Source organism: Megalobrama amblycephala, linkage group LG13 (genome assembly GCF_018812025.1).
Source record: "Megalobrama amblycephala isolate DHTTF-2021 linkage group LG13, ASM1881202v1, whole genome shotgun sequence".
Lineage (NCBI taxonomy): Eukaryota > Metazoa > Chordata > Actinopteri > Cypriniformes > Xenocyprididae > Megalobrama > Megalobrama amblycephala.
Window position 1 is genome coordinate 41,571,004 of NC_063056.1, and position 72,089 is coordinate 41,643,092.

A 72,089-nucleotide genomic window follows, 5' to 3' on the forward strand; every position below is an offset into this window, starting at 1 on the left:
TCAAGTTGTTCCAAACCTGTATAAATGTATTTCTTTAACATAAATTTATTAAGAAGATATTTTGAAGAATGCAAGGAATTCATGCATTTTAAACAAATATTTTTTTGTAATGGTTTGAAAGTCTTATGTTTAATAAAATCGTTGTTTTACTATTTAAATTTAACTAAAAAGCCTATATGTTGTTTAATTGTAGGTTCCATTGTGACAACTTACCCCATATATATCGTGACAACATGCCCCATCAGCATATGTACTTTGCGATAACGGTAAAAAAAAAAAAAAGGTCCAATCGTTCTTATTTTGCATTTATTAAGGATTAAAGTAACACTTTATGTCAATGCAGAACATTTAGAAATATTCGCTGTGTGACAATTAGCCCCTTTGTCGCTAATACTGTTCTGAATGAGCAGAGAAAGTCTGTTTTCTGACTTAAAAACAGCATGAGACATTGAGCAAAAACATGCAGGAAAAGTTAGAGAAAAAAATATAGTGTAGCATTTGAGCACAAATACAGTCTTTTGATCGAATGCAACGACATTTTAAACGTTAAAACATATTTATATGCGTTAAATTGTAAACTTGAGTCGACTGAGGTGAATTAAAATGATGGGACATTTTGACCAACTTCACATTAAACGCATCCCAATAAAGAAACATTTCAATGTATCATTATATTTATAAATTATCATAATAAATTCCACTTACATTATGAGGAGTTCAAGAATTCCATCCATCATCAGCAGCATCATCATGCCATCCAGCGTCTGTGCGTCATGGGTGGCGCGGGAGCGCGCATGGGAAACACAGGTCTTTGTCTCCATCTACTGGAGAAATCACACAAGTGATGAGAATCCAAAAGCATTATGGGTACATCGCTGGTTAGTTTCATAAGGGTTCCGGAAGCGACACTGACTGAGGACGGTGCGGTTGTCATTCACGAGCTTTACAATGACCAGATCGGCATAGCGCAATTTCAGAAGAAATGCGCGTCCGTGATGCTACGATTCACATGTTCGGCTGCACGTCGGGAACTCGCACTCTGTTCATGGAAGAGGAAGACTCTGTTTACTAAACTCGAGACCCGCTGCAAACCATGTTGGTGGCATCAGCGCGCGCGCCCCCATGCCAGCTGCGCAGCTTCTCCAGAGCGCGCATGGCATCACCTGCGCAGACCGTCTGCGCCACTGGCTGGGCAGCAATACAAACATTATAGTAAAGAAGCAGACAGGGACTCTAAGGACAGTGAGCATCCTGGCATCACAGTGGTGGGGATCCCGGATCCCATCACGTGGATCAGGAATAAGTTCATTTTGTTTTTAATTGAACTGTATTTTGGCTTGAAGTTCAGTGTGGAGTTTGACAGCGGTGTGAAACAGGTTGGTATGATGGGGCAAAAGTGGCCCATAAGGGGAACATCCTCAAAATCAGAGTCTTATGCGGGGTTATTATAGGTAACTAATGCTAAAAGCACAAAAATAAACATTTACTGAAATAAAATATGTAAAAAATAAAATGCACTAAAATAAACTAATATATATATATATATATATATATATATATATATATATATATTGACCTATTTAAATTACAAAAACACAACATAATTACTAAAACTAAAATGGAAATTATTAAAATAAAAATTATTTTATTTCAGCTAGTTGCCAAGGCAGTATTTCTCATAAAAGATACAATAACTACAACAAAAGAAGACAAAAATGACTAGAACTGTAATTAAACTAATTACTAAAAAAATAAAAATATAAATAAAAATTATAATAGTATCTTCATGATACTAAAATAACACTGTTCTTCAGATAATATTTAGAGAGCATTTGGCCGATACTTACATAAACAATGCAATATAATGATAGCAATTGAGATTTCAGAATAAACAAACAAAAAAAAGTATAGAAATTAAACACTTTTTTTTTTACATATTTATTACCTAATATAACAATAATCTCTAAATGAACAAGTACCGACTGGTTTATCAATAATAGATCACCATTATGAAGATCGGTGTTCTCTCTCTGAAGGCGGTGGTTCACGTGTCGGCTATGCTGTCCAAAGGAAAGTTTGAGGAGTTGAGAAGTGTGATGTCCAGAGAGGTTTGTTTATTACGGTAAATGACTGATTTGGCACACATTTTAAGTCACGCAAGGCCTATAAAACATTGTTTGTCTTGTTCACAGGCTGTTGAAAGTGTCAGGAAGAGATGTAGAACTCTGTCAGAGGCCCAAAAAAGACACCTTGCAATTTCCCTTGATGACATGATATTTCTGCTGCCTGAGGATGTTTCCATATTCTTTGACCAAAGAGGTGAGAAATACTCTGTAAATGATGATGAATATGTTTGTGTTGTAACTAAGGGGATTTCTGTAAACAGGTACAGCAGACTTCCAGAAATATGCTCTGGTTAAAGAAAATGAACAGGATGGAAATATAGAGTTAAATTGAGCCATTTAAGAATTTCATGTTCATGTTTTTTTAGTTATATATATATATATATATATATATATTATTATTATTATTATTATTGTTTTTTTTGATGGCTGAAGTTTTTGATGTGATAGGAAGACAGGAATTACAAAACCAACAAACCAACTATTATAAATATAAAATCCATTGATAATACTTACTGATGTTTGTGCTGTTGTTTTCCCTCCAAACTTAAGTGATGTCACTTCCTGGAGGACGATGTCATTAAGAACTGGCTTTTGTTACAGTTATTACAAAAAACGAAGATGAGGGAAAGTGATATTTGGTACACAGGAAAAAGAATTGATTACAAATTAAAACAATATTCCCAAGAAATATTTTTATTAGAGAAAGAAAAAGAAAATATTTCCTCATAAATTGTCAGATTGTTGTGTTAATGTTAGCAGTAAAATAATTAAAAATGCACCCCATGCTCATTTAATTATGAGAATGTTTATATGTTTTGTCCAAAATATATATATATACATAAAACCCGTTTCCAAAAAAGTTGGACACTGTACAAATTGTGAATAAAAACAGAATGCAATGATGTGGAAGTTTCAAATTTCAATATTTTATTCAGAATACAACATAGATGACATATCAAATGTTTAAACTGAGAAAATGTATCATTTTAAGGGAAAAATAAGTTGATTTTAAATTTCATGGCATCAACACATCTCAAAAAAGTTGGGACAAGGCCATGTTTCCCACTGTGTGGCATCCCCTCTTCTTTTTATAACAGTCTGCAAACGTCTGGGGACTGAGGAGACAAGTTGCTCAAGTTTAGGAATAGGAATGTTGTCCCATTCTTGTCTAATACAGGCTTCTAGTTGCTCAACCGTCTTAGGTCTTCTTTGTCGCATCTTCCTCTTTATGATGCGCCAAATGTTTTCTATGGGTGAAAGATCTGGACTGCAGGCTGGCCATTTCAGTACCCGGATCCTTCTTCTACCCAGCCATGATGTTGTAATTGATGCAGTATGTGGTCTGGCATTGTCATGTTGGAAAATGCAAGGTCTTCCCTGAAAGAGACGACGTCTGGATGGGAGCATATGTTGTTCTAGAACTTGGATATACCTTTCAGCATTGATGGTGCCTTTCCAGATGTGTAAGCTGCCCATGCCACACGCACTCATGCAACCCCATACCATCAGAGATGCAGGCTTCTGAACTGAGCGCTGATAACAACTTGGGTTGTCCCTGTCCTCTTTAGTCCGGATGACATGGCATCCCAGTTTTCCAAAAAGAACTTCAAATTTTGATTCGTCTGACCACAGAACAGTTTTCCACTTTGCCACAGTCCATTTTAAATGAGCCTTGGCCCAGAGAAAACGCCTGCGCTTCTGGATCATGTTTAGATATGGCTTCTTTTTTGACCTATAGAGTTTTAGTCGGCAACGGCGAATGGCACGGTGGATTGTGTTCGCCGACAATGTTTTCTGGAAGTATTCCTGAGCCCATGTTGTGATTTCCATTACAGTAGCATTCCTGTATGTGATGCAGCGCCGTCTAAGGGCCCGAAGATCACGAGCATCCAGTATGGTTTTCCTTCCTTGACCCTTACGCACAGAGATTGTTTCCAGATTCTCTGAATCTTTGGATGATATTATGCACTGTAGATGATGATAACTTCAAACTCTTTGCAATTTTTCTCTGAGAAACTCCTTTCTGATATTTCTCCACTATTTCTCGCCGCAGCATTGGGGGAATTGGTGATCCTCTGCCCATCTTGACTTCTGAGAGACACTGCCACTCTGAGAGGCTCTTTTTATACCCAATCATGTTGCCAATTGATCTAATAAGTTGCAAATTGGTCCTCCAGCTGTTCCTTATATGTACATTTAACTTTTTCTGGCCTCTTATTGCTACCTGTCCCAACGTTTTTGGAATCTCTCTCTCTCATGAAATCCAAAATGAGCCAATATTTGGCATGACATTTCAAAATGTCTCACTTTCAACATTTGATATGTTATCTAATATTCTATTGTGAATAAAATATAAGTTTATGAGATTTGTAAATTATTGCATTCCTTTTTTATTCAAAATTTGTACAGTGTCCCAACTTTTTTGGAATTGGGTTTGTATATATACATTCATGAAAATACAAAGCAAGGCCGTAACGTATTAAAGGATGAAAATGGATTTAAGGGAAGAAATAAAAAGAAATAAGGATAGTAAATAGGATAGTCTATTACAGTTATGAAGTTATCAATTTAAACTATTTGCAAATAATTTTATTTTCAAATACACACAGTCACTCTTATTCTTGTCTAATATGTAAAAAAAAACATTTATTGTCACATTTAATTATGATTTAATAATAATAGCATATTTTCAATTCAAAACATTGGCATTTCATAAAAAAGTTTAGTTTGCATCAAATATTAAATGTTTAGTATCTTTCATTGTTAAAAATAAAGCGTTGTTTTGTAATTTGCTCTCATCTTCAGTGAACAGTAAGCCCCGCCTTCTTTGATCTGATTGGCCATCTCAGTCACTTTGACATTGACGAGCGGCGTTAGACTGACCAGCTGAGGCAGACCAGCCTAAAATGCAACTTTTAAAACTTTTTTTGTTCCTAACAAGAGCGGAGCGTAATGGAGTGCAGCAGAGCAGCATCAAGAATATCAAAAATTGGGGGGACTTTTTTTAATTATTGGGGGTCTTCATTCCCTTCAATGCTACAAAGGAGGAATGACCCAGTAATCCTGATAGATGAGCAGTGAAGTTGAATATCTCATGTTCTCCTAGGCAGAAAGTTTGTTTACATCACGATGAGGCTTTGGTACCTGTCCAGCGCAGACGTGCCCGAGGACCCCGAGAGCAACCCGTATCTTCAAGATGGATTTAACTGAAGAAGATGGCCCTCAAAAGAAGATCATCACAGCTGTGTATGAGTAAGTGTGCTGTGTGATGAGAACATGTCCAAAAAAAATTTAATTATATTTTATAAAAAATGTATAAAATTTTATTCAATTATGTAATATTGTTATATTATTAAAAATAATTTTAAATAAAATACTAAATTTTTATTTTTTATAATATAATATATGATATTTTACCATGTAAAACAATACAATAGTCTAATAAATAGGCTTAATTTTCTGTGCAAAAAAAAAAAAAAAATTAATCTTTCTGATTTTGGGCTGAAATGTGACCTGAGCGTGTTTTTATGAGATTCACCCTATGCACATTTCAGTTATCCTCGTGTTTCTTTATGTTTATGCACAGCTTAATTGCCACCAGCATTAGTTTTCAGTCCAAATACGCATAGAGCGGCTGTATGTTTGGCACTCTAGGGTAAATTTCATATACTACTCTTTGAAAGAGTCACACTCAAAACATAATTAGAAGTCAAACGCTCATTTCGTGGCACTTGTAAAGTGTCTCCTCGACAGCACCTCGTGTGACAGATTCTCCCCACAGACACAGATTTGGGTGAGCGTTGACGTAAACTGCACACAGCCATAAGTCTGACTGATGAATGCCAGCACAGCTTCAAATGATCTTAAATGTACTTAATGGATTTCTCCCTTATGACAGACATTTGTTTTCCGCAGTGCTTTGATGGATATATAGATGCTAATAGGTTTCGCTCTCAGCTGTTTGCACACTCCTCTTTTTCTCTCGTGTTTCAAAACATCTTTCCATCTGTCACATTAGCACGTTTTACTCGGCTGTCGCTCAGCGAGTGCCGTTTCTAAGTTAACTTTGTGAAAGTGTCATACTTCAGATCACCCTAGTGTGGGTCGGATGTGACACTTTTTTTTTTTTTTTTCCCTCGCACCGAAGCCTTTTTCCGTTGTGTGATTTTCAAGTTCTGACACCACTGAGGGTTTTTTTTCATCGTTTTATTTATCATCATGATATACAGTATATCAAGTTTCTCAGATTTTACAGCAGGAGTGCAATATCAAAATTATGTCAATATTATAAATCTATACTTGCCTTTTTTCACCACATGCTCTGATCAGGTGCAACAACAAGTAATTTCTCAAATGCAGATCAACAAATTATCCAGTTGTTAGTTATGGAAGCTCGTTTCCGCCATGAAATAAAACATAAAAAGGTAACTGCAACTTTTTATCTCACAATTCTGACTTTTTTTCTCAAAATTGTGAGATATAAACTCACAATTTTGTGTTATAATGTATATCTCCCAATTCTGACTTTATATCTCGCAATTCTGACTTTATATCACAATTTTTACTTTATAACTCGAAATTCTGGCTTTATCTCACAATTCTGACTTTATAACTCACATTTCTGACTTTATATCACGCAATTCTCGCTTTATATCGCGATTTTGACTTTATATCTCACAATTCTGACTTTATAACCCGTAATTCTGACTTTATATCATGCAATTCTGGCTTTATATCTCACATTTCTGACTTTATATCATGCAATTCTGGCTTTATATCTCACATTTCTGACTTTATATCATGCAATTCTGGCTTTATATCGCAAGTTTGACTTTATATCATGCAATTCTGACTTTATATCTCGCAATTCTAACTTTATATAGCAATTTTTTACTTTATAACTCGAAATTCTGGCTTTATATCTCGCAATTCTGACTTTATATAGCAATTTTTACTTTATAACTCACAATTCTGACTTTATAACTCACATTTCTGACTTTATATAGCAATTTTTACTTTATAACTCGAAATTCTGGCTTTATATCTCGCAATTCTGACTTTATATAGCAATTTTTACTTTATAACTCACAATTCTGACTTTATAACTCACATTTCTGACTATATCTCACAATTCTGACTTTATATCGCAATTTTGACTTTATATCACAATTCTGACTTTATAACTCGCAATTTTGACTTTTTATAGTCGCAATATATCGCAATTCTGACTATAACCCATAATTCTGGCTTTATATCTCGCAATTCTGACTTTATATAGCATTCTGATTAACCCCCAATTCTACTTTATAACTCACAATTCTGACTTTATATCATGCAATTCTGGCTTTATATCGCAACTTTGACTTTATATCTCACAATTCTGACTTTATAACTCGCAATTCTGACCGTTTTACAATTCGACTTTATAACCCCCAATTCTGACTTTATATCACTGACTTTATAACCCATAATTCTGAATTCTGACTTTATATCACACAATTCTGACTTTATATAGCAATTTTTACTTTATAACTCAAAATTCTGACTTTATAACTCACATTTCTGACTATATCTCCCAATTCTGACTTTATATCGCAATTTTTACTTTATAACTCACATTTCTGACTTTATATCATGCAATTCTGGCTTTATATCGCAACTTTGACTTTATATCTCGCAATTTTGACTTTATATCACGGAATTCTGACTTTATATCACAATTCTGACTTTATAACAATTCCATAATTCTGGACTTTATATCTCGCAATTCTGACTTTATATAGCAATTTTTACTTTATAACTCACAATTCTGACTTTATAACTCACATTTCTGACTTTATATCTCGCAATTCTGACTTTATATCGCAATTTTTACTTTATATTCTGACTTTATAACCCCCACATTTCTGACTTTATATCAATTCGACTTTATAACCCCCAATTCAATTCAATTTTGACTTTATATCGCAATTTTTACTTTATAACTCACATTTCTGACTTTATATCGCAACTTTGACTTTATATCACGCAATTCTGACTTTATAACTCACATTTCTGACTTTATATCTCGCAATTCTGACTTTATAACCCCCAATTCTGACTTTATAACTCACATTTCTGACTTTATATCATGCAATTCTGGCTTTATAACCCATAATTCTGACTTTATATCCCGCAATTCTGACTTTATATCACAATTTTGACTATATCTCACAATTTTGACTTTATATCACACAATTCTGACTTTATAACCCATAATTCTGACTTTATATCCCGCAATTCTGACTTTATATTACAATTTTGACTTTATAACTCAAATTTCTGACTTTATCACACAATTCTGGCTTTATATCGCAATTCTGACTTTATAACTCGCAATTCTGACTTTATATCACGCAATTGTGAAAAAAAAGTAACAGAAAAAAGAATTGTGAGTTAAAAAGTTGCAATTACCTTTTTTATTTTTTCATTTAGTGGCAGAAACAAGCTTCCATAGTTAGTTGCTTGTTATAATTAAGACAAAAAAAGCAATGCAAATTTCTAAACAGAATATATATATTTTCTAGTTATGCTCTGCTTTAACATATTTCTGTCATGATCACCTACTGGAGTGCCTTTGATTAGCCTCCTGAGGGCACTCCATCCCCGACTATTGCCACCATCTCTGACTCCATTTCCCATAACCCACCTCCCTGGACTCATTATCACTTCATTACACCCAGCTGTCTTGAGTTATGTTATTAGTGTCTGTCTATTTATACTGAGTTTGTTTCTGCCTTTGTGATCAAGGTTTAAATATTGTTACATGCGTGTCTGAGCACACTGAATTCTTGTTTCTCTGTTCAGTTTTTGTTTTGTGTGGACTGATTTATGGTTTTTGACTCTTGCTTGGCTATACTACGATTTTGGATTGCCCTTATTATAGCTGCACTTGGATCTTACCTGCAAGTCTCAGAGCATTTCGTGACAATTTCATCAGCTAGATATTGCTTGTGTAGCGTAAAATTTGCCTGCAAGCCATAGTGAGGTCCGATTCATAAGTGAATCATTCGGCGAAATGTGAATCATTCGGTCGAAATGATTCACAAAAGATTCAGAGTCTGAATTTGAATGATTTTTTAAAATCCCTATCCTGCATTTCAAAAGCAAAGAAAATGTGTACATTCAATCTAATTTCTTGTCTGTACAGAAATATTAACAACTTATAATTATGTGTTTGTTGAAGGTTTTATCGCGAGTTGACTGCTGGAGCTGATCCAGAGTGGACGGTGACCCGGATATGGCACTGGAAGCAACTGGAGTAAGAAAAAAAAAAGCAAGACAACATCGACTTTACCAGACTAAAGCAAAGATCTTATTTACACCTTAACTTACTTAATGAAACACTGAACTTACTTAAGCTGGACAATGACACTACTTTCTTCTAGAGCTGCTGTACATCCAAAACAAAGTTTGTTGCATTATTTTCCTGATATCACTGTAAAGAAACAATGTGTATTGTAAAAAGCGCTATATAAATAAAGGTGACTCCTCATGTTAACATCCATCTCGGTGGTCAGGCGAGACACATCAATGTTTACACCTGTTAGTAACGTGTCTCAGATGAGTCCCTGATGAACACTTCCGGTTGGATTTCAAGGGGAGGGTCTGTTAACAGAGTTTAAAGTCCCCCTGTGGTGAAAATCAAGTTTTTAATGTTGCTTATGTGGTGTTTTAATATGCTTTAAGACAAACCAAATTCATCAGTCAACACCATTGCTTAAAACTGCTGTGAAAAAAAAAAAAAAAAAAACACGGTTTGAAATTGCTGGCGTCTGTGACGTCACAAACTACCTTGTAACCAATCACGTCAACATGCCGGCGGGCTTTAGCATATCATTAACTATGACCGCTCTGAAGCAGGAGAGTCTCAAGAGAATCCAGGTTAGATTTAGCAATAAAGCGGGTGTATGATGCATATTACGATGTTATGATGAACTATATGCCTTTCTCCACTGACGTTCTGAGTTGTTTAAAGCGTTTGTAAGGATACTGATTTTTAGAAGACAGCTCTGAGATGAAGAACAGGAACATGTTTTGTGCAACATTTGCAACACATTATTTTGATAACATAGTCAAGGCTATTCATATTATTTACTGTTATGTGTTGTAAAGCGTTTACTAAAGTAAGTTGACTGAGTGGATCTCTGAGCTTGTGTGAGTGAATGGAGGCGGGGCCAATTATCATATTCATTGATCCCCGTATATTAAATGAGGCAAGGGTGTCGAGTTACATTCAAGCTATTTTAAGGCATGAATCATTTTTTTTTTGATCGGATTGCAACCTGTTTACACCTGTCCTTTATGTACTGTAGCACTGACCACTTGTGAATGGCTCACCTGAGACTGATCTTAATACCAGGTATTGACATCCACAAGAAACAGACTATGTCAGAGAGGAGAAGACATGTTCTCATGTAGCATCAGTTTATTCAATAAAATAACCCATTATAACAGTTTAAAGGTGCCTTAGAACTAGTTTTAACAAGATGTAATATAAGTCTAAGGTGTCCCCTGAATGTGTCTGTGAAGTTTCAGCTCAAAATACCCCATAGATTTTTTTTAATTAATTTTTTTAACTGCCTATTTTCAGCCATAATTACATATGCACTGATTTAGCGCGCGGCCCCTTTAAATCTGGCGCTCCCCCGCCCACGGAGCTCGCGACTGCCTTGAACAGCATAAACACAGTTTACACAGCTAATATAACCCTCAAAATGGATCTTTACAAAGTGTTCGTCATTCATACTGCATGTATGCGTCGGATCATGTGAGTATTGTATTTATTTGGATGTTTACATTTGATTCTGAACAAGTTTGAGGCTGTGCTCCGTGGCTAACGGGCTAAAGCTAACATAACACACTGTTGGAGAGATTTATAAAGAATGAAGTTGTGTTTATGAATTATACAGACTGCAAGTGTTTAATAATGAAAATAGCGACGGCTCTTGTCTCTGTGAATACAGTAATAAACGATGGTAACTTTAACCACATTTAACAGTACATTAGCAACATGCTAACGAAACATTTAGAAAGACAATTTACAAATATCACTAAAAATATCATGATATCATGGATCATGTCAGTTATTATTGCTCCATCTGCCATTTTTCGCTATTGTTCTTGCTTGCTTACCTAGTCTGATGATTCAGCTGTGCAGATCCAGACGTTTTGCCCTTGTCTAATGCCTTGAACATGGGCTGGCATATGCAAATATTGGGGGCGTACATATTAATGATCCCGACTGTTACGTAACAGTCGGTGTTATGTTGAGATTCGCCTGTTCTTCAGAGGTCTTTTAAACAAATGAGATTTATATAAGAAGGAGGAAGCAATGGCGTTTGAAACTCAACGTATGTCTTTTCCATGTACTGAACTCTTGTTATTCAACAATGCCAAGGTAAATTCAATTTTTCATTCGATGGCACCTTTAAAGGGTTAGTTCACCCAAAAATGAAATTTCTGTCATTAATTACTCACCTTCATGTCGTTCCACACCCGTAAGACCTTTGTTCATCTTCAGAACACAAATTAAGATATTTTTGATGAAATCTGGGGTATTTTTATCCTCCACAGAAAGCAATGTAATTACTACATTCAATGTCCAGAAAAGTAGTAAAAACATTGTTAAAACAGTAAATGTGACTGCAGTGGTTCAACCTTAATGTTATGAAGTGATGAGAATACTTTTGTGTGCAAAAACAGAACAAAAATAATTACTTTATTCAACAAATTTTCCTCTTCCCTGTCAGTCTGTTACGCTGTTGGCGCAGTGCTGCATTTGCATGTTTACGTCCGAACAGCAGCTCAGTATTGGCCGGCTCCTGCGTCGTGCTGCTCATGTGACCAGAGCCAGCGTTCGGATGTAGAACATGGAAGAGTAGCAAAATAGCGTAGCAGAGGAGAGACGAATTTGTTGAATAAAGTCGTTATTTGTGTTGTTTTTGCACACAAAAAGTATTCTCGTCACTTCATAACATTAAGGTTGAACCACTGTAATCACGTCGACTGTTTTCTGCACTACTTTTCTGGACCTTGAATGTGGTCATTTCATTGCTTTCAATGGAAAAAAACTCTTGGATTTCATCAAAAATATCTTAATTTGTGTTCTGAAGATGAACGAAGGTCTTACAGGTGTGGAACGACATGAGGGTGAGTAATTAATGACAGAAATGTCATTTTTGGCTGAACTAACCCTTTAATTCTGCCCTGTCGTTTTCTTAGTTAAAGGATTAAATTCAGTGGCATTGAAATTATAACAACATTGAAAATTAAGTGCATAAAGATAATGAAACCTAAGTTTTTCTGTGTTGTCTTAAGCAAGTTTTACAACCAATTTGGCTATAATGTGGACAACATGTAGTTCTCATTAATGTAATGCAATGAGAATGATCTGTCTGGATGCAACGACTTTACTTTTCAATTAAAATTCAGTGTAAATTAAACTCCTACAATGGGAATGACAGGAGATGCTTTATTGTCATAAATGACACAATTCAAAACATTTCAAAGACAGGCTTAATTTACTTAATGCAAAATATATTTTCCATTTTTCCATTTTGATTACATGCATTTGCAAGTTTCCATGAGATTCACCTAAACATTATTCACAAATAAAATGATACAATTTAAAATCTGTTTTGTTATTGGTGACTTTAGTCGATTACAGTGAGTTTCGAAAACATTTCTGTGTCAAATCTTTAATGCACTTCCATTAAACAGAGATGCATCAACAAAACTGTATGAAAAGTCACTTCCGGACCACTAATGAAGATTTCCAACCAGATAAACGGCATCAATTAATTATGATATTTGATATGTTCAGATCACACACAACCACAGATGGTTGTTGAGACTAATTATCACCTAATTTAGATATTAAAATAAATCCTTTGTTAAACTGACAGGAAGATGTTCTCACCCGTGCGTGGATGTCATCCTATTTCTGTGGAAAACTCTTTTATGGCATGTCATTGTTTATGCATTCATGGCTTTACAGGGAGTCATCGAATTATCATTGACTGAAATTCATTAAATCATTTAGAAATATGGCTGTGGGATTATTATAATTTTTGTAGGCAGTAATGGATTGTTCTGTTCAACTTGCGTGGGTGTTTTGTCACATGTGTGCAAACAAGTCATAATATGATTAACAGTGGATATCATACCTCCTGTTTCAATTGAAATAAATATGTTAATACCATATTAGGCAATTAATCACGCTGGCTTCAACTACAAGTGAACCGAACAAAAGAAAATAAAAGCATTAATGTGCTTTACAAAGCTATTTTGCACTCCTCTAGGCTTTTATCATGGATTAGAGACTCTCTGCTGTTATTATTAATCAGTTTGTTGTACTAAACATTAACTCATATTTATTTCTGATGCATGTGTTATATTGATGTTGCCAAATAAGGCAGATTAATTCATCTCTGTACTGTATATTTGCATGAAATGCAGCGCACAACCCGTTTTACTTCTGTAATCTGATGCATTTCCACGTGACAGGATAGTCAACATGTTAAAATGTTGGGCAGGACCTGATTTTGCACAATGAATTGGCGTATATTAATTAAGTAAAGAGGTTCCAGTTGATCACAAACAAAAGAGATTGAGATTTACTAGTCCAAGCAAGAGATGAATAGGTGAATACTAATATCTTGGCAGAAAATAAGCATCATTATTCATAACAGATAACACCACATTATCCAAACTCCCTGTTATCAGCAGTGTGTGATAAAGTCCTTAGGGAAAATAACGGTAATTGACAGCAATCTAAATGCAGCGTATGTCCTCCAAGTAAACTCAATGTTATCCTGGGAGGCAGGAATTCATTAGTAAGCTGAGCTATTATTACGCTACATTGAGGGCACTTCTTATTGCAGTCAGGCCCGTTGCAGCACTTTGCTTCATTTGACAAGAGACTAAATTAAACAAATAACATGTCCGAAATTACCGCTGACCCAATAACGGATCTGAACTAATAAAACACTGCAGTTGCGGAAGTCATGAGGGTCTGAACCCACTTCAAATTAAACACTGGAGCAGTAATTATTACTAGTTTAGTCTGTCCACGCTGATTATTGTTCAGATGAAACAAACCTTTCCTGTTGCAGTTTCTGCATTCATCACAATACTGAAATCATCTAAAGCTTTAAAAGCATGCAAAATCACCTTTTTTTAATGTTACTTTCTCCTAAACAGTCTGAACAAAGGAAAATTTGGATTATAGTGTCAAAAAGCCTTGCTTGTTTGTTTCACCCAATTCATTTGCAACTTAAAGAGGACCTATTATGCCTTTTTTCGAAGTCTTGGTTTTGATTTTGGGCTCTACTAGAACAGGTTTTCATGCTTTAACCTTCAAAAAACATTCTTGCAGCTCCTCTCTTTCCAGTCTGTCAGTAACGCTCATGTTCACAAGTTCAGTCATTATCATCATAGTTCAACAAGTCAGTGTTTCCCGAAACCAACGAACATTCGCAAACAGCATCGCAAAGTCGTGTGGTTGGAACGACAGCTGACTTGTTTGCATGACATGTGGACTTAATAAATCCTTATCTTGAGAAAGGTCTTTTAGTTTGTCAAAAGATTTAAAGCACCATTTTAAAGAGTGTGCGTACGTGCTCTAGTATGTAAGAACAAGCTTATGATTGAATCTGGAAATAAAGCAAAATAACGGAGAAAAATTAGAATTAGTCCTCAGATGCCATGTCCATAATAATTTATAGCAAAAAATCTAGCATTCAAGGGTTAGTTCACCCAAAAATGAAATTTCTGTCATTAATTACTCACCGTCATGTCGTTCCAGACCTGTCAGATCTTCAGAACACAAATTAAGATATTTAAATATGATTAAATTTGAGTGTTTTTTTTTTTTATCCTCCATTAAAAGCAACAAAATTATCACATTCTATGTCCAGAAGAGTAGTAAAAACATTGTTAAAATAGTCAACGTGACTGCAGTGGTTCAACCTCAATGTTATGAAGAGACGAGAATACTTTTTGTGCACAAAAACAAAACAAAAATAACGACTTTATTCAACAAATTTGTCTCTCCCCTGTCATTCTGCTACGCTATTTTCATTGCAGCGCTTTCAGGTTCTACATCCGAACGCCGAAGCTGTTCACGTGAGCAGCACGACGCATGCGTGTGATGCTGATGCAGGAGCCGGCCACCATGGAAACGTGTAACAGACTGACAGGGAAGAGGAAAATTTGTTGAATAAAGTCATTATTTTTGCTCTGTTTTTGTGCACAAAATGTATTCTCGTCACTTCATAACATTAAGGTTGAACCACAGCAGTCACGTTGACTATTTTAACCATGTTTTCTGGACATTGAATGTGGTAATTACATTGCTTTCAATGGAGGATAAAAAAAAAAAACTCTCGGATTTTATCAAAAATATCTTAATTTGTGTTCTGAAGATGAATGAAGGTCTTACAGGTGTGGAACGACATGAGTCTGAGTAATTAATGACAGAAATTTTATTTTTGGGTGAACTAACCCTTTAATTCAATCTCAAACTGATTCATTAAAAGACGTTATGAGGTCATTGTGACGTCACAATATGGTTTCGGGAAACTAGTTGATTTCTTCAACGATGTTAGTTAAGCAGCGGGTTATGTCGTTGTATGGTATTCACAGAAAAACCCGGCCAATTGCTACTCAAAACTAGCCCTATCGTGTTTCAGGAGGGGTACCCAGTAGAAATCGCGTCCCGGGGGGGTAAAATCCGCATATTTTGGCGGGGTTCCCCCTGATTTTTTTCATGCTCAAACAGCAACATTACATGCCAAAGAAAGATGAACATGTAAAAAAGCAGAATAGGTCCTCTTTAAGTATCACATATTTTAATAAACAAACAAACCTTTGCTTAAGGACAATTAAAATACTTTAATTTGCCTGTAGTTCACCAAGAACTTTTCGAAAGCTCTCCACACACACGTCACCAACAGGATGTCTCGTGGACGCCAGCTTCCAGGCTTCCTCAAACGTCTCCTCAGGAATGTTGAGACCCACTTTTTGGAATATCTGTGCAATCTATATGATATGCAGTATACCTTTGATCAACATGTTAATATTAACCGGTTTGTAATAATTGTTTGGCCAGCCTAAACCACCTTTAAATCATAAATTAACATTTAAAACCCACCTCTTCTTTAGTGCGAGGACTAAAAAACTCTTCTTCGTGGACTCCGTAGAGGAAATGCAAAGGGGGGTGCAGCAGATAATGTGCTGTCGCTTCGTCTCCGTAGTTTGTCCTGTCGCTGACGCGTTTGATACGAGGAGCAGGTAGATCGGTCCGTACTGTTGGAACTCCGTATATGTGATAATCTATTCATGGGAAGAAATCAGAAGAAAACTAGTATGATGAACAAATAAACATTCCTCAAAAGCCCTCAAATTTAATGAATTATATATATATATATATATACACTAGGTCAATGACGTGACGGGTCATTTTTTTTGTCCAAAGGCCTTAATAATAATAATAATAATAATAATAATAATAATAATAATAATAATAATAATAAACAGAGATATGACATCTAAAGCATGTAAGGTAGTACAACAAGATCTCTTTTATTGAATCCAAAAGGTTTTAATTATATTTTGCTACATATAAAGGTATTTTAAAGATTTTGAAGTGTCAAAAGGTCATTCGGTTTAACCGTCCAAAAGGCCAATACAGCCATTTCATTTATGATTAAAATATCTTAAAATGTAATAAATGTATATATTTTTTATTCTGGCATGATTTTATAACATCATATATCAACATAGTGCAAAATGGTATTAAAATTATGTGTAGAAGTCATTGTTTTGTTATGAGAAAGAATGTCCAGAAAAATGAATTTTATTGATGTCATTTGGAGTAACCGATATAAAGGGACCATTTTGGATCAAGTCATGTGGTCAATATCATGTGACAGGATGTGACATCATTCAGACACCTGCAAAGGACCACATGGTCATGGTCTCTCTCTTAACCATTTGATAAATTCATGTTTTCACTTTCGCTCATACGCATGTCCCGAAACATCAGGTCATTCGGTGCAACCGCTATAAAACATGGAAAATGTTGTAATATTTTAAAAACTTGTACTAAATATAAAATGTTTGATTGTCCTTTTGCTAGATATCAGCCTGTTAGCATTGTTTGAAAATATTGTCATTCGGTAAAACTGAAATTTTGGTTAAACCAAATGACTTTTTTGGTGACAAATTGTGTCCATCTTGTAAAAAAAAAAAAAAAAAAAAAAAAAAAAAAAAAAAAAAAAGACAAAAGCAGTGATAATTAATTATAAAATCCACATAATCTCATTGTTAACACTTAATAAAACTAAATAAATTAATTATATATCCAGTATGTGTTCATCTTGATATATTACTAACAATTATAAAAGTTATTCTTAGCAAGGTGGACGTTTTTACAATTATACTAAAAGTCCTTTTACTTGCAAAAAAAAAAAAAAAAAACTAATAAAAAAAAATAACTATCAATCAGGCATCAGAATGCATGTAGTATATTGTATGCAACATGTTTGATCATGTTGATAATTTAGAGGCCTTAGAAATTTAGGTTTTATAGTGTTTATCGAAAGCCTGGAGGTTGTTTAGGCAGTTTAAAGAGATTCAAAGGTTTTGTGTGCGACTTACTGGCAGGGGAAGGACCACCTACGACAGCATTGATGAGAGAGGACGAGGTGATGAAGTCGTCCTGCACAGTTCTGGGTCTGGACAGAGTTTTTGGAGTCTTCCTGCTGCTTCCCACCTCAACAGGTTCCAGATCTTCAGCTCTAATCAAAGGCTTCGTGTCGCTGGCTTTCTGGAGGTCTGATCGCTGCATGTTGGCCGGGGCTGACCAGGCCATGCGCTCTGAAGGGTACAAGCCATACATTAATATCTGAAACACGCTTTTTCATTGTCTCCCATATTTTAAGCCTTGAACCCAACCATTTAGCTCAGAGATGAATGACAGATTTAAAATTCACCTCCTGTGAGAATTTTCTGCTCCACCCTGTTGATTGGCATTTTGTCTTTCCAGTTAAGAAAATTGGAAAACTCCATGAAATCAATCTGTCCGTCTTTATCAACATCACAGTAATTCATGAGCTCGTCGAGGACCGGGTCACTGATGATCATATTAAACCGGTGGCAAACGTCCTTCAGATCCTCCTTATCGATTTTCCCTTGACCCTTCTGCAGCATGAGACAAATCAAAGAAAACCTTTATAATGCATTATAGATAAAGCCTTTAATGCCCCTTTTTTCAAGATGTAATATAAGTCTCTGGTGTCTCCAGAATGTGTCTGTGAAGTTTCAGCTCAAAATACCCCACAGATCATTTATTATAGTATGTTGTATACCCATTTTTGTGGAAAAACTGTTTTCATGCATGTGTCTTTAAATGCAAATGAGCTGCTGCTCCACGATCAGGCATAACATTATGACCACCTTCCTAATATTGTGTTGCTCCCGCTTTTGCTACAAAAACAGCCCTGATCCGTCGAGGCATGGACTCCTCTAGACTGTGATGCTCTGTGTATTCTGACACCTTTCTATCAGAACCAGCATTAACTTCTTGGGCAATTTGAACTACAGAAGCTCATCTGTTGGATCGGACCACACATGCATCAATGAGCCTCGGCCGCCCATGACCCTGTCGCCGGTTCACCACTGTTCCTTCCTTTGAGCGCTTTTGATAGATACTGAACACTGCAGACCGGGAACACCCCACAAGAGCTGCAGTTTTGGAGATGCTCTGACCCAGTCGTCTAGCCATCACAATTTGGCTCTTGTCAAACTCGCTCAAATCCTTACGCTTGCCCATTTTTCCTGCTTCTTACATCAACTTTGAGCACAAAATGTTCACTTGCTGCCTAATATATCCACCCACTAACAGGTGCCGTGATGAAGAGATGATCACGTTCACGTCACCTGTCAGTGCTCATAATGTTATACCTGATCGATGTACATGCAAACACCATATAAAAGTGAATTTTGCATAATAGGTCCCCTCTACATAAAGTGTTACCATAAATGCTTTTCAGCATGCTTTTCTTCAGAAATAAATGGTATGGCATGCCCTAATTCCTAACTACACCAATACAACTCATGCAATGAGAACAGCTTCTGACCTTGTCATAGTATCTGAATGCTTCTAGTAATGAGCTGAAGTTCTGGTAGTTGGACTTCTTGAGGTGCTGGCGAACAGCGCTGACCAGCGTTCGCTGTCGGTCTTTACCTTTCAGGTACTCGCCAGGTGGAGTTTGATGCAGAAGATCACCTACACCTGAGAAAAAAAAACAACAGGAAGAACTACTGTTTAGATGGATGAATCTCTCAAAACTGGTCAAGAACATACCTGGATCATGTGTAAGCCCCTTAAAGAAATTGCTTGCCTAAATATAGGCTTCATTTTATTTATTTAAAACACTATGAATGTTCATTTCGGACTGATTACAGGAATGTCCGAGTTGAAATTCCACAATGATGTATTTCACACTTAGAAAGAACAAATCATAAATTCTCTACAATACTGGCTGCTAATTTATTTCTGACATATCAAACTCAGAATGTGACAGACGACTCAAATTACCAAAGCTGTCAGGTTTCATCAAGACTCCGAATGTGTGATCACTGGGAACGTTTAATGTCTCTGCAATTCTATAAATTAATGCACAGACAGAGAAGATGATTTACACAGTGGCAGAAACTATGAAAATGTCATTAGTATTTAACAAAAATGCTCTTAATCATGACTTACGGATCATGAACTTTGCCTGTTTGTGGCTGAGTCTTCTCTCTGAAGTCGTCGCAGCGTTTCGAAACTAATTTTGCGCTGTTGTGCCTTAAGACATGAGGATTAATTAATTGTTCATTTCTGATAATGTTGTCATTCACAGTGTCATATTAGTTTGTCATTAAGAGTTTATTTAGAAAATTTTCAATGAAATATGAATTGCCATTATAAACTGAATATTCATGCATAATAGTTGTTATAAAACACTGTTACCTTTCTGGAGGCATAATTATATCCTAAAATATATTGATTTAGCTATAAATATTTTCTTTACCTATATATTTCTCTCATACAGTATGTAGAGTGTGTGTGTATATACAGTACCAGTGAAAGTCATTACAATTTTTTAATGTTTTTGAAAGAAGTATCTTCTGCTCACCAAGGCTGCATTTATTTGATCAAAAATACAGTAAAAACTGAAATATTTTTACAATTTAAAAAGACAGTTTTCTATTGTAATATATTGTAAAATGTAATTTATTTCTGTGATCAAAGCTGAATTTTCAGCATCATTACTCCAGTCTTCAGTGTCACATGATCCTTCAGAAATCATTCTAATATGATGATTTGATGCTCAAGAAACATTTATGATTATTATCAATGTTGAAAACACCATTTTTGTGTAAACAGTGATACAATTCAATCATTTGTGGTAGGATTAAAAAAGAAAAACAATTAAAAAAGAAATTAATACTTTTATTCATTAAGGATTTATAATGTTACAAAAGATTTCTATTTGATAAATGCTTTAATAAAAATGCAAATAAATGCTATTCTTCTGAACTTTCTTAAAAAGTATTGCCATTTCCACAAAAAAATGAAGCAGCAAAAACTGTTTTCAACACTGATAATAATCATAAATGTTTCTTGAGCAGCAAATCAGCATATTAGAATGATTTCTGAAGGATCATGTGACACTGAAGACTGGAGTAATGATGCTGAAAATTCAGCTTTGATCACAGGAATAAATTACATTTTACTATATATTCTCATGAAAAACTGCTATTATAAATTCTAATAATATTTCACAATTTTCACTGTATTTTTAATCAAATAAATGCAGCCTTGGTGAGCAGAAGAGACTGCTTTGAATGTATTACAATTTCTATAAATTTTAATATATTAACATTTAAATTTACCTGAAAATAGAAATAATTTAAAATCAACTCAAATTAATGCAAAAAAAAAAATTCTATAAAGCAAAAAGTAAAGTTACGGTGCATGTGTATGTATATAAGTTTACATTAGTGTGTCACTGGGCCAGTGGAGAGATCTGGAGATGTTTCTCCCATCATTGTGATGAGGTGTAGGGACACCAAACCTACTTTCTCTCCCATAGCGACTCCAATTGTACTTCCTGTCCACACGCTCTCCTGCAACAGCGAAAAGACAAATGCAGTCAGTCTATCTTCATTTTCAGAAGCGATGCCAAAATCAACACAGGAGAAAAAGACTTCAGTTTGAAACCAACTAAAATGCAAAGTTACAGACCTTAGTCAGAGTAGCAGCATATTTAATTCACACTTTAGTTTGATGCTTCTGTTGACTAATAAGCAAAGTCCCTTTGTTTAAGACAAGTCATTTCACTCGGCGGCCATCTTTGAAACGCCTCTCTGGCATCCTGGGCATCATGCAATCTCTTTGAATGGGGAAACATAATATTCTCCAAAGCTCTTTGCCAACCTTACGATTAAATTTCATATTTGAAATCACCAATGAAATCTAACAACAACCGGCTCATAAATTTAGTTTCTAAACGCTCGAATCATGACAAAAAAAAAACTATTTTTCAGGCTGGATCAAGCTAATGCGCATGCGCAGACCTAAATGCGCGTCTCTTCGGAGGCGCGCGTCTGACTGTTTCTATAGAAACCGGTGATTCTAACGGCCGCTGAAGTGACGCGATGACTTTACCAGTCGGCGATTGGCTCTTATTTAGAAGGCGGGACTTATTCCGCCATATTGCGCGTTAACACTTTCTCCCATTCAAAACAATACGAGTGACACGTCTTGTGTTATTCTATAGTCTTTGCTATAAGTAACTTTGCACCTACACATCAACTAACTCTCAGAGTATTAGGTGTAAGTAGAATAAGTTATAGTCAGAAGAATGAGGAGCATCAAAATCAAGTGTTACCTTGCATTAAATTCAATATTGCGTCTAACCTGACTAAGGTCCATAAACCAAAGACCGAGACCCCTAAACGGGCTAATAACTGACCTACAAAGTATGAGCCGTGTGAGTGAATATAGAGCTGATGTCCCTCGTTTGCTTCCTTCTCCACCTGATGAGCAGTTTTGGGTGGATTGATGACTTCGCCACCATTAGAAACTGCATTTAAAAGAATTCACACTCTTTTTAAAAAAACTATTATTGAGTGGATTCATGAGCATGCTGGTTTCACTATCACTCTTACACTGGAGCGTTGTGACACCAAAAGCCGTTTTCTCAGGGTCAAGCCAGCTTGGTAAACCAGAGCCTTGAACTTGTGACCTTCCAAGAGGTGCTTTCTGATTGATGGTGACCTCTTGAAGCTGACGCAGCCTCTCTTGAAAGCGTGTTTTTGGTGCGGGGTTAATCACTGATCCTGCCTAAAAATCCATACAAAGCACAAAAAACACATTTTCCCTGTTATAAAATGTTCCTATATCTATTATACCTGAAATAAAGACTAATGCGCTTTTAATTGAAAAAAAAAAAAAAACATTAATTGGAAACATTAATTCAAAGTTAAAACAGTTTGAACATCAAGCATTAAGAACAAATACAGTCACATAAAGAATTTTGATTTGACATGTCTTACATTAATGGATGATTTAGTGTTCACACCATGGACTAGCGTGCTGGCAATGTCAGGATCATTTGCTTTTCCATGGAAAACCCGAACTGTCCCAACGGGTGGCCGAGCAGAACTGACAAACTTCCTCACCACAGGTGGAGTTACAGTCTATATAAAATAAATAAATAAATAAATAAAATACACACAGTATATATATATATATATATATATATATATATATATATATATATATATATATATATATATATATATATATATATATATATATATATATATATATATATATATATATATATATATGTGTGTGTGTGTGTGTGTGTGTGAGAATATCATCAAAAAGTTTATTTATTTCACTAATTCCATATAAAAAGTGAAACTTGTATATTATATTCATTCATTACACACAGACTGATATATTTCAAATGTTTATTTCTTTTAATTTTGATGATTATAACTGACAACTAAGGAAAATCCCAAATTCAGTATCTCAGAAAAGTAGAATATTGTGAAAAGGTTCAATATTGAAGACACCTGGTGCCACACTCTAATCAGCTAATTAACTCAAAAACACCTGCAAAGGCCTTTAAATGGTCTCTCAGTCTAGCTCTGTAGGCTACACAATCATGGGGAAGACTGCTGACTTGACAGTTGTCCAAAAGACGACCATTGACACCTTGCACAAGGAGGGCAAGACACAAAAGGTCATTGCAAAAGAGGCTGGCTGTTCACAGAGCTCTGTGTCCAAGCACATTAATAGAGAGGTGAAGGGAAGGAAAAGATGTGGTAGAAAACAGTGTACAAGCAATAGGGATAACCGCACCCTGGAGAGGATTGTGAAACAAAACCCATTCAAAAATGTGGGGGAGATTCACAAAGAGTGGACTGCAGCTGGAGTCAGTGCTTCAAGAACCACTACGCACAGACGTATGCAAGACATGGGTTTCAGCTGTCGCATTCCTTGTGTCAAGCCACTCTTGAACAACAGACAGCATCAGAAGCGGCTAAAGACAAAAAGGACTGGACTGCTGCTGAGTGGTCCAAAGTTATGTTCTCTGATGAAAGTACATTTTGCATTTCCTTTGGAAATCAGGGTCTCAGAGTCTGGAGGAAGAGAGGAGAGGCACACAGTCCACGTTGCTTGAGGTCCAGTGTAAAGTTTCCACAGTCAGTGATGGTTTGGGGTGCCATGTCATCTGCTGGTGTTGGTCCACTGTGTTTTCGAGGTCCAAGGTCAACGCAGCCGTATACCAGGAAGTTTTAGAGCACTTCATGCTTCCTGCTGCTGACCAACTTTATGGAGATGCAGATTTCATTTTCCAACAGGACTTGGCACCTGCACACAGTGCCAAAGCTACCAGTACCTGGTTTAAGGACCATGGTATCCCTGTTCTTAATTGGCCAGCAAACTCACCTGATCTTAACCCCATAGAAAATATATGGGGTATTGTGAAGAGGAAGATGCGATATTTCAGACCCAAGAATGCAGAAGAGCTGAAGGTCACTATCAGAGCAACCTGGGCTCTCATAACACCTGAGCAGTGCCACAGACTGATCGACTCCATGCCACGCCACATTGCTGCAGTAATTCAGGCAAAAGGAGCCCCAACTAAGTATTGAGTGCTGTACATGCTCATACTTTTCATGTTCATACTTTTCAGTTGGCCAAGATTTCTAAAAATCCTTTCTTTGTATTGGTCTTAAGTAATATTCTAATTTTCTGAGATACTGAATTTGGGATTTTCCTTAGTTGTCAGTTATAAATCATCAAAATTAAAAGAAATAAACATTTGAAATATATCAGTCTGTGTGTAATGAATGAATATAATATACAAGTTTCACTTTTTGAATGGAATTAGTGAAATAAATCAACTTTTTGATGATATTCTAATTATATGACCATATATATTATATACAGTATATGTTACTATCACAAATGTCATGTGAATGACCCACCCTTGGTGTAATTTCCTGCAGACAAGACTTAGTTCTGTCTCCTACTGGAATAAGCTTCCCTGCCTTTAAGTGGAAATGAACATACTGAGCATTTTGTAATATTTGTTGCATAACAGTCACTCATTATATGATAAAAGATCAAAACTTCTGAGAAATAATTAGTCATACCGCGCGGATGGTTGGAAACGCGTCTCTGCGTCTGCGGGTGGATGTGAGACTCATGTCTACAAACTCACAGGTTTATTTACAGCCAATTAACCATTAAAAGAAAAAGCAACAGCTTCACAACAGCAGCGTTTGTTTACCTTCCGTTACCTGACAACGCGCTGAGGGAAACACTGCGTCAGGCTGACTGACGCACACCTGTCAGAAAATCTCTCTTTAAAATAAAGCTCGTTTCTTTGGTATTTGTTGTAGGGATATAAAATATATAGATTAATTTTAGAATAGCAAAGCCGACAATGCGTTTTTAACTTGAAAAAGCTCGGAAATAAATACATTTTTGTTTTGAAGGAGGCTAAATCAAATCCTTTGTGATTTAATAAATCATTTCTCAAAGGCTTAATAAATACTACATATATTAAAAAATACATGACTGTTCCAAAACTTTTAAATTATTATAAATAATTATACAAAACAACCAAAATTATAAAGTACTTAATAATAACAACAACAACAACAACAACAACAACAACAACAACAACAACAACAACAACAACAACATAATTACATTTTAAAAATCTTTACGCAAAATTATAACCCATAGCGTTATGAAAATAAAAATATTTCTCAGAAGCCTTGTTGTGATTGGCCTGTTTCTCTCCAATGCGTCTGACGTCAGATCCAGTCATCCGATCCGTCATCATCAGTTTCGATGCAAAAGGGGAAGTTGGGAGGAACCGAGAGGAAGGTACGAGTCTTTGGGCTTTAAACATTTGTACTGTTATAATAATTTGAGTGTTTCGGGCTTTGTTTTTGATATAAACCACACAGCTGTGCAGTTCTTAATGCTTTTCTGGCTTTTTAACAGTTTATTTATGAGATGTCACGCTCAGCGGTGTGTGTACGCGCAGAGCGCGCGGCCTGTTTTTCTCTTAGCATTAGCACCTTTAGCTTTCGGGAACCATTTGAACAGGAGCATCTAATAAAACCTGACAAACCCGATAAAGTACAGCTGAGAAAGTCGGAACACGATTGTCATTGAGCCGTTTTCATGTGTGTATTAGAGAGAAAGAAAGTGAGAGAGATACAATATCATTAGCACAGTTAGCATCACAAGCTAACAGGCAGCTCGAGCTTGATGTCACTAAATACATTTTCCATTTAAATAATTCAGTGATTTTATTTTATTATTCCTCTGAAATTGAAGTTACTTACTGACTTGTACAGTAAACACAATATTAGCCGATTAAAGTCTGCTGCGTTTGTTTTGAACAGTCAGGTGATGCTACACGTCAAACAAGTCATATTTTATCAAAAATGTTTCTTTTAATCTGAACATCTGCTATTAAATCTAACGTTCAGTGTATATAAATGTTAATTTATCATCTTTTTTTAAGTTAAAAGTTAAAAGAAGCGATCACAAGTGCGGTCTGATCATGACAGATCTGTGTTCTGCATTGTCACTCTGTCTCATGCTTTCTATATTACATAAGATATAAACATAAGATATAAATGTAAATTTAAATAGATAAAGCCTAGTATATGAAGTAGACATTGGGAGTCAGTTAAACAGAGAGGTGAAGGGACTTGGGCTGTGTTTGAACAGCATATTATCATACTTTCCATACACATTATGGATGTTTTCTGCATGTACAGAATACCCGAATCACTTAATATATTTTTGTATTTTACGTTTTTTTGTACTGTATATTACTATGGAAAAACACCTGAAGAGTATGCAGCAAAAAGTGAAACCTTGTGCGTCCATGTTACTTGGCTCAAAAATTAGAGGAATAATAAGAAGGAAAACGAAAACACTGGGATGCTGATGATCTAAAGTGAAAGTGATTTGTTCACTTTTTTGCCTCCTAAAAAAGAAACTATTTTTTTTCCTGTGGATATTGTTTAAGGCTTTTTCTTTCCTTACATTACTACAAAAAAAAAAAAAAAAAAAAAAGTTGGCAGTAACCAGTGCTACTAAAGCCGATTTCCACCACACACAAAAAAAAAAAAAAAACATTATGAGACAAAAAGTTTAGAGTATGACATGGTTGAGACTTTCTTATAATTTTTACTTTTGTGGCATAATTATTAGGGCTGGGTAAAAAAATATCGATTTCTGGATTTTAATCGATATTCAATTCAATTCACATTTATTTGTATAGCACTTTTCACAATACATATCGTTTCAAAGCAGCTTTACAGAAAATGCATGTCAACATTACAATTTAAAGAATTGATTAATTAATACGAACCGATATCGATTCTTAAATCCCAAGAATCGATTAGTCTAGTCTGTTTTCAGTTGATGAATGAGCAATAAATTGAAAATCTTTGTGCTTTGTTACTTTTGATATGAAGCAAAGTCTCAGATTTCAAATGACGTCCATCTTATTATGAGATTCAGAAAATAAATACCGTTTTGGCGCTGTTTAATGTGGCGTGACAGATCGCTTTAGCGCCTCATGTGATCATCCTCTCCTCCGCTTTAATACCAGTTACAGCGCCAAATAAACATGCATGAACATCTGAAGGTATGTTAAAATATACAGTACAACTTACTGAAATCAGTCTCGTGTAATCGCTCAATCAGTGCTTCAACCTCGGAAAGACATCAATAAAACAGCTTGTACACGTAACGTCACATTTACCTCAGAAAAACATATTCAGTGACCATAAACTCATTAGTCAGCTAGAAAAGTGCTCTAGAAAGATAAATATAGTTATGCACCGTTACATATTCATTATAATGTTCTTCAATATTTAATGCATGTTTGAATAAATCAGTTATGACAGCCGTGATTTAAATGTTTATATTTTAAAAAAAATAAAATAAGTAGAAATATGATTATGTAATTCTAAACTTTATTTATAATAAAAACATCATTGAGTGTAATTGAAGTGATTGTATATAAATAAGTTAATTTAACCTTCAATATTATTATAGTAGTACCAGCTGACTCTCATGTGTAGTTTATTTTTCCTCTAGAAAATTAGCCATGTACTGTAACTGAAATACTACATCCAAAATAATCGATATCGAATTGAAAGCATGTGAATACTAATCGAATCGAATTGTGAAAATTGTATCAATATCCAGCCCTAATAATTATGTTTTTTTATCTCAAAGCATGATTTTTTGGAATTAGGCTTTCATATATACCATATTCAGTATGTAGTAATCTTGTATGTCATTCCCAGCATGACTTTGGTTTTGTTTGGAGACCGTTTAAGGACACAAGACTGGCGTCACTGGGTTTTGGGGTCAAAGCACAATGGATATTTAAGGCTTAACAAGAGTGGCAGTTCCTGAACAATGTCTGTCGTCCATCGTTTAGTCATGTGACTGCATTGGAATGGATGTAATTAACGGCATGACGAACTACACAATAGATGTTCTTTCTATATCAGCTTATAACCAGTCTCATATATTATGGGGTCCTGAAGATCTGGGTCTCAACTTATAGGATGCAAGCATATCTGTTTCACAACTCACCTTTTTTTGAACAATCACAAAGCCCTAAGCAGATGTGCCATGTTTTTAGTTATTTCAGAATATGGAAAATGGCATATTGTTACTTATGATCCACCAGTGTTATCCTCAGGATGTACCACATTTGAAAAACGAGAGCCGACTTTACTGCAGTGTTTAGTTCCCGTCCTGCTCAAACCTCAGGCTGCATCTCCAGCAAGCAGGAACAGACACCTCTGATATATTGCATTACTTAATAATGTTGTTGTGACTTCAGGAGTGATAACTAGATTATTGTTTGTTCCCGCAGATCTGGGAGTGACCGTTTGAGAAGCACCTCTTGACTTCAGTACAGGAGATTGGGGCTTTTAATGGTCATGGCAGGAAGAGGTGGAGCAACGAGACCTAATGGGCCGAACAGCGGCAACAAAATCTGTCAGTTCAAACTAGTGCTCTTGGGAGAGTCTGCTGTGGGGAAGTCAAGTCTAGTCCTTCGCTTTGTAAAAGGACAGTTTCATGAGTTTCAGGAAAGCACAATAGGAGGTAAGACTTCAATTTCTGTGTGTATAATAACTCATATCTGATGTGGTTAATACACTTATGGATGGGCAGTATGATTAAAATCTAGGGCTAGACGATTAATCGAAAGAACCTCTAACCAACGTAATTTGCCCATGTCGGTTTTTTAATCCTGTTAATACTTCCCCTTAAAAACATACTACCGTGTGTGTAGCCATGTGACTCCGCCCCGTCCAGTCAGTGGCATGAAAGCAACATGGGGGTGAACGCTGAGTCAACACACAGCTACAGCTTGCGTCTTCTAGGGGTGCAACGGTCCAAATTGCTCACGGTTCGGTTCGCATCACGGTTTTAGGGTCACGGTTTCGGTACGGTTCGGTATGTGCTATGTTCCGGGAAAATAGGACTATTGTCTAAAAGTAAAGAAAATAAGAACAAATAATCAAACTACAAGCAACAGCACAAATAAATACAATAGAGCAAATATTCAAATAAAATAAACAGGGTTTTTCAGGTATCTAACAGTAGTTTTCAGGTACAGGAAATTGATAAAGTAATCAAATATAAAATAACACTGCATATTATTTTCACTATATAAAATAAATAAATAATCATTGAAGTTACAAAAACTATTCAATCAAGAGAAGCGAGTGATTTATTTGTCATTTGTTGTTTAACATTAAAAACAGACAGCAGGAATATTTTTTTTCCCTTTAAGACATGCACAATCCAGTACGTATACTGTTACACATACAATGTCTTTCTCGACTATTATATGTTCACTTAAGACATAACCGACTATGTTTGCTAGGATAGTCATGTTGACATAATTTTTTTATGAATTTGCACAAGACTTGAAAGAGAACTCAGTATTTGCTAGGGGTTGCACGACTACTGATTTCTGCTAGTCGATTTCTTATCAAAACAATACTCGAGTTACTCGACTACTCGTGGTTCATGCTACTGTCATGTCTTTTCATTTAAATACTACTTATCAATAAATGTTTATTAATAGCCTAATGCAACAATTATAAGTAAACACTTAAAACATAATTATGACATTACATATTGTAATTTTCATGTAACAGAGTAAAGCCAAATAAAGCCAGAGATACTGTCAAAACAAAAGCACCAAATATTGGCAATATTCAGAGCATTTGGCATTTCCAATTAATGTAGGCCTGTTACATTCTTCTAGTCTATTATTATTACTATTAGATTAGGCTACTTTCATTATTAAATTAATATTAATAAATTTGCCCTGCAATAATTTCATAGCGCATCACATAACTGACGTGCTGTGAGGATAATAAAAGATTAGGCTATTAGCTCATCTTTGAAAATGTTTTAAACTTTTTTAGGTCTATTATACAATGAATTATAGGCCTATAATTAAAATTATTAACAGTCTATAATTTTTCCTAACACTGACCGCAGTTATCAATGAAAATTAAGAGCTTCAAGCACCGACTTAAAAAATACAACCTCTTTAACATGAAATACTATTATTCTCATTTGTTTCACTATATATGGGCCACAAGAAAAATGATGGAATAAATTAAGACCGTTTTATACTGTTATCAGCATTTTATTTTGAAATCCGTCTCTGAGAGAATATGGTCCGTTAATGCAGCGTCAAACAGCTCTGTCACTTTTTATTTTCACTTTGAATAGCCCACTGACCAAGGTTAAGCTTTCACCGGCATAACTCTTGCGCAAAGTTTGCACGTTGCTTTTTGTGTGATATCCAGTGGCTCCCCTTCTTGGTTTAAAACAGGAAGATTTACAATATTGTGAAATATCTCTTTTTATTTTAATGAATTTATGGTTAATACACGCTCGAGTAGTCGATTGTTTCCGACAGCGCCGACTAGTGGTTGAAATAGTAGATCTCTCGACTACTCGACTAGTCTATGCAAGCCCTAGTATTTGCGCACTGTCTGAAATAAGCGTGCATGTTTCGGATGAGCGCACACAAATCTTCTCACAGCACGCACGTGAGTTCTCTTTCGCGTCTTGCTCTTAAATGTTTAAATCAGCAAGGCTTAAATGAGTTTAGTTAAACAGATAGCAACTTTACTGAGAACCGTTGCACCCCTAGCTTCGTCACTAAACTTTGTCAGTTGTATGTGGTTTAAGGTTTGCCAGTTTGGTCATTCAAGCTACCATGCTCGTGCAGCTGCACGAACACTAATACAAACAGTAGCTGCGCAAACCGTGAAGATCGCACGCACAGAGAGGAGCGCAGACACTAGTTGTCAACGCTGTCCTGCGATTTATCACTAAAGTAGCTTAACTCTATTATAGCATACATTTTTCAACTTTTGAAGGAACTATTTACAACCCACAGCTCCACAATTAATAGAGAGACGGTATAATTCACACACGCAATCGCTCTCATTACGTACTGGTACTGTGCTAATTTATCTTTATCTGATTTACAACGAGCAGAAATCTGTAAGAAATGTTACAAAGCATAGATAAAATAACTGCTGAAAGTGAGCTGTTATGTCAGATCACTCTTTCAATAGAAAAAAAATATCCCACCTTTAATAGTCAAGCATATTAACAGTACAAACCTTGTCAGTGAACTATGAAAAAACAGAAATAAAATAATCGTTCATTAATCGTAATCGAGGTAAAATTTTCAATTAATTGAGGTTTTGATTTTAGGCCATAATCATCCAGCCCTACTAAAATCTTATATTACGGTATACGCACGAGGGCTGCCCCCTAATAGTTGACTAATTGTTACTGCGCGACATGGAGGCGCCGGCGCGATCACTTGCATTTTTCCTGATAACAGCATCATTTTTGGTCATACAGATAATGGTAATACATCATTCAAAACTGTAAAGAGGAAACAAAGAAAACAAACAGGATGCGCTTTCTGCCGTCTCGGTCTCCCTGAACAAACAGGATGCACTTTCGATACGTATCTCAATATTTTGAAATTTTTTTTTTTAAAAATTAAACATTCAAATAACAATTTATTTCCAAAACATTAATAATTTTCAATTACTTTGTTGTACATACAACTTCATAAAGAATTTACAATATTTCAAGATTTAATTGAATCTTCTGTATGTAAATTAACACGACTAAGTGTGTCACTGCACAATAAAACTAATTTTAACATAAAATTAGAATGGCTGAAATCTAAGAGAGAAATTCTTCATTCACCAGAATAAAAATGTTCATAATTCTGAACCTGAAAATATAGAATTATACTATACATATAAATAACTTCACAAATATTTCCCCATTGCATTATTATACATTATATTCAGAATTAAATATAGAAGTTTAATGTAGTACTGTTAGTGAAACTCTGTAAAAAAAAATTATTTTTTCTAATGCAGTACACTCGTGCTTTCAATGCAGGCATTAACTGAATCTCTTTTACACAGACAAGCCACCTGCACAGATTATACACTTACATGATAAGAATAAACAATCTAGAATGCTTTGAATCAAACTATCAAAACTAAAAATGCAGTATGGTGAATTAAATTATGCTTTTACTTTGAGGAGAGCCGCTCCAGCACATATGTGCTTCAGATTTTCAGAATTTCTAATTCCCAAACTTTATTAGCTCATCCAAAAATTTAAATTCTCTCTTCTTTTACTCGCTTTCATGTTGTTTTCGCATGTCACACACATTTGAATGTTCGTGTTTACTACAGTATGTGCGTCGTTGTAAATCTGTTCATCATATGTGTGACCCTGGACCACAAAACCAGTCACACGGGTATATTTGTAGCAATAGCCAACAATACATTGTATGGGTTAAAATTATCGATTTTTCTTTTATGCCAAAAATCATTTGGATATTAAGTAAAGATCATGTTCCATGAAGATATTTTATACATTTTTTACCATAAATTTAAAAAAAAAAAAAAAAGTATTTTTGTGAGTGGATATGCATTGCTAAGGACTTCATTTGGACAACTTTAAAGATGATTTTCTCAATATTTAGATTTTTTTGCACCCTCAGATTCCAGATTTTCAAATAGTTGTATCTCGGTTAGGGGTGTAACGATACGCTCAGGTCACGATACGGTACGTATCTCGATATTTTGAACAAAATGAAACTGAAATTCAAATAAGATTTATTAAAAAAACATGAACAAATTTCAATAATTTTCCTTGTTGTACATACAAGATCACATTTCAATAAAATAAATAAATATAAAATTTTAATAAAAACCTTCTGTATTCAAATTAACAGTTGAATAGGGCTGTCTGTCACTGAAAAAAAATGTTAAATTTAACATGAACTTAGAATTATGAATAGGGGCCGTTCACATATCGCGTCTAAAAACGCGTGGAAGGCGCGGCCGCACCGCTTCTCCTTCTTTCCAAAGCGCTTGCGCTCCCGTGGCGTCGGTCGTTGCTATGCAACCATGAACTGAGCTCTCCAAGAGGATCAGGATGTTTCTGCAAAGGATAAATGATTTCTAGCCCTTGCATTAGTTTTACTACGAGATATATTGATGGAGATAAGATATAAAAACCACCATGTACAGCTATGATTAGCTGTTCGGCTGAGCTTTTGATGTTTTGTTACGGAAAGGCCATAGCTGATCGGTTGATTCTTCACACATGACCTGCGGTGCGCTTGCGGCATTCTGAGAAGTTGAGAATTGCATGCGCGTCGCAACCGCGTTGATCCCATTATGAGCGCGCCTGCCGCGTGGCTACATTTGAAAATAATAACTGACTTGCACGTGGAAAAGACGCAATATGTGAACGGCCCCTAACTTAAAGCAAAGCATCGCAAGCGTCTTTTGCTTTTCTGTGAGCACAGCTGTTGCTCTGCACTGCGGTGAAAGAAAGCCACGACTTTTCTCACGCGACCATGCAAGAGACTGACATGAGAAACGTTTAAACCTGCTTGCAAGATTCAATGTGTGCCCGAAACACTTACTGAATTAGAGAGCTGATTGAGACACACCATCTACGATAAATCGTTACACCCCTAATACTTATAGTAATTTAAAAATGTGGTAGCATTGGATCTGGACAGGAAGGATAACTCTGGGAGTTGGAAGGGGTGTGTCGCGATTCTGCCTTCTCACATCGCGATACAGGTTCGTGGACCTGCGTATCGCGATTTCGGTTTCATATCGCATATCGTTACAGCCCTAATCTCGGTCAAATATTATCCTATCCTAACAAATACATACATAAATCAATGGAAAGATTATTTATTCAGCTTTCAGATGATGTATAAATCTCATTTTCAAAAAAATTTACCCTTATGACTGGTTTTGTGGTCCAGGGTCACATATAAAGCCATCGTGTCTCCTCAGAAGACTTGGATTAGATCATTCAATTTATTATTTTTTCAACGCCTTTTATGACCCTTATTTAGATTAACTAAAATCTTATAGTTAGTTTTGCTGGTGCTTTGCAGCGAGCTTTATGTGCGCTTGAGCACCTAATATATATATATTTATTAAACGCTCATTATGGTTTAGTGTTCTCCTCAGTATATATTTAAGTAATTAAATTAATATAAACGTGCGATTAGTGGACTGATGTCTTAAATGAACGACTAATAGTCGACTAGAAATCAACTATTATACACATAAAGCCCTTATACACACACACACACACCTTGGTAAAGCAAAATGCCGCCCAGCCATAATTACAGTCAGTTACTAGATGGCAAGATCTGACCCGTCTCTGTCCTCTCTCCACTAGCTGCCTTCTTGACTCAGACAGTATGTTTGGATGACACAACAGTGAAGTTTGAGATCTGGGATACAGCTGGCCAGGAGCGCTACCACAGTCTGGCCCCAATGTATTACAGAGGAGCACAGGCGGCCATAGTGGTGTATGACATTACGAATGAAGTGAGTCCTAACATGCTCTGTTTACTCTGCAATTTAAACAAGGAATCAAAATGTTCTCTTTTGAGGTTGTACTGTAACTCAACACTTCTTCCCATGTCCTAAAAGAGCATTAAAGCTGCAAAAACGGCTTGATCTAAAATCCTTTTAGCAAACCTGCATGTGAATGCAGCAAAGTGGTGTTTCTCATTTCACAGGCAAAAAGTGTGTTTATGTAGATACAAAAAAAAAAACATCCCATTTAATTCTACAGGTCGGCGAGAGGATGGAAAATGGTTATGAAAAAACGAAATTATCACTTACATAATAAGTGGACCCGTCGGGGAGAAATTTAATATGAAAAAATGTATGATATGACCCCTTGAAGCATGAATGAGTGAGCGCTGAATCCAGAAAATGCTTTATAGAAATGCATGTTTTTTTCCTTTCCTTTCAGGAATCATTTGCACGTGCGAAAAACTGGGTGAAAGAGCTTCAAAGACAAGCCAGTCCAAATATTGTAATAGCTTTGGCTGGAAACAAGGCAGACCTTGCCAACAAGAGAGCGTTGGACTTTCAGGTTTGTGATGTTTGAACAGCCACAGAAGAGCGGACGCTTCCTGTTGGCTTTACAAATGAGATGTGGAACTGTTTATAAACAAACAAACAAACATGCCGTGCAGACTGGACTTCCAGATGCTTACAGCTGTCTGTTAAGAGTCTGAAACCCTGCCTTTCTCTTTTTTCACAGGATGCACAGTCATATGCGGATGACAACAGTTTGCTGTTTATGGAGACATCGGCAAAGACTTCAATGAACGTGAACGAGATTTTCATGGCCATTGGTAAGTTATCAACTAGTTTGACTGACTACTTTTGTCAAATAGTTATAGTATAGTTATAAATAGTTATATTAGCCACTAGGGATGGGCGATATTATCGTTTGCGATAAATACCGTTGAAAATTCTCCTCACGATAAAAATTTGTCTCCTCGCGATAATTACGATAAGTCTAGTTGTTGACGTATTTCGTGCGCGACCGATTCACTGTTCACGTGTGGAGTTAAAACAAGCATGACGAAAGACGTGAGGCTGAGGAGCAGCTTGTTGTTAAGCGAAGAGTTCCCTTCACAATTTGGAACTGGTTTGGTTATAGAAAATCAGATGTGGAGCAAACTACGGTAATCACTATAAACAAATGTTCAATGAATGAGCCGTATGTCATTCACGCCATCATCACCCGGGTTTTGATAGCGCGCGAGTGCAGGTGAGACCTGAACATCTCACGTTGCTACTGTTTAAACTAAACTCATTTAAACCTTGCCAGTTGCCACTGCGCCACCGCGGTCGTGTGACATATATGTATGAGGTCGCGTTAACTGTTTTTGTTTTTTAGCAATGACGGAAAAAATGCACCGTCCGTCAGATTACTGAGGCTGATGTAGCTTGTAAATGTAATTCCCACCCCTGCCCAGTAGGTGGTGAGCGCGCTCCAGTGTGGCAGCAGAGCGCGAGTTCAGTCTCCAGAATAAAATGATGCGTTTGATTACAAGCACTCAGTTTAGGTATATTTTATAATAATAAAGTTATGATACTTATACTTAAATAATTCAGTTTCTAATCCAGTTCGTTTTGTTTTAAATGGTTTGTTTTCTTATTTTTCTTGCTGACTAATGACCATCAAGTTTATGGTATATATATATATATATAAAATTATCGTCATTGGTATCGTTATCGCAATAAATACCTGAAATTATCGTGATAATTTTTTTAGGCCATATCGCCCATCCCTATTAGCCACACACTGTTGTTCAAAAGTTTGGGGTCAGTAAGATTTTTAATGTTTTTGAAATAAGTCTCTTCTGCTCGCCAAAGCTGCATTTATTTGATCAAAAATACAGTAAAAATTCTGAAATATTATTAGAATTTAAAATAGCTGTTTTCTATGTGAATATATTATAAACTGTAATTTATTTCTGTGATCAAAGCTGAATTTTCAGCATCATTACTCCAGTCTTCAGTGTCACATGATTTTTCAGGATTCTTTGATGAATAGAAAGTTCAAAAGAACCGCATTTATATGAAATGGAATCTTTGTAACATTATAAATGTCTTTACTGTCACTTTTGATCAGTTTAATACATACTTGCTGAATAAAACTATTAAAAGTAAAAAAAAAAAAAAAAAAAAAAATACCGACCCCAAACTTTTGACTTGTAGCTTATTCATACGGTATGTATGAAATATTAGTCATTTCCTTTGAAACATTCTGTAGTAATTTTTGTTCAGTTTTCAATGTTTGATTGTGAACGTGTGCTGTATTGTGGAACATTAATGTAAACAATGACTGTGCACCTACTTTTTTGACTGTGCCATTAAAAATTAGAGGTACAAAAATGTTAGCATGAGCCTAGTCTCGGGTTGTTGCGCCTCATGTTTACGGGTGTTAAAATGTAAAATTGATGAAATCTTGTAGAATTCAACCTAGAGTTGTAAAAATTTCAGTACCGAAGTCAGTACTTTTTAAAATGAGAGACTAGCATGAGCCCTTCAGGGCCTACCCTAAATTTTGTACCCGGGTTTCACTCGTGAAAATGTCACGTTTTGGATGTTTTTGAATGCCATTTCAAGTTAACTTGCAAACATCATGAAACGTCGCAGCATTTCCATAATTTTTCCATTGTTTGTCTTTGCACCTTAGCAAAGAAACTACCCAAGAATGAGCCCCAGCCTGCAGGTGCCAACACAGGACGCAACAGAGGTGTGGATCTAACAGAAACGGCACAGCCCACGAAAGGCCCCTGCTGTAGCAACTAAACGCCGACGGTCCTCACCTCCTAACCAACCGCATCACATCTGGACATGGGGCTCCTCCTTCCAAACCTTGCTCCTTGGATTAGCTAAAGACTCTGTATAGCTGGGTTTCTAATACTTTTTTTTTTTACTTTTTATTTTTAAGAAAATATATGTAAATCTGCAGTCTACTGGATGCATGTATCACTACAAATGCTAAATACACATTTTAACTTAATTTAGCAGGAGAACAAGCCTGGTTGAGAGAGAGAGAGAGAGAGAGAAATATTGAGTGTGTCTGTATGTGTTTAGTATACCTGATTACCTTATAAACAGGCCCGGGCGCAATCTGCAGATGTTTTTCTGCGAAAATAGAAGCTATTATTGGTGGCTAATCAAATTAGTCAACATATTTAATAAACCCCATAAATGCATTAAAATTCTGTGGAAATCAGCATGCAGATTTCGTGTGGGCCTGCTTATGACTCAATCAGATTGAGAGTTTTAAAACTGCTCAAGAAAAACCAGATCCTCCACCTGCTCCATCAGCAGCCGGTGTAAAGTTTGTTGTAGTCTGGATGCAGTAGCTTCTTGTTCTAGTTAAGCATTCCTCAGTGCACCTGCTGTGCGCCACATATGGCAGTATTGCCATGATGATAATGAAATATTGCATCCATTACCAGTTTGAGCTTGTAAAGTAGCAGGGGGATCTATCGAATGAGTTGGAGAATCGATATGGTCTTTGGGGATAAAGAACAAATCAAGGAACGCAGTCAGTAGAACATCTTCAGCCTTTTGTATGAATTATAATTATTAGGGTTGCAAAGGGGTGGAAATTTCTGGAAACTTTCCATGGAAAGTTAAGCTGTGGAATTTTGGCAAGTTGGAAACTTGAACAAGAATTTATGGGAATTAATTGCAAATTTGGGGAAACTATCATACAAATATAAATATAAACATTTTGTTTGGTGAAAAAAAAAAATTTAAAATTACATTTGACTAATTTGAGTAGAACTTTAATCAATTCTTTTATTGAACAACAAAAAGCATGAATGTTGAATAAAATAAACATTATTACAAAAAAAAACTCCCATTAAAATGTGAAATTCAAGCATTTTCTCTCAAGCTTCTGCATTTTTCCTCTCAATCCTCGACAGCTCTGCAGTAAGTAGTGTGCTGTATGCATGTGATTGAGGAACGCACAGGGTAGAAATTTAACTGAATTTGCGTTAAATCTGATTGTTTTAACCAAATTAAGCTGCAAGATGTTTTCCACTATATTCAAGTTCCCTGATAACCTGCATTTTTTTAAATTCCAGTTTATTCCCATTAATTCCCATGGAAAATTTACAAATTTAAAAATTTCCAGAATTTTGCAACCCTAATTATTATTAATTGGGACTGTATTCTCATCTCTGTGTTATGCTTATGAACTTAATGTCAGGCCCATATGGAATCTGTGCATTTGCAAATGTGTTCAATCGACTACAGGCTTGTAGCCGAGCACATGATAAACTAACCAAAGTATTTAATTTAAAAAAAAAAAAAAAAAGCAAGGGAAATTAACTCTTTCCTCGCCAGCTTTTTTAAAAAAAAAGTTGCCATTTTTGATTTTCATGGCCCCCAGAATATTTTGTTGTATATCTGAACATACAATATAACGAAAGAAAGACAGAACAGAGCCTCTGCTTTTATTCTAGCTATTCTGTTTTTCTATCAACACTTGAAGAATGTGGGTAAGTTTCATAAAATGGCAACATTTTAAACAAAAAGCTGAGAAAAATCACGTATTTGTCAAAGACTTCTTCCGGATCGGATTCAGAACATTTATCAAAACATCATCCATCAAAACCCCACAGTCGCTTCCTCTTCATGGGTTCGACATTTCATTCAGTAGGGTTGCAGAATTCAGGGAATTTAAGGCTGGAAACTTTCCATGAGAATTAACAGGAATATTTGGGAACTAACGGAAATTAATGGGAATAAATAGGAAATTTGAATAAATGCTGTTCTTTTTAACTTTTTATTCACCAATGAATCCTGAAAATGTATCACAGGTTCCAAAAAAATATTAAGCAGCACAACTGTTTCCAACATTGATAATTGAGGATCAAATCAGCATATTAGAATGATTTCCGAAGGATCATGTGACACTGAAATGAACGTGCACATAACAATTGCTGCAATAAAAATATATTTTACATATTAAATTAGAATTAATTGATGCAAAACAGAAATAACTGTTAATTCATGTTATGACCAAACAAAATGTTTATAATTATGATACATTTCCAATTAATTCCCTGTTAAGTTTCCAAATATGATTATTACCAAAGTTCCCGTGGAAAGTTTCCAGAAATTTACCGGAAACTTTCTGCCACTTTGCAACCCTAGTAACTTTAGACTGTTTCAATTTTTACGCCGTTTGATGAGCGCGATAGATTACATGTGCGTCAGCAATGCTTCTATCGCTGCTGCTTCTTCGCCTGTGTTTTAATCTGGAGATTCTCTTTCAGAAGATGCGTAATAGCGCCCCCTACCATATAACACCAAAAACATGGATTGCCGGAAAAACTCGTTGATGGCGTGGAAAGAGTTAATGTGTAAAATTGTGTTGCCATTTATATTCTGTGTAAATTTCGTGTGGGCCTGACAATGATCAATTAAAAACACACAAAAAAAAGAAAGAAAAATATAACTTCAGCATCTCAAACATGTCCAGGAATCTTTCCCTGCAGTTTTTGTAGTAGTCATGAGGTAGTCATGAGCAAACTGTCATCGCCGCCTGATTATGTCAGTGATGCAGTGCAGTTTTGTGTCGTCACATGTACTCTGAGGACTAAAGGCGTGTGTTCGCAGGCAAATTTAAATGATATGTGCCTTCGAACAAGACATTAAAGTCTATGTGAGGGCCTTTGTTTCAAAACATGACTTTCTTAAAATGTTTCATGTGCAGAAAGAAACTCATTATTTAGATTTGCCTGCCATGACGGACAGTAATTTGCACACTGTACAGCCTCCCATAAATCCTACTACCAGTCTGACGTTTCTTTTCACAGAGAATCATGTTTGGTGGTCTTTTTAAATGTATGTAGTGTTATTAACAAATGAACTTGACATTTAGTCAGTGGTCTGTCTTGTACCTTCTCTCAAAATGCTCAATGTTTTTATTTCTAAGAACCTATTGAATTGCACAATTTTGAGTTGCGTTTTTTTTTTTTTTTTTTTTTTACTAGTTATAAAATTGTGGCTGCCTGTCGTATCCAAAATGATTTCATCATGGACTACAGTGGACTTTCTAACACTCCTGAAGTACCACAGGTAGCTGCGGTCGGTGAACTAACTGGCAGACGTTCAGTAATTCAGCAGTGTAATGCATTAACACTGAGGGACTGATCGATTTTTAATGTCCAGGTACTAGTACATTTCCAATAAAGGGGGTGAATTGTATACATACATGCTGTGAATGTTCCAGTTCTGTACATGTCTGTTTGTTACATGCATGTTGAATATTAATGCTGTGTGCAGAAACAGGGGTTTAATGCTAGACATGAAATAATGTTTGCTTTGAGGGGAAATGACCCAGTTTGAGGAGATGTACATGAAGTTCCCTCAAAGTATTTTTAGTTGAACTCTGCCACAGTGAAACCCTGAATATTGTGATGAAACATGAACCATCAGCTTTTCCAGGGTATGTTTCCTCACAACAATTCCTATGATATTTTGCTTTAAGCCTGTAATATATCCTGCTATTGGCGCAGAAATGACACATTTTAAGTGTTTTAGCCTGACATGTGAAATAATAGGCAGATTATATATATAAAATTTTTTACACACAGACAGTATGGGTCAAAAGTTTGGACATTACTATTTTTAATGTTTTTGGAAGAAGTCTCATGCTCATCAAGGCTGCATTTATTGGATCAAAAATACAGAAAAAAAAAATAATATTGTGAAATATTATTACAATTTAAAATAATGGTTTTCTATTTTAATATACTTTAAAATATAATTGATTTATGTGATGGAAAGCTGAATTTTCAGCATCATTACTCCAGTCTTCAGCGTCACATGATCCTTCAGAAATCATTCTGATATGATTTATTATCAATGTTGGAAACAGTTGTGCTGCTTAATTTTTTTTTTTTTTATAACCTGTGATACTTTGAAAAGCATTTATTTAAAATAGAAATCTTTGGTAACAATATGCACTACTGTTCAAAAATTTAGGATCAGTATTTTTTTTTTTTTTTTTTTTAAAGAAATTAATATTTTTATTCAGCAAGGATCTGTTAAATTGATAAAAAGTGATAGTAAAGACTTATATTGTAAAAAAAAAAAAAAAAAAAAAAATCTTCCAGCATTGATGATAAATCAACATATCAGAATGATTTCTGAAGGATCATGTGACTGAAGACTGGAGTAATGATGCTGAAAATCCAGCTTTGATCACAGGAATAAATTACAGTTTAAAGTATATTAAAATAGGGAACAATTTTTTTAAATTGTAATAATATTTAACAATATTACTGTTTTTTTCTGTATTTTTGATCCAATAAATGCAGCCTTGATGAGCATAAAAGACTTCTTTCAAAAACATTAAAAAAAGTAATGTGTCCAAACTTTTGAACGGTACTAAATAGTATGAAATAGTGAGCTCATTTGAAGAAAAAAGCACCTTATTTTATTTAGAGGCCCAAAAATATGCAATTTGGTGCAGATGCTGATATTTATATAGCCAAATGTAAATCAATGAGATCTTTATAGCAGTACAACAGACTGACTACTTACATAAAATAGGCTAAATGTCAGCTGCCACTCTTTATCTCCTAATAATGTTTTAGTAAGATGATATTTAAATGCATAGTTTTATGGTCATAGTTTGAAAACATATAACGCAATGCAATACAACAATGATTGAGAGATGAATAAACTCCCAAAGGACTGATGATCATATTTTACTTACATTTGAACATGATTTTTCTTAAAAAAAAAAAAAAAAAAAAAAAAAAAAAAAAAATGATGTCTGGATTATCAAGTAAACCTAAGTTGTTTCAGTCCAGTAAGTGTTGGTCTTGAAATATTACTAACAATATAAAAGTTATTCTTATGGTGAAGATTTTGCAGCAAAAAGATAGGTGTATCATGGCCTTTAAAATTACACTAAAAGGCTTTTTACTTGCTTAAAAAAATAAAAAAAATAAACTATCAATGCAGATTGTGTACAACAGATTTTGATCTTTTTGATCCGTTAAGAGTCTTTAGAAATTTGATGACTACAGTAGGGTTAAAATAGTCGATGTCTGGCCAAAACATGAGATTACACCCTGAAAATAATATACATTTGTATTTCATGATACACACTATTTCGTCAGTAGGCCTAATTTTCAAGTAGGTCTTCAAAGAAAATCAGCCTCCTCTTTAACATAACTCGTTTAACCTGAATAGTTGTGCATGTGCAGATTGTTTACTGACTACACAGTGAAGCACTTTTCATTTAAAACTTAATTTTGTCAGGTTTTTTCCTTACCTGCACATGCTACTCCTATCCAGCAGATGGCAGCAGGACGCTTCTCCAGCTGTGCACTATGTGGTAGTTGTTTCTCCTCGGGAAAAAAAACCCTCAAACTTTACTCAGTTAAAAGTGCTTTTAAAGTTTTCCAATGTGAGTCTCTCTGGGCTTCTCTAAAGAGCTTCACTGCCCTCCAGTCAGATTGAATCAAGGCAATTTGGTGTCCAGGTGATGCAAATTACCCAGAGGCCATTGTGGTTTGTGTGAATCAAAATCAATATGCATGCAAATTGGACATGGCCCAATTCATCTGGGTCCATCCGCACATCCTTACAAGCAATCACTGATTCAGAAAACTCCAGGACAAATCAGGCTACAGAATGAAATAAATAAATAAACGTTTAAGTATAGCATAGGAATTAATGTGATTTAATCTGTTGTTTAGAGGATTTCACCTGCTTTTTGCATTAGCTGTGGTTATAGCTAATTGGACTTATTTAAATGAGGAAGATTATCTAAAAATCTCAAACCATATAAATATAAAAATAGTAAAAAGTAAAGTTTCTTCTAAAATGGAGCTAATTTGTGTTAAAAGGGTCCTTGATTATGATTTCTAGACATACTGGAGATATTAGATATTTCTAGGATTAACATGCTAGTGGATGAGTTGAATCAACTCCACAGCAACTACATGAATTTATCCACTAACCATTCAGAAACTTCTAAAAGTTGTAACTTCTTCCTGAGTCTCTCCATCAGTGTCGACTGTTGTTGAGCTGTTAAAGCTCCGCCCTCTTCTGGAAAGCAGCAGCTCATTTGCATTTAAAGGGACACACACAAAAACGGCGTGTTTTTGCTCACACCCAAATAGGGGCAAATTTGACAAGCTATAATAAATGATCTGTGGGGTATTTTGAGCTGAAACTTCACACACACATTCTGGAGACACCAGAGACTTATAATACATCTTGTGAAAGGTCACCTATTCTAGACATAATCTCTGTAATTTACTGAGAAGAAATGCTGCTATTTTCTTAACTAATGACAGGTGGAATTGTGGGACATGTTTTGTCTCGTCACCGTGTCTCAAGAATAAGCAATATTAAAGGCTGTGCTGCTGGAGCTAATTTATTGTTCCTGTGAACGTTTGGACATTGAAACAACAAGGTGACATTGTGGACATCCGAGTTGTTTTCTGCTGTGATATGCATCTCCTGTCGCTCTTGTCACCGGCAGCCCTGAGATGACACCGCTCTGACATTCCTATTAAGATGATAACTCTGCCCGCTGCATATATTACTGTCATTCCACCCACCGTTTCATCCCCGCTGAATGAAAAGAAGCAGGTGATTGTGTCAAACAGGCCTCGTCGCAGAGAGGGTATCAGATATACCTGTAGGACCTGTGACCAGATTTTTGAAGTCTCAAACCGGGATGTACAGGGGGTGTTTGAGGATGTTCAGCCCACTATTGTGTTGGTTTTTAGACCCCTGAAGGTGTGCTGTGGTATCTGCACCAAGATGTTAGCAGCAGATCCTTTAAGTCCTGTAAGTTGTGAGGTGGAGCCTCCATGGATCGGACTTGTTTGTTCAGCACATCCCACAGATGCTTGATTCGACTGAGATCTGGGGAATTTGGAGGTCAAGTCAACACCTCAAACTCGTTGTTGTGCTCCTCAAACCATTCCTGAACCATTTCTGCTTTGTGTCAGGAGCATTATCCTGCTGAAAGAGGCCACAGCCACCAGGGAATACTGTTTCCATGAAAGGGTGTACATGGTCTGCAACAATGCTTAGGTAGGTGGTACGTGTCAAAGTAACGTCCACATGGATGGCAGGACCCAAGGTTTCCCAGCAGAACATTGCCCAAAGCATCACACTGCCTCCGCCTTCTTCCCATAGTGCATCCTGGTGCCATGTGTTCCCCAGGTAAGAGACGCACACGTGATGTAAAAGAAAACATGATTCATCAGACCAGGCCACCTTCTTCATTGCTCCGTGGTCCAGTTCTGATGCTCACGTGTCCACTGTTGGCTCTTTCGGCGGTGGACAGGGGTCAGCATGGGCACCCTGACTGGTCTGCAGCTATGCAGCTCCAAACGTGTGTATTCTGACACCTCTCTATCAGAACCAGCATTAACTTCTGGAGCAGTTTGATCTACAGTAGCTCGTCTGTTGGATCGGACCACACATGCATCAATGAGCCTCAGCCGCCCATGACTCTGTCGCCGGTTCACCACTGTTCCTTCCTTGGAGCACTTTTGATAGATACTGACCACTGCAGACCGGGAACACCCCACAAGAGCTGCAGTTTTGGAGATGCTCTGACCCAGTCGTCTAGCCATCACAATTTGTCCCTTGTCAAACTCTCTCAAATCCTTACGCTTGCCCATTTTTCCTGCTTCTAAGATCAACTTTGAGGACAAAATGTTCACTTGCTGCCTAATATATCCACCCACTAACAGGTGCCGTGATGAAGAGATGATCAGTGTTGTTCACGTCACCTGTGAGTGCTCATGATGTTACGCCTGATCGATGTACATTGTTCTGTTCCGATTTCAAATGATGTTCCATTTTGTTCCAATCAACCATGACCAGTATTGAAATCGGAACAGAATGGAACACATGAAATCTGAACAGAACTTGTGAAACTGGAAAAATCCCTGATAAATTGAGACATCTAGTCACCCTAAGTATCTAATAATAAACTTATAAATACTTATTGTAATTCTTTTATAAAAATGTCATGATGTACTCCGCCTCTTTTTGGCTGGTGTCACCAAGCCCTCTTAACTTCTCCCAACCAACTTCTTGACTGTATTCTGGAACATAACACAACTTTTCGCCACCAAGTCTATTCCTGAAGGATAAAATCAAGTTCTATTCTGTTTTCTCATTGAACGTCCTGTTTTAATCAGAAAAGCATCAGATTTTGGAGGTAAAATGTGTTGCAGATGTCAAAAACAGTGCACAGCACTGAACAGCCTTCAATAGGATGTCATGTCATGCAGTCGCATATGATAAATGGCAAATCTAATCATGCATGCATTTGTCATTTGCACATTTCCCAAAATAGGTCTTGATCTGCTTGGAAACAGCCGTCCTCTGAACCAAAACCGCCGTTGCTGTCATGCATAAAGCCCTAGCAACAGTTGCCATGTAATACTGCAGACAGTGTGAATAACCCCTCAACTTCTTAATGTTTTCCATAAAAACTTTATAATGTTTGCCTTAAGGGTGGATTAAGGAATATGGAGGGTGGGAAAAAAACATAAAATCGATCGTTAGGAGGACATCTCAAGGGTCTAGGAAAGAAAAGCCCAAATGGCTTCAGATGTTTCCAGTTCATTTCCACGGGAGATAAAGTGTGTTTTTACAGGCGTGATGTGAGTTTGTTCCCCACTGAAGGCCTTAAAGGTATAGCTCACCCTCAAGCGTATTATTTCATACTTTGAAAATAAGTTCTACGGGTTTGGAACGACACAAAGGTGGGAGAATTTGGAGTGAACTATACCTTTAAGTGCACTCGCTCTTTGCTCTGCATTTGGGTTATTTAGCAAATGCATTTTTGATGACCTTCCCTCCTTTTCAAAGAATCGCTCTGGTTTAATGACACTGAAAGCTGCCAGTGAGAGCTCTGGAGGTTAACGATAGCTAAACAGAACAAGGTATAATTTCTGTCACGGCTTTAGTGCTGGAGCCGCAGGCGGCAGTAAACCCTCGCCGTAATGTACAGTTACTCTTAACTTTAGGACAGCTTTTATTGTGCTCAAATGCATGATCTGCTCCATATAACTCTTAAGGGTGCGCTGCATACACAGTGATCATGCATAATGCATCCAGACTAGAAAGAATATTAAAATAGGTATGTGCAAATGGACATTAATACAATTGGCAGCAAATGGCTCAATGGCACCAACATTGCTATTTAACCTAGGATCATTATTTTATACAGAAGATGGTTGGCTGTATATATTCTCTTTTGAGTAGTTGTTTCTGTATTATTATTTTTTTTTCATTGATTGTTTAAGGGATTTTATATCTGGACTCCTGTAGTTTTGGCTGAACCGCCACACTATAATCAAACCCAGTGTTTTACACTTTCAGTTCTCATCCAAAATACAATTATTGACCTATTTTCAGCTGCACACATCCAGAATCCCTAATCGACATCAAGGTGTCAGTTTCAGAACCAGCATATTTCAGAATTATGAATAGTATTGAAATTATCAAGTCAAAAAGTGACCACATTTTAGAATTTAGTTGTTGTCAGAGAAAATACTAACACCCCTTTCAAGTATCACAAAGTGTTGCTATGTGATTGCTGAGGTGTTTTGAGTGGTTGCCAGGGCATTGATCTGTGCCGAGGTGTTCTGAGTTGTTGCTAGGGTGTTCCTATGTAGTTAAGACATTCTGAGTGGTTGCCAAGGTGTTCTGAGTGGTTGCCAGGGCATTGCTATGTGGTCACTAAAGGCATTCTGAGTGGTTGCCATTGCGCTGCTGTTGCTAAGGTGTTCTGAGTGGTTGCCAGGGCATTGGTATGTGGTCACTAAGGAATTCAGAGTGGTTACCAGGGCGTTGCTATGCGGTTAAGATGTTCAGAGTGGTTGACATGGTGTTCTGAGTGGTTGCTAGGGCATTGTGGTCTCTAAAGCATTCCAAGTGGTTGCCAGGGCTTTGCTATGTGATTATTAAGACGTTCAGAGTGGTTGCCAAGGTGTTCTGAGTGGTTGCCAGGGCGTTGCTATGTGGTTATTAAGATGTTCAGAGTGGGTGCCAGGGCGATGCTATGTGGTCACTAACGCATTCTAAATGGTTGCCATTGCGCTGCAGTTGCTAAGGTGTTCTGAGTGGTTTCCAGGGTGTTGGTATGTGGTCACTAAGCCATTCTGAGTTGTTGCCAAAGTATTGCAATGCAGTTGCTAAGGTGTTCTAAATGATTACCAGGGCTTTGCTATGTGGTTATTAAGATGTTCAGAGTGGTTGCCAGGGTGTTGCTATGTGGTTATTAAGATGTTCAGAGTGGTTACCAAGGTGTTCTGAGTGGTTGCCAGGGTGTTTCTATGTGGTTATTAAGATGTTAAGAATGGTTACCAATGTGTTCTGAGTGGTTGCCAGGGCATTGCTATGCAGTTGCTAAGGTGTTCTGGGTGGTTGCCAGGGCGTTGCTATGCAGTTGCTAAGGTGTTCTGAGTGGTTGCCAGGGTGTTGCTATGTAGTTAAGATGTTCAGAGTGGTTGCCAGGGCGTTGGTATGTGGCCACTAAGACATTCTGAGTGGTTGCCAGGGTACTGCGCTGCAGTTGCTAAGATGTTCTAAATGGTTGCCAAGACGTTGCTATGTGGTTATTAATAAGACCTTCAGAGTGGCTGCCAGGGCATTGGCATGTGGTCACTAAAGCATTCTGAGTGGTTGCCAGGGTATTGCGCTGCAGTTGCTAGAGTGTTCTAAATGGTTGCCAGCGTGTTGCTATGCAATTGCTAAGGAGTTCTTAGTGGTTGTCACAAAGCTGCTATGCAGTTGCTAAAGCATTCTGAGAAGTTGATAGAGCAATGCTATGTAGTTGCTAAAGCGTTCTGAGTGGTTGCCAGGGCGTTGTTATGCAGTTGCTATGGTGGTCTGAGTGGTTGCCAGGGCGTTACTATGCAGTTGCTAAGGTTTCTTGAGAGGTTGCCAGGGAACTGTAATGTAGTTGCTCTAAATAGTTGCCAGTGCATTGCTGTGGGAGTGGTTATTTCTAAATTCATATTTATTCATCAAAAGAGTCCATATTTTGTACTTGTTTTTCATTTGAAAACAGTGTGTGATTGGTTAGAAAAGTAAAAGCACACCACTCCTCAACAACGATATGACATATTCACATTAATAGCAACAAACATCTGAGGACAAGTCACATGTCTAAATGCAATATACTTATGACTAGAGGCTTGTTCAAATCCCAAAGGTTGAGCAACAGTAATAGTGATACTTGACCACAAAATAATCAGAATGACCCTCTTCCAAGCTCACAGCCGCTGCTCCACATATCAAATGACCCTTCTCGAGTCACTGTCATAAATTACTCTATTTTTCTTGCTTAAAAGCAGACTTCAGCTCCCTTATTAAGACCTGTAATTGGGCATACCAGGTACACCACTGATGTTATCCATCATCTCGAGTGCTTCAATGTTTCAAGCAATGGCTAAAATCAAAGAGAGCCCTGTTGACATTGCAGGCACAAGATGTGCTTCACGCTTGATGCATCCTGCCAGCTTCGGTGTTTCTCCACACAGCTGCAGGGATGAAGACGGGCCCGACGTACTTAGCAGGCTCCGCTATAAACCTGCAGGAATAAAGAGAACTTGCTCCTCTTGGACTTGAATGCTAATTACTGCATTTGTCATGATCAGGAATCAAAGCGGCGCACGGGCGACCGGAGCGCTTGAATTTCCTCACTCGTCCTCCGAGGATCGTCATGTTCCATTAGTCTTCTTTAGATCTCCCCGCAGGCACTCGAAGAGAAGTGCGAGGATTCAAGTGCTGAGTAAAGTGTTCTGGGAGGCTCTGAAAAATGGATTTCTGGAAATAAATCCACCACGTGAATGACGTCCCGCTCACACAAGGCCTTCTCAAAACATCTCGTGATTCAAATGCATTATGAATGCTTTCAAAATACCGTTAGAAAAATACCAGAGAAATGAAATTTCCATTTGAAACGAACATGGATGCACATTTTTCCACAACCACTTTTCAGAGAGTCTGACAGCGTTATTAAAGGAATAGTTCACCAAGAAATTAACATTCTGTCATCACATCGTTGAACCGCTATTAGTTTTTTTGTGGAACACAAATGAAAGTCTCAAAAACCTAGTGAACTGTAGTACTTACTCATAACCAAAATTAAACTACATTTATCACACATTTTTAACCTTCTACATATGCATCATACAGGGGTAACAGGGGTGACATTTTTCATCCTGGCCAGTAGAGGGCAATAGAGAGAGGAAATGGTTTTAAGAAGGTTTCCTGTAATAGAGAGAAAAATGCACGTCCCAATTCGCGTACTATCCATTCTAAATAGTATTTGAAATTAAAATTAGTGTTCCAAATTGTAGTATGTTGAAACGAGTATTCCAAAGAATCCTGGATAGTCTACTTTTTCTGGTTAGAATCCGAAGTGCAGATGAGCCATTCCGCCGAATGAGTGACATTTCTGTCCCCAGGACAGAATATGCATGAAAATTAACTGTAAAATACATTTTATTATTAAGTAAAATGTCCTGAACACTACTCTAACTGCAAATTTAAAATATATAATTTAAAATATTATTAAAAACTACTCAGAACACTAAAAAAATGTCCCCGCTATCTAAACCTAAACTTTATCATGAGATATAATCATTAAAATATTCCAGAAATCTTATTTTTTTGCATTGTTGTGTTACTCCATATACCATCTATGCTAGACAAAAAGAAATTTCATGAGAAATCCATAATATATTATATAAAATACACATTTTAGTCATGTCCCCATGTTTTCACTCAGTCCTGTTACCCTCACACCCACACTTGTGGTCTTGGCCACTTGAGAGCTCATGCATGCGACAGGAAATAAGTGCACAAGACTGTCCCATTTTTTAAAAATGCCCAAGTGCAGTGCCCTTAATGCACACTAAACCCACACTATCCTGAATACCGCTTCTGAGCGCTATTCGAGGCTAAGCGTATCCCATCATGCATTATGTTCGGGATCTCACATGCCTGAAATCGTGAGATGTTAAGGAAAACATACGACTGTAAGTTAAATTAATTATATATTACATATAATTTGGTAGTAAAATATAAAGTGTTGCGCATTTTACTGATGCAAAGAGGCTATGTGTATTTTGTGCATCATTTGCAACTGCTCTTTATCACTTAAAGAAGCACCACAATTTTAAAATTGTGTCTTCTAGCCTACATAGCGACCACTGAACAGACATTTAGAAGTGTATTTTAAAATGCAGAATATTGAAAATAATAATAATAAAAAAAGAAGCTGTAAACGCTTGGATTTTTTGCAAGACTTTAAGTGTGTCCCATCGGGTTATCAAAAGTTCTACACACACTTGCAGTCTTCACGCCAACTTGAACACTTGAGCCAAATAATGTGTAGTAAGTAGACAAGTGGTCAAGTGCAAAGACCGCAAGTGTGGGTATTTGGACAAGGCTTTGGATCATGCCACATGACACATTTTCAACAGGCAAGTTGCATCATCTGGATCTTATGCAGGCCATGAGAAGACCAAAAGTAAATCCTCTCATTTTAATTTCTGTATATTTGATGAAATTGTAACTTTGACTGAGAAGGCCAATCTCAACATACTGTCCTGTTATCTAAATTATTTCTTTGATGTTTTTTGTTTATTTTAAAAATATTAACTTTAAGTAAGTCACTAGAATTTGCTTAGTATCCTCATGCTATTGTACGCCATGTGGCCATATGTCATGTATTTGGTCATTTTTTATTTAAAAACTCAATCCTGTTACTTTCAGTCCTGTTACTCATATGAAAAATAACAGGAGTGAGTAAAAGTAACAGGAGTGAGTAGAGTCTTCTGTTTTGTTGATTTAGTAATGCGAATATTAGTTGATATAATACTATACACTTGTATCATGAGTTTTTCTAGATTTTTAGGATTAGTTTTACAGTGTGAATGCCATGCTTACAGGGAGCCAGTCCACCACGAAGTGACTTAATCTTTTTGTCTTTGTCTTTCTTATCTTTTGGAGAAGATGGAGAGAACCTATAATTTGCAGTTGCCAGAAACACCCACCCATGGCATGGCAAGAGAAGGAGTGAAACACACCCACAACTCTCTCTTTTTCCCCCTTTTTGTCTCTCTCCTTCTTTCTCTTTCCACCTCCTGTCACTGTGATGTATTACTAGCACACAGCACATCCCTTCAGCACAGAAATCTCACTCACACACATGCACTCTCACTCTCTTTCTCACACACATACACACACATATGGACACTCATTCCTGTTACCCAGTGTTCATTCCTGTTACTTTATTTATTTATTTTTCTAAAACGAAATAAAGTTAAACCACTGTTTTTATCAGTTTTGTTTGGTCCATCATTTATACAATTGTTAAATAAATTAAATTATTTTAAAAATGATATGCTTGAGGCTTCTGTCTTCTTTTAAATGAAAAAAATTGTTTTGCGTTTTTTTATTAAAATACACCTTGCCTTAATGTAAAGTGATTTTTTAGCTACAAATATCAATTATTTGAACATATAACCAACCATTTCTTTAAAATAAATACTTTCTTGAGGTGAATACGAAGGAATTAATTGATAATTGCATTATCTTGGTCCAGCCTGAAAAATGCAGTTTTTTTAGTTTTTAGTTTTTTTGTAATGATTCAAGCGTTTATAAACAAAATGTATGAGACAATTGTTGTCAGATTTCTATGGAAGAGGATTAGGGCCAAGCAATAATAAAAAAATAAAACCATCTCGAGATTAAAGTTGTTAAATTTCGAGAAAAAACTCGTTAAATTTCGAGAAAAAAGTTGAGATAAAATGTTGAGAATAAACCCGTTAAATTGCGAGAAAAAACTCGTTAAATTTCGAGAAAGAGGTCGAGATAAAATGTTGAGAATAAACTCATTAAATTACGAGAAAAAAACTTGTTCAATTTCGAGAAAAAAGTCGAGATAAAATGTTGATAATAAACTCGATAAATTACGAGAAAAAAACTTGTTAAATTTCGAGAAGTCGAGATAAAATGTTGAGAATAAAGTCATTAAATTATGAGAAAAAAGTCGTTAAATTACAAGAACAAACTCGTTAAATTTTTTAAAAAAAAGTCGAGATAAAATGTTGAGAATAAAGTCATTAAATTACTAGAATAAGCTCATTAAATTACGAGAAAAAGTCATTAAATTACGAAAACAAATTCGTTAAATTACGAGAATAAATTCGTTAATTTAATGACTTTATTCTCAACATTTTATCTCAACTTTTTCTCGAAATTTAACGACATTTTTCTCGTAATTTATCGAGTTTATTATCATAATTTAATGACTTTTTTCTCGTAATTTGATGACTTTATTCTCAACATTTTATCTCGACTTTTTTCTCGAAATTTAACGAGTTGTTTCTCGTAATTTAACGAGTTTATTCTCAACATTTTATCTCAACTTTTTTCTCGAAATTTAACGACTTTTTTCTCGTAATTTAATGACTTTATTCTCAACATTTTATCTCGACTTTTTCTCGAAATTTAACGACATTTTTCTCATAATTTAACGAATTTGTTCTCGTAATTTAATTACTTTTTTCTCGTAATTTAATGACTTTATTCTCAACATTTTATCTCGACTTTTTTCTCGAAATTTAACGAGTTGTTTCTCGTAATTTAACGAGTTTATTCTCAACATTTTATCTCAACTTTTTTCTCGAAATTTAACGACTTTTTTCTCGTAATTTAATGACTTTATTCTCAACATTTTATCTCGACTTTTTCTCGAAATTTAACGACATTTTTCTCATAATTTAACGAATTTGTTCTCGTAATTTAATTACTTTTTTCTCGTAATTTAATGACTTTATTCTCAACATTTTATCTCGACTTTTTTCTCGAAATTTAACGAGTTGTTTCTCGTAATTTAACGAGTTTATTCTCAACATTTTATCTCAACTTTTTTCTCGAAATTTAACAAGTTTAATCTCAAGATGGTTTTATTTTTTTTATTATTGCTTGGCCCTCATCCTCTTCCGTAGATTTCATTGGTGATTTCAAATATGAAATTTCATCGAAAGCTTGGTGAACATCTCTGGAGAATTTGATGTTTCCCCCATTTAAAGAGATAGGAGCTGCACTTGAATGCCCGAGAGGCGTTTCAAAGATGGCCGCCGAGTGAAATGACTTGTCTTAAAGGGACTTTGGTGGTATGTCCCAAAAGCTTGCCTACTATTCTGGTAAACAGTAAAAAGTATGTACTTTTTCTTCACAAAAAGAGTACTTTTAGGGCGTAGTATATGTAGGTGAATTGACCCTTCGCAAAGACCCGCCCCCCTTAGTTACTGTTTCTTTGTCCGACAAGCCATGGCGCTGTCACGCCACACACAGTGAAAAATACATCGAGGCGCAAAGAGGACACTGACAACACGTCGACAGACAAGACTGAGCAGGTTATACTTATGATATTAAACAAAGCCCCAGCTTTAAAAAAGTGTGTAATTTTTTAAGAAATTCGAACAATATAAACCGTTTTGTGGCTCTTTAATGTGTCTTGACAGATCGCTGTAACGCCTCAGCTCAAGAGGTTCATGAACCGATCATCTCTTCCAACTAGTTCATTTATAGCATCAAATAAACATGAATGAACATGAGAAGGAAAGTTGTTTCAAAGGCGGAAAGACGTCACACCATTTTTCAAGTTCAAATCCACAGAGGTTAATCTTCTAACCATAGACAGTAAAAGAAATGGACACAGCGACCCCACTGGAACTCAATTGAGACAAGTGAAGCCCATTTTTAGCGATTTTTAGCACTTCCGTTTCTGACGCGCAGACTCAAACTAAGCTTGATGACGTCAGCAACCTGTCTGACAGATGTAAATCTTCTAGTAGCTGTGCGTGCAAACTGCCATCGTTAATCTTGCAGAGACGGCGAGCTTGAGCGGGGAGTTCTTTGGCGTGAGTGAGTAGGAGTAAGTATTCTGATTAATTATTTTGTATAGTATTTTAAAATGTAACGCCAGTACGCCATATTAAGTTAATGCATACTATTGCCTGCGAGCTTCTCCTCCTGTCTGTACGGTAATTTCTCTACTGTGCGACAGAGAGTCGAGTGGTTATGACGCAATCTTTAGCCTATTTTTACAAAAACTGTTTCTACGGGGCCATAATGTAACATAGAAGGTAATGCGGGCCCTTTAGACATTGTTGTGTATCTTTAGAAATAAATAATGGACAAATAGAGTCTTTAAACGCCTCAGATGTAAAGTTATTTGCTGTCAAAGTGACGCCAAAATAAATGGGAGTCAATGGGATGCTAACGCAAGTGAAATTCTGCTACAAGATGGCGGCACGCGGCCGACTTCAACTTCCGGTCGACTTCCTTGGGCACTGCTTCTAACTCCTGACTGCTTTATCGGACAAAATGCGGAATTCGGCGTTATGATTGGTTAGATCGCTTGTCAATCAAACTCCCGGCGAAGGATCAATTGGGACGCAGCAGGAGTTTGTTTGTGGGGTGAAAGAATGCCGGAAATCACCTTGTGCTCTGGGAAGTAAGTGATTTTATTTCAAATGCTTAAATGAATTTCAGAAATGCACATTTTGTTTATTTGCACTGCAGAATTTATGGACAGGTTATGGAGTCAGTCACAGCATTTTTCGACTACGAGTAAAACGCAGGCGGCGGTCTGAAGTTAGAAGATCTCCCGACGAACGCGAGCCATCTCCGGTACGAGATCCAGCGCCGTTACGGTGGAAACAGGACAACAGAGACTGGCCGATTTCACTTGAATTACTTCTAAATGTTTAATTTTTGCTTCTAATATTTGTTAAACGATCTTAAATGTAGGCAATATGTATTAAAAACTATATAAAATATGCTATACTATAAAGTATGATCGAAAATAAAGGAATTATCATGCAAGTTTAGAGGATTTAAGTTAATCTGTAAACATTAATTAATGTATGAAGAAGCTAGAATTATAGTTAAAATGAATCAACCCATTATGCTTGGTTAAATAAACAACCCAATTTGCTGGGTAAAATGAACCCAACATGTGTTCTGTCTCATATCTTACAGTTATTTTAAACACAACCATTAGCAAAAGTGAATCCCCCATTTTATGTAACTCGTCTAAAATTAAGGTGAGGTAGTTACAACGTGAAGCGCATGGGAGACCCAACTCACATTTGAAGGTAAATTATCAGTAAATATCTTAAATTACAGTCTTTTCCTCACACAAAACCATTGCATGGCTTCAGAAGACTTTGAATATAGCGCACGTGTCATATGGACTGTTATACAATGCTTGCATGTCTAAGCTTCCAATATAGCAGGAAGAACAAGTTTGATTATATGAGGAGAACGGATGCATTTACATGTCAAAACCTGAATATTCCATCCACAGCATTCTTCTTTTTTTTTTAAATTTATGCTCTAAAGAACAACAAAATAAAAAAGCTGGATAATTGGAATCTGATTTGGCTCCATGTTTGGATAAAATACAACCTGTCTTCTGTCAGGGAACTGACCTTCCTCTGATACAGAACACACTGACTCCTACATCCAGATGTTCACCATTATGTTTTGAGAGACAGCAAGACGACGCCAAGCATTTCACTCTCCTCGAGCATTGCTGTTGGTTCATCAGACTGCTGGCTCCGTCACTTCTGGACCGCCGCACCTGCCGCTTTTCAGCACAGATCAAGTCATAGCACGGATTTATGCAAGAGGTTTCGAAGAAAGTTCACGAGAAAGTCCATGTCTGCTGACTTATGAGCTTTTGACAAATGTGACTCATACAGGAATGTCAGAAAGTGAAATTGATGGCAGTGGAGTTTCATAATGTGCACAGAACCTCCTGGAAACCAGCGCTTGTTTGAAAACACCGTTTGTATTGGCTTTTTATGGGCACTTTTGTTTTGTTTTGAAAAGAGGCAAATCGTAGATTTGATGATTAGTGACTGCAAGTATGACTCACTGTTACCGTCTCGTGGACCAAAACAAGCAAAGTCGAGATAATTGGCGTGCACTTTTTGTTCTCTCGACACAATCCATTAAAGCAACAGTTCACGCTCGAAATGATCATTTTGTCATATATACTCACTCTCAGACGCAGGTCATTTCTTCTGTGAGACACAAAAATATGTTGTACAAAATGTCTTAACTTTGTTTTGTCATGCAATCAAGGTTGACGTTTAAAGGCAAACGTGATTGGTTTTCAAGTGTCACATGATTGCAAATTTGAAAATACTTCAAATGTTCTACTTTTATGATACCTTTAAGGCCATTTTACCTTGGTTTACCTGCTTCATATTTTTGTGGAAACGGTCATACATTTTTTTTTTTTTTTTTTCAGGATTCTTTGGTGAAAAGAAAGTTCTACAGAACAGCATTTATTTTGAAATAAAAACTTTTGTAACATTATACATTTTTACTGTCACTTTTCATCAATTTAATGCATCCTTGCTGAATAAAAGAATAAATTAATTTTAAAAAAAGAAAGAAATCTTTTTACAGGTATATGGTGTACAGGCCTTGGAAACGGGAAGGCAGGGCGGGATATATCTAGAAACTCCTCCCCTTTTTTCAAACCGGCCAATAGCTTTTCGACTAGATCACAGCTCGGCCAGAGCTGTTGAGCTCGTAAAAACAATTTTCCTCATATTCTCTAACCGTTTCTCCTCCATATTGCTTTAAAATATAGCATTGTTTGTATAATTTAAATGTGTCCAAAAGTTTTGTGGTCTGTCTAGCGTCCTGTCATTTGCATACTTTCATGAGATCATTGTTTCTACACAGCAAAATCCCCACAGTTAAATCAACTCTGAGAGCATATGGTCCCTCTCTACAAAGAACTTAAAATCACACTGAAGCAGAGTTAAAGTTAAAGAGATAATATGCTGTTTGTGGAGTTGTTTATTCAGATCTTGAGAGATTTAATGTCTTTTATCTTCAGTTGATTTCATCTAAGGCTGTGGCTGGAAGTCATTTGTAGTTATTACACAAATGTTATTACATTCTCTTCAGTGATTCTGCTTGTTAACAGCAGGTGTTCATCACTACTGCTCAATCATAACTTAATTATCTCATTCTACTTCAGTGTTACTTTAACACTATATAGAGAGGGACCATATGTAATCTGAGCAGAGTTGATTTAACTCTGGGGATTTTGCTGTGTACCTTAAATTAATACAATGTTAGCTAAATGTGTTATTTGTATATGTACATTTTTGAAATTAGGCTACATGATTTTGGTCACCTCTGATAACAGATTACTCTAAATTGTAATGTTGACATGCAATTTCTGTAAAGCAGCTTTGAAACGATATGTATTGTGAAAAGCGCTATACGAATACATTTGAAATCTGAATATTAATTGGAATCAGGATGTGTCGACATATTGGAAGTGACGTCAAATGACGCATCTCGCTGAGGTTGACTGATGTACCCCAAGTTCATCCGACGATGACTGTCTGTTTTGAACGCTTATGTCTCAAAATTTTGTCATTGTTTTGGAACACATGACCAGCTTATTCATAAACGCAAACATATTCATACTAAAAGCTAAAAAACTTACATTTTGATTTCAGAGGGACTATAAGTGAATTAATTATTACAAACAAGCAAGTTAACAAAGCAGGATTCTTTATTTGAAACTGTTCATCGGTTTTCACATTGCAAGAAGAGACAGACAAGCTTTGTGGCCCCAGTAGCTCATGTAATATTCATGAGATGTTTCCAGGGACGGCTTCAGGTGGAAAAACCCGTTACATACACGCACACACGCGCAAACTCACTCCTACAAATTTACATATTCATCTGCTTTGCAAACATCCCACTATATTTTTTAACCTTGCTTTGACATGAATCAGCAGCATTTTACTTCGGAAATCACCCACTTATCTTTCCCTCACATTCTGCTGCACACACACACTCACAAACTGGTACAACAGGGCTTAATTTGTATCGGAAAAATCTGACTTGGACTTGTAATCTATTTTAGTGACCAGTTTTTGAAAGTGTGAGACTGACTTTTTCCTTTTTCTGTCTTTGACGTCAGCAGCCAATCAGAATTAACATGATATTGTTTTCCTGCTCTAGCGTGCTCAGTCACATGGTTATTTACAGCTCAGATGATTGGCTGAAACTTCTAAAGTCCAAAACCTGCCAAATCCATCATTCTGTGATTTCTTAATGGACCCTTTTCAGGTTTTTTTTTTTTTTATATATATATTTTCATTTTTAAACAATATTATGTTATAATACCTTGGCATTAAAGACCGTAAACTATTTATCGCTGCTGCATGAGTGTTTCTAACACAACTGCTGGGGAAATTATGGCAAATTTGACATCTTTTTCTCTTCTAAACAACTTAATCAATCTCTCAATATTTTCTCCTCTCTTTTGAAAGACTCGGATGAGAATCCTGGAAATGTGAGAAGGGTCCGTTGGCAAATTAAGCACTGAAGACCAGGTTACAGCACAACAACAGCTGGAACAGGAAGAGATCTAGTCGTCTAAAGCACTGAAATCAACAACAGAAAAGCTTAAAGTGCAAAACAGCAGAGAAATACAACTTTTCATGTTCCCAAACTCACCTTAAATTTACAAATCAATCTTGTACTCATAAGCAATGATGAAGATGATGAAATATCATCAAAAATCAAATCTTCACCGGTACATTTATAGCTTAACATCAGTGTGTCATATGTAAATGACGATGCATAGTTACCTGGTTTGTGTTTTGTTTTTAAATTATTGCGATACTGCGCATTAGATCTGGGCTGTGTGCCCAGTGTGAGGTGATGGGGGTTAATGGTCAGAGTTCAAAGGTCAATAAGGGGCAAACAGTACAGGTGTGTGAGCAGTCCTGATTGGCCCCGGAGCAGGGCGGAGCAGCGCAGTGGGGAGCGACTGAGTCTGAAAGAGGGCGGGGTTATGGCAGGCACGCAGCTGAAAGGCGGAGCCAACGGCGGCGGCCACAGCTGCCAGGTGGGACGGCATTATTCTGGTTGTCAGCGGTGGGCAGAGATCTTTACCGACTGCCATCTTCACCTGCTGGATAGAGAATTTGTAATTATTATATTTTATACACTCCCAGTCAAAAGTTCAAATCCATTATTAATTGTTCTTATTAATATCAATGTTGAAATCTCTGCTGCTTAGAATTTAATAGTTTTGTGGAAACAATATAAATGTCACTTTTGATCAATTTAAAGGTGCCCTAGATTCAAAATTTGAATTTATCTTGGCATAGTTGAATAACAAGAGTTCAGTACATGGAAAAGACATACATTGAGTTTCAAACTCCATTGCTTTCTCTTTCTTATGTAAATCTCATTTGTTTAAAAGACTTCCGGAAAACACGCGGATCTCAACAAAACACAGACTGTTACGTAACAGTCGGGGTGTACGCCCCAAAATTTGCATATGCCAGCCCATGTTCCCAACATTATGAAAGGCATTAGACAAGGGCAGCCAGTAACGTCTGGATCTGCACAGCTGAATCATCAGACTAGGTAAGCAAGCAAGAACAACAGCAAAAATGGCAGATGGAGCAATAATAACTGACATGATCCATGATAGCATGATATTTTTAGTGATATTTGTAAATTGTCTTTCTAAATGTTTCGTTAGCATGTTGCTAATGTACTGTTAAATGAGGTTAAAGTTACCATCGTTTCTTACTGAATTCACGGAGACAAGAGCCGTCGCTATTTTCATTTTTAAACACTTGCAGTCTGTATAATTCATAAACACAACTTCATTCTTTATAAATCTCTCCAACAGTGTAGCATTAGCCGTTAGCCATGGAGCATATAGCCTCAAACTCATAGAGAATCAAATATAAACATCAAAATAAATACTTTACTCACATAATTCGAAGCATGCATACAGCATGCATGACGAACATCTTGTAAAGATTCAATTGAGGGTTATATTAGCTGTGTGAACTTTGTAAATGTGCTGTAATATAATCGAGAGCTCGTGTGGCAGGGAGCACGCGAATTAAAGGGGCGGCGCGCTGAAAAAATCAGTGCATAGTTAATGATGCCCCAAAATAGGCAGTTAAGAAAATTAATTAAAAAAAATCTATGGGGTATTTTGAGCTGAAACTTCACAGACACATTCAGGGGACACCTTAGACTTATATTACATCTTGTGAAAAAGCATTCTTGGGCACCTTTAATTTATAATAAAAAATTTCCATAAAGTTTCCATAAAAATTATAAGCAATGAAAATGAAAAAAACTGTTTTCATTAATAATCAGAAATGTTTCTTAAGTATATTAGAATGATTTCTGAAGGATTTTGGATCAGGGTATGTACTTTTGAATGGGGTCATTTTTATAAATTCAGCTATTTTTTTTGTCATGTGGACTATATGTAAACATCTCTTATGTGAAATACCTTATTTAGGACAGTACTGAATAAAAAATAACATGCATATTGTATGATCCCTTTTATTTGGTTAAAATCATTAACATTTTTGCAGATTCTGCAAGCGGTATGTAAACGTTTGAGCACGACTATATATATAAGAACAATCACTTGATAAATTAGCATTATAATTATTAAAATAATAATAAAAAAATATTTCATTTATTAAATGGAATTGCACTTCTCTTTTCTTTTTTTTAGTATTGACTCTTTCACCACCAGTGTTTTTTTAAAGTTCCCAGTCACAAAAATTTTATGTCTCCCAAAACATTTTGTTGTATGAATATCTGAACATACACTATATATAAAAAAAAGAACACTACCATTTAATCTAGCTTCATGCATTCTTTTTTATTTAATTCGTTCATCATCTGTGCTTTATTTTTTGCGAAGCATTTTGTTGCACGTTAGCTGTGATAAACAGACATCCACTTGCATTGCGTGTGTAACAGTGACCAGATAGTGAGAGTTTTGCAGTTGAACCTCCACACACTGACGATCGCTGGGGAACGTGGTGATTCACCTCGCATGCCAGCAGCGATCGGGCCAGGGTTCGAGACCGACTTGGAGCAGGGTGGTTGGGATTGGAGAGTGTGAGTTTTGGAGGCGGAGCAATGAAGACGGGTGTGTTTGTTTGGGTTAATTTCAAATATCAACTAAGTTCAACAACGAATTTGAGAAATTACATACAACAGCTGAGGGTATGTTTCATAAAAAGGCAATTTGAACAAAAAGCTGGGAAAAAAATGTCGGATTCAGAATGTTGATCAAAACACAGATGGAGTAGATCGAGTCCATCAACACTTCACAGTCGTTTCCTCTTTCTGGGTTTGACATTTCACTCAGTGAAGTTAGGCAGTTTTGATTTATATGCTGTTTAATGTTGGATGATCACGTTATTCTACGTTCATAAGCAATGCTTCTATCTAGGGATGCACCGATACCGATACCAAGCTCATGTACTCGTACTCGTAAAAATACCCCCGATACCAAAGACCGATACCTCATGTGATGTAACTGACAGAATTTTCCGTGCACAGAGACTCCGGCGACAGCAGCAGAAACAATGTCATCCTCAGGGGTGTGGAAATACTTCAAAATTAATGCAACATCACCAAAAAAAAAAAAAAAAAAGAGAGAGAGAGAGAAATTAATAAATGTATAGGCATCGGTATCGGCGAGAACTAGAAAAAAGTATCGGTACTCGTACTGGTCCTTAAAAAATGGTATTGGTGCATCCCTACTTCTATCGCTTGTTTCTGCTTCTTCTTTGCCTGTGTTTTGATCCGGAGATTCTGTACTCTTTCAGAAGATGCGTAATAGCGCCCCCATACTGTATAACAGTGAAAACATGGATTGCTGGAAAAACTTGTCAATGGCAGGGAAAGAGTTAAGCCCAAAGTATACTTCACTTTTTACGCGTGTGTGAGGGTCAGCGTACAGTGCGCGAGATGCGACTTTAGTCACCGTCCGATTTTTGTAACCGCGCATATTTTGTACGCCAGTGTTAATTTTGACAACAAATTTTGATTTAGTTGTAGTCATAGTCTTTTGACTAAAATGCCATTTAGTTTTAGTCATATTTTAGTCTTAGGAAATTGTTTTAGTTTTAGTCTAGTTTTAGTCGACTGAATATCATGAGATTTTAGTCGACTAAATCTACAGTACATTTAGTCGACTAAAATCTAATTTAGTTAATTGTAATGCATTAAGTAAGCATTTCTCTAACAATTCACAGATCCAATACACTGATATACATTCACCAAACTGTACATTGCTCGCCAAAGCGGACGGTTTTTGACCGTTCAAGTGCAAAAAGACACAAAAGAGCAAAATTCAGTACTTTTCAGGGATTGACACACTTGTAATTGAGGTACTACTATAGTTTTCGTTTAAAATTTTCATTAGATTTGATTTTTAGTTTTTCTGCTTTCATTGTAATTTTAGTTAAAAGTTTTTGTAATTTTTAGTGTGTTTATGTCTTTTAGTTTTTGCTTTTAAATGTCTATAAGTTTTTATTTCTGTTTGTTATTTTAATACCTCAGGTTAAGCTAAAGCTTAGAAACTAGATGAAAAAAAATAAGTTTACATTTTTATATATTTATTTTTTATTTCAGTTAAGGTTTATTTCAAGTAATGAAGATTTCTTTGGTTTTAGGTTTAGTTAACTATAGGCTACTGAATAATGTGTCAAATAATGTTCTTAGTCTTTCTTTCCTATGACAGAAGATACAGTAGTTTACAATGAATAAAACAGAAATTAAATTAAATAATTAAATACTAATTATATACCATCCCGAAATACACCGTGACTCTTATTCTGAAATGTCTGTAGCAGGCTGATCATGAGGGTGATAAAATATGCATTCTTACAACCGTCTAAAACATATTACCATATAAACATTGTGTAGTAAACATTGTCATAATTCATCAACATTAGCTCATAAGCATTTGCATGGCATAAATGTGCGCTATTCATTAATTGCGAAGCAGTCTGAAGTGGTGCTGTAGAGATGAGCCTGCAGAGGGCGCAACAGCGCCGCGTTTCCCGCGGTAAGATCAGCACGTTACACTTCAAATGTGCGCATCTGGATATCTTCCCAAATCGTCATCATTTTCATCTCGTTTTTATTAGTTGACGGAAATTAGAGTAGATTTTTTAGTCATTCAAAATGCATTTTTATTTAGTCATCATCTCATTTTCGTCCATGAAAAAATGTCGTTGACGAAAATTATTCATCAACGAAATTAACACCGTTGTACGCACAGGTCACATATGTGCATTTAATTTTTTTTGCAGTAATTAGTTTATCCACAAGGTGGCAACCGTGATTCACAAGGTAGTCGAAGAAAAACTGCGGAACGCATGCAAGCTACAGCGACAATCGATGAAAGATTGTGTGAAAAGGTTAGAAAGTACCCTCGTTTGTGCAACTCTAGCATGAAAGAATACAAAGATGGGCTGTAACTCATGGCGAGAGATTGCTCAAAACTATGCATACTTTGCAAGGCTGTGCATTCGACTGTGCAGGGTTTAAAGTTACCACCTCTATACAAGAAACCTTGTATACTACCATTAACCAGGCCTTAAAGCTGGTACTTCAAGAATAGATTATTATAGTTATAGTTTTAGTAAAATTGCAAACAATATTTCAAAATATTTAAAATCTTCCATTCCGTCTTTTTATAAATAAAATCTCACTAGTAAAATCTGTAGTCAAATGGGTTGTATTTTACAGTGAAGTGACTGAAATCCATGCTGCCTACAGTTTACTATGTTCATGTTGTTCCAAACTCGTATGCGGTTGTTCTTTTCTGTGGAACACAAAACAGTTTCAATACAACAACAGATCACAGTGACCACAAGTGCCACAACAGTAGTACACACGAGTCATTCTGAAGTCATATCTGTGTGAGGAACAGACTGAAAATATTTGAAATCTCATTTGTGTTCACGTTGAGTTTAACAGATGTGGTCACCATGAGCTGTTGCTGCATGGAACAAATTGGAAAAAATAACAGCATATGGGTTTGGAACGACATGAGGGCTAGTAAACAATGACAGCATTTTCACTTTTGGGTGAACTATCACTTTAATAAATGGTCTTGATGTGTACAATTCATCAGGGCGTGTTATTCGAAAGGAAAAAAATTGTTTTGATAATCGTTCATCAAAATGTAATGACTTCCTCTGCCTCTGAAATGTCTATTTCTAGTTAAATGGGTGTTGAAGAGATAATATTATACACCACCGTTCAAATGTTGGGGGTCGGTAAGACTTAAAAAAAAAAAAAAAGAAATTAAGCAATTACTTTGGAAATTATGCAAAAATATTAATATGTTGTCTTGAGCAGCAAATCAGCATATTAGAATGATTTCTGAAGGATCATGTGACACTATGACATACAAAAAAATATATAGGCTATAGACCCATATGCATGCACAATTAATCATTAAAAGATCACAATCTCTATTCAAACACACACAAGATCTTATTCACGTAAGCTTGTTCGAAACAGCTTCACAAAGAGTCTTTTCATCTACACCGTATTGCTATTTCTGTTGCAAACATCAAATAATAACTAAAGTATTGGGATAAAAGTTTATAATCCGGATATAAACACTGATGTTGCGGCAGCTGCGATCAAAATTAGTAAATGACCTTTTTAACTAATGTTACGCTTCAAATAAAGATTGTATCTATTACACTGTTACTCCAGTAGGTGGCGACTAGTGATGGTTATTTGTATGGGATTCGTTCAAAAACTCTGGACGAAACAAGTCTTCATTTATTAACTTCAAACAATTTTTACATAATGAAATCATTTAAATTAATTTTTTTTATGGAATCATTTATAACATTTTAGACATTTATAAATAGACTCATTTATAACAGAGCTTCAAGTAAGTTACCTATTATTTTGTTTTGTTTTTTTTATCGTGGTGTCTCTATGATCTCTATTATCTATATCTATCTCTAAAAAAATCCAGATTATCCAGAGTCATAAATTAAGTCTTAAAAGATGATATATCTGCCATGTAACCTATTAGCACTAATATTAAAATGTCCAGTCTTACAGACTAGTCTTTATGTACATAAACAAGGATTTGGGACAATTGTAATGCATTATAACTCAGGATTCCTAAATATTTTTTTTATTTTAAAAGATGTGGCGCTTCTCATCCAGTGTGCGAAACTAAGCTTAACTGAGACTTGAGTGTTTGTAGACGTTTAAGAGGCTCAACCTTGATTTATTGCAATACTGAGGCGTTCAGTTTTATTTTGATTTTAGAAAATAAACATGTGATCAACTGTTGTTTTTCACTGGCATTAAGGGCTTTGAGCCTACATTCAGTTCGAGTAAAATGCTTAATTACTGTTAAAATCAGATACTCTAAGACTTTTACTCAAGTCGTATTGGAATTGCTGACAATAAGTTATCTCTCCTTTTACTCAAGTATGGATTTCAGGTACTCTTTACACCTCTGGATCGCTCAAACAAACAGATTGCAATTGCATTTAGTGCCGCCCGTGGTACAAAGCAGGAACCTACTGTCTGTTTGGTGGGTCCTCTTTGGGTTTTGGTGTAAGGACTGAACTTGGGTTTGGCTGGTTTCCCTGCAGCTCTGTCTTTATGGCGTCTGCTGCTGATGTGCTGAGGATAAAAACACAGAAAATGACACAGATGTGATGAGCTGACAGACACAGCTCACAGATTCTCTAACAGCGTTTAATGTTTTCAGACCAAATTAAACAATTTTTCACTGCAGATTTTTGAATGAATTAATATTTTAATTCTCTGTCAAGTAGGTTGACAGTTTTTTTTCTGGGCAAAAAAACTCATCAACCAATGAGATACAAAGCAGTAGACAGCTATTATTATTATTTTTATTATTTAATTTATTTATCTGATTAATTTTTACCCACCAACCATAAAATATTTAACATTATTTTATATATATATATATATATATATATATATATATATATATATATATAGTACATTAAAATTCAAAATAATTTAAGCATTATAATATAATAATATAATAATTAACATAATAATAAAAAATCTGAATTATGTTACCATCTCTTTAGAATAAACCCTGTATACTAACATTAACCACTGCTTTAAAGCATGTATAAGAGGAAAGAACTACAATCCCATGAAGCATTGCAAACAGCATAATCGAATTAAAAACTATGGAGAAATATAAACTACTATATATATATATATATATATATATATATATACATATATATATTAGGGCTGTTCAACGATAATCATGGTTGTCGTGTACAAAATAAGAGTCTGTGTTTACGTAATATATATGTGTTTGTTCTGTGTATAAGTATTATGTATATATACACACACATACATGTATATATTTAAGAAAATATGCATGTATGTATAAATATATACATATATTTATATTTTGCCTCAAAAATGTGCAATTGTTTTTCATAACCTGTGTTATTTTAATGTTTCTTTGTATGTTTATAATTGTGTAAATATTGTTGCCTCTTGGCCAGGACTCCCTTGAAAAAGAGGTTTTTAATCTCAATGGGACTCTCCTGGTTAAATAAAGGTTAAATAAAATAAAAAAATATTTTTTTTATATATTTATATAATATAAATGTAAATATTTTTATAGAAATATAAGATATTTTTCTTAAATATATACATGAATGTATGTTTATTTATATATACATAATAATTATACACAAAACAAACACACATATATTACGTAAACACAGACTCTTATTTTGTACACAATAATCACGATTATTGTTGAATATATATATATATATATATATATATAAACAATATATTTTAAGGTCATTGCAAATATTTGCATATATTTCAAGTATTATTTTGAGATATTACATCATTCACAGTGCTTCATGTGAGTGGGCGGAGCTAAAGAGATCTTTTGCCATGTTTTCCTTGTTTCGACTCTGATTGGTAGAATTTTCCACAGCATCATGGGTAATGTAGTTTTTCACCAGGAATTCCATGGTTAAACACGATTATTTTAAAACTAAGTTGGCTGACGGCTTCAACAGAAGCAAATGCCATCAATTAAAAACCTCGTCTTTAAAGGTTTATAAGTTATCATTAAAATGTAAAAAGTTTTTACGGTAACACTTTACTTGAAGGGGTGTGCATAAGACAGACATGACACCTTCATAATCATGACATGACACATGTCATGAATATGAAGGAGGTTTTATGAATGTTTATGACAACTGTCATTAAGTGTCATTCGCTCAATTATGTCATTTTTAATGCAAAGATGACATTGTTTGAGATGTCCGAGTTATGACAACTTGACATAAACCAACACATCATAACCTGTCAGTGTCTTTGTCATGACAACTTGACATCATTTAGCTTTATGGGTTAACATTACATTAAACTGTCATGTGGTTGGTTTTGACATGAGGCCATTATAATAGTGTCATGAATATGTATCTTGAGCTCAAGTACAGTGGTACAAATTGAACTTGTCATTAAAATGTCATTAAGTGACAATACTCTGACAAATAATTTTATAACAGCGTCATGACTATTTTTCATTTCATGTTTTTTTTGTTTTTGTTTTTTGTTTTTTTAAGTTTCCTCCAACAGAAGGTCAGATAATAGAAAATTTCAAATTTCGTAAAAAAGATGACACTGTTATAAAATAATGGTAACACTTTATTTTAGGGTCTTTTAACTAGTTGCTTATTGCTATTAGCATTCATATGGCTAAAATATTGGCTGTTTATTAGTACTTATAAAGCACATATTAATGCCTTATTCTGCATGATCTTATTCTACATTATTAATCCTACCCAATACCTAAACCTAAAAATTAACTATAATAAGCAGTAAATTAAGAGTTTATTGAGGGAAAAGTCATAGTTAATCGTTTATATATGTGTTCCCTATACTGAAGTGTTACCAAAATAATGTAATGTAATGTTAACCCATAAAGCTAATTAGTTTTTTTAAGTTTGATAATTAATCTGCTATGTCATGTTTATGACAGGTTATGATGTTTTGCTAATGTCAAGTTGTCATGACAAAGACACTGACAGGTTATGATGTATTGGTTTATGTCAAGTTGTCGTAACAAAGACATCTCAAACAATGTCATCTTTGCATTAAAAATGACATGATTGAGCGAATGACATTTAATGACAGTTGTCATAAACATTCATAAAACCTCCTTCATATTCATGACACGTGTCATGTCAAGATTATGAAGGTGTCACGTCAGTCTTATGCACACCCCTTCAAGTAAAGTGTTACCATTTTTACTTCTGGAACCCGACTGTTGCGCTGTAAAAACAGTCCATGTTGTGAGACGTACGCTTATGAATGCACATGCACATTGACTGGCCCAGCCTGAAGTATAAGCTTTTTTTAATGCTATTTGAGCATTTATGGGGCAGTTCATGTCAGTAACTTTTGAGATTTCAGGATTTCCCTATTCAAATAGATAGGAGCTGGTTGGAGGTGTTGCAAATGTGGCCGCAGAGTGAACAGACTTTCCTTGAAAAGGACTTTGCTACGATGCCGCCAACATAATGCCGGCAGTGTGTTTTCACTTTCTGGCGTGGACGCAGCGTTCAGCGCTCACCTGCTTGAGCTGCGTCTCTGAATTGACGCGCACGTCGCAGGTTTCACAGTGGAATGTCTTGTTCTGCAGGCCCGTGTCTGCTTTAGTGGGAGTAGCCAGCTTGCTCTTCAGCCCAGTCCTCGGGAAGGATTTGATGGAGCCGATCCCGCTCCGAGCCTCCAGCATAGTTTTGTGCTTGGTGCCTGAGGAACAAAACATGGCAGGATCAAACCATTTATCATCTTAATGATACACCTTCGCCAGAGAAAACAAAACGGCGAGGGCTGGAAGAGGTCTTTCCTGATGATGCATCTCATTTCCATTTCATGTTTTTGTGGCAACTATTGTCAGTAGTTTATATGCATTAGTGCCAAGTATACACTAGCAGTCAAAAGACACATGTGCATGAATTTATGTTTCTCATCGATCTTAAAATAGTTAAAAATTAGATTATGCACATGTTTTAACAAATTTTAACAAAAAAAAAAAAAGAATTGAAATGGATCCACTGGATCAAATAATGAAGAAAAAGCAGCCACTGTGACCACCGGCTTTGGTTTCATAAGTATTTTTATGATTCATATTCTCCATTAGCATGTTTTAAAAAATCATTCAAAAGTTCCAAACCATGAACCAAATCAAGCAGCTCCACATCACAACATTTTTCTGAAGTGTTTCAGAACAGGAGAAACGGGTAGTAAAGTGCACTTAATAGCTTATCAAGTACTCATCTAAAACACTTGGAAAGATATAATTGAATCTTTTTTATTCTTATCGGAAAACACTACTACTCAAAACAACAAACTTTGAGGAATATTTTGTAACATTCTAAAAGTATTTAATGTCACTTTTGATTAATTTAATGCATCCTTACTGAATAAAAGTATTAATTTCTTGCAAAATACCGACAACATTTTGCAAGAATGTCCCCACAACCCAACTAGCCAAATCCTATAACCAAAATGCAGGATCTCGCTCAGGGTTATGGGTAATGTAGTGCTTCAGCACTTTAGTAGTACTTAGATTTATTTGAAACCCTTTGACTCACAGTTTCTATTAAAGTAACAAGAAGCTGTGCATTATTTGGATTTCATGATAAAATCACTGAGCGATTTATTGCTTTCATGAAACAGCAGCAACAACAATATGATAAAAGATATAAACAAGGGCCTTTTTCAAAGAGGGTTTTAAACCTTTCGGTCACTTTGTATATTGTCTGGAAAAATTGTATGTCCAAAACCACTACTTTGTTTTGAGGAAATGGAAAAATCACTGTATTTCTTAAATAATTAAACATTGTTCATAAAGTTAATATTGTGAAACACTTGCATGTGTCATTATTAGAGATGCACCGATGTATCAGCTGATAAAAACAATTATTTTCACTATTGGCCATCGGCTGGTTGTTTAAAAACAGCCAATGATCAGGGCTGATTATCCTGTCAATCAAAAGGGGGCAGAAAAACGTGTCAGACTGAAACTCGTACTGTGTGTGAAGAAAATCTCTCGTGTGGAAGTTAGGGCAAGTTAATAAAATAGCAATTTAATTGAGCAAAAATGAAAATTCTCATTAATTACTCTCCCTCATGCCGTTCCACACCCGTAAGACCTTCATTCATCTTCAGAGCACAAATTAAGATATTTTTGATGAAATCCAATGGCTCAGTGAGGCCTGCATTGACAGCAAGATAATTTACACTTTCAATGCCCAGAAAGTTACTAAAGACATATTTAAAACAGTTCATGTGGCTGCAGTGGTTCAACCTTAATGTTATGAAGCGACGAGAATACTTTTTGTGCGCCAAAAAAACAAAATAACGACTCTATTCAACAATATCTAGTGATGGGCGATTTCAAAACACTGCTTCATGAAGCTTTATGAATCTTTTTTTTCGAATCAGTGTTTCAGAGCGTGTATCAAACTGCCAAAGTCACGCCCCCCAGTGGTGAACCATTAAAATTTCGAAACACTTATGACATAACGAAGCCTTGTTTACTGAAATCACATGACTTTGGCAGTTTGACACACGCTCACAACCACTGATTCAATACAGAAGATTCGTAAAGCTTCATGAAGCAGTGTTTTGAAATCACCCATCACTAGATATTGTTGAATAAATTCATTATTTAGTTTTTTTGGTGCACAAAAAGTATTCTCGTCACTTTACAATATTAAGGTTGAACCACATGACCTGTTTTAAATATGTCTTTAGTACCTTTCTGGGCATTGAAAGTGTTAATTATCTTGCTGTCAATGCAGGCCTCACTGAGCCATCAGATTTCATCAAAAATATCTTAATTTGTGTTCTGAAGATGAACGAAGGTCTTACAGGTGTGGAACGACATGAGGGTGAGGAATTAATGACAGAATTTTCATTTTTGGGTCAACTAACCCTTTAAAAGCAGGCTCTATTTTTCACCTGTAGTTCAAGCCAGGGTTGCCAGGTCCACAGTTTCCCCCTATATCAAACATTATTTGTAGAGCACCTCCCATCCAATAATCGCAAAGAGCTTTGTGCTTAGTTACTTGTGATAAGAAACAAAGTCTCAACTTTAAAATTCTGTCCATTTATCACAAAATTCATACAACAAATGGCATTTTGATGCTCTTAAATATGATGTAGCGCGGGTGTTTTTTTCAGCATGAAAAAACATGCATGAACATCAGAAGGTATGTTGAAAGATACAGAACAACTTACAGATATATATCATGTCTCAAGTCATCGTTCAATCAGTGTTTTAACCGCAGAAAGATGTCAATAAATCAGCTTGTGAACAATGTGTCACTTAACGCTGCATTT

General features: G+C 35.8%; 4 protein-coding genes across 14 annotated transcripts in view; 2 read left to right on the forward strand and 2 right to left on the reverse strand.

Moving 5' to 3' along the window:
* The first annotated feature begins 866 nt into the window (after positions 1-866).
* Positions 867-9,785, forward strand: si:dkey-82o10.4 (uncharacterized protein LOC797793 homolog). Its single transcript, XM_048154015.1, is given in 6 exon segments — positions 867-1,376; positions 2,037-2,108; positions 2,193-2,319; positions 5,233-5,303; positions 5,305-5,378; positions 9,352-9,785. Coding segments are annotated over 6 exon segments (804 nt in total). The 5' UTR covers positions 867-995; the 3' UTR covers positions 9,431-9,785.
* Positions 9,786-15,998: 6,213 nt separating this feature from the next.
* Positions 15,999-25,054, reverse strand: efhb (EF-hand domain family, member B). Its single transcript, XM_048152315.1, has 13 exons — positions 24,897-25,054; positions 24,729-24,791; positions 22,779-22,922; positions 22,392-22,566; positions 22,196-22,306; positions 21,218-21,347; positions 19,939-20,022; positions 19,771-19,838; positions 19,310-19,464; positions 18,164-18,371; positions 17,829-18,047; positions 16,321-16,502; positions 15,999-16,208 (listed from the first exon to the last, which is right to left on the reverse strand). Exons 1-13 carry the CDS (start codon positions 24,948-24,950, stop codon positions 16,062-16,064), a joined length of 1,740 nt encoding a protein of 579 aa, XP_048008272.1. The 5' UTR covers positions 24,951-25,054; the 3' UTR covers positions 15,999-16,061.
* Positions 25,055-25,542: 488 nt separating this feature from the next.
* On the forward strand, positions 25,543-39,515 carry rab5ab (RAB5A, member RAS oncogene family, b). The gene is made up of 6 exons (XM_048152316.1): positions 25,543-25,638; positions 28,673-28,905; positions 34,591-34,742; positions 35,176-35,298; positions 35,470-35,563; positions 37,420-39,515. Exons 2-6 carry the CDS (start codon positions 28,734-28,736, stop codon positions 37,533-37,535), a joined length of 657 nt encoding a protein of 218 aa, XP_048008273.1. The 5' UTR covers positions 25,543-25,638; positions 28,673-28,733; the 3' UTR covers positions 37,536-39,515.
* An 18,853-nt stretch (positions 39,516-58,368) lies between these two features.
* The window catches only part of znf385d (zinc finger protein 385D), a 232,295-nt gene continuing 218,574 nt past the window's right edge, over positions 58,369-72,089 (reverse strand). For all 11 annotated transcript variants that reach the window (XM_048154134.1, XM_048154135.1, XM_048154132.1 and 8 more), the window contains 3 exons: positions 69,310-69,491; positions 66,237-66,338; positions 58,369-59,799 (listed from right to left, as the gene is read on the reverse strand). In XM_048154134.1, the coding sequence (XP_048010091.1) occupies positions 59,575-59,799; positions 66,237-66,338; positions 69,310-69,491 (509 nt within the window). In that variant the 3' untranslated portion in view covers positions 58,369-59,574. The remainder of the gene's footprint in view (positions 59,800-66,236; positions 66,339-69,309; positions 69,492-72,089) is intronic.

Excerpts from the sequence above, each read along its gene's own strand:
- rab5ab (XM_048152316.1), top strand. The coding sequence starts at position 28,734 with ATGGTCATGGCAGGAAGAGGTGGAGCAACGAGACCTAATGGGCCGAAC. Across the intron at positions 28,906-34,590 it reads TCAGGAAAGCACAATAGGAG|CTGCCTTCTTGACTCAGACA; the intron begins GTAAGACTTCAA and ends TCTCTCCACTAG. Across the intron at positions 35,564-37,419 it reads CGAGATTTTCATGGCCATTG|CAAAGAAACTACCCAAGAAT; the intron begins GTAAGTTATCAA and ends TTTGCACCTTAG.
- efhb (XM_048152315.1), bottom strand. The coding sequence starts at position 24,950 with ATGAGTCTCACATCCACCCGCAGACGCAGAGACGCGTTTCCAACCATC. Across the intron at positions 22,567-22,778 it reads ACACTAAATCATCCATTAAT|GCAGGATCAGTGATTAACCC; the intron begins GTAAGACATGTC and ends ATGGATTTTTAG. Across the intron at positions 20,023-21,217 it reads TGGCCCAGTGACACACTAAT|GCACAACAGCGCAAAATTAG; the intron begins GTAAACTTATAT and ends TCATGTCTTAAG.